Raw genomic sequence first — 64,931 nt, forward strand, 5'->3', positions numbered from 1 at the left:
AGTGGAGGAATGTTGAGGTGATGCAGTTTCTTGATCATGTGGTGGTGTTGAAATTCAGAACTAAAATCAAAAATCACACCCGTACACATTTGTGTATATAATAATTGCACGTAAATATGTGTGTTTACCTTCTCTCAGAGATGAGGCCGTTCCCTCTCACGTCCTGTTTCTGGGTGGGCGTGGTTTTGTCTTTGGCTCCTCCCATCCTGGCCTTCTCCAGAGGAGCTGGCCACGCCTCCTGTCGGGACATGAGTCCCGGCCATATCAGCGCTCATCCGCTGGAGCCGCAGCACGGCTCCGTGACGCTGCGCACCTCCACCTCCTCCTACCGGCCCGGACAGTTCATCACAGGTACGTTAGGCTGGTCACCTCCACCTCCTCCTACCGGCCTGGACAGTTCATCACAGGTACGTTAGGCTGGTCACCTCCACCTCCTCCTACCGGCCTGGACAGTTCATCACAGGTACGTTAGGCTGGTCACCTCCACCTCCTCCTACCGGCCTGGACAGTTCATCACAGGTACGTTAGGCCTGACTCACACCTTTCGATCTAGCATACAACAACATTGATGCATGCTAGATGTATGAGACTTGTTTACTGATGCAAGCTCCCAATGCATTTCTAATGGAAGTCACATGGTTTGACACAACATTTTTGTTGTAGCCTACGGCTTTCGGCTGTGTTTCGACTGACCCCCTCCCCCTCATACAACAAAAATCACACCCGTGTGAACTGAGTGGTGCAACTCCCCCCCCCCCCCCTCTCATTCTCTCTCTCTCTCTCTCATTAGCAGGTAACAGTGCAGCACTATTTCTCTCTCTCTCTGTTTCTGGCACAACAGCGCCCCTGCTGGTACTCATAGTCATACTGGTGCTCATAGGTGAACACGGACATAGTCAGTCACATATAGTCACATAGGTGAACACGGACATTGCTGTTCCTTGGAGTGGTTGCACCACTCAAAAATGTTATGTCAAACCATGTGACTCCCATTGTAAATGAATTGCGAGCTTGCATCAGTAAACAAGTCTCCTGCATCAGCTATACATCAATCTGTTGTGCACGTGTGAGTCAGGCCTTAGGCTGCACACCTCCGCCTGCCCGGATCATCACTGGATGGCGCTGCCTGCAAACAACCGACTGCGTATCTTAAAAGGAGTAGTTCGCCGAACAAATAACTCCTTTCCTATAAATTACACACCCCATATTCATGGGAACTAAAAGCCAAAAATGTGACAACAGACGGAGTGAAGTCTCGAGTATAGAGACTCACTTATAAATATAGTCCCTTTTAACATGCTAAAAGCAAACATTAAAAGTCCATAGACTTGGCTGCCACGTGACGTCACGTCACATGTTTTTTGATGGGGCATAAAGGTCCATATACACTTGGATGCCACATATGATGTCATTTCTGAAAGCCAGACGTTGGAGGGGCCAGTGACCCTCAAAGAGAATATCAATAATAATAAAATATGATCCATTAGATAGATCACTATGCACTCATTTTAACATCATTTTCCTCCCTCTCCCTCCTTCTTTCTCGCTACCTCCCTTTCTCTCTACCCCCCCCCCCCCCCCCCCCCCACACACACACACACACACACACACAGTGACGGTGAGAAGCTCTCGTGACTTCATGGGGTTTCTCCTCCAGGCCCGGGCTGTAGGGGGCGGACCCGGTGCCGGGGGCGTGGCGGCGGCGGCGGTGGTGGTGGGGGGCTCGTGGCTGCTGAGCCCTCCGGGGACCCACGCCCTGGGCTGTGAGTCAGACCGAGACACCCTCACACACTCTGACAAGCAGCTGAAGAGGAACCTGTCCTTTGTCTGGAGGGCCCCGGACACACCCATAGGAGACATACGATTCTAGTAGGTCAATGACAGGTCTGTGTGCGTGCGTGCGTGTGTGCGTGCGTGTCTGTGTGTGCGTGGTTTCATTCCAGCTGATATTGTAATTTTATATACTTATAAATATATGTCATACTTTAAACCTGCACACCATCTTCACTATACTATAGGAGGTATGCGCGTGACATCATCGTCATACCTGGAAGTTACGCGGGAAAGCCTACGGGAAAAACACTACTTTCTGGCCTTGACAGCCCATCCATCCAAACAGAAAATTATGATTGCATTAAACGTTTAATCACGTAAATCACTTTGGCACTCACTTTATGCATGCACATACCCTCTATAGCTCAATTTTATAATAATAATAATAATAACTGCTTTGGACGGCTGCTTTTTTTTCTTTGCTGTTTTACTTTTGACATTTTTCTAAATGTATACTTGCTTATATCTTGGCATTCCTAAAAATATGGATGCCATCCAGGTTGAAAGTGATCCTGTTGATAATTGTAAACCACTTTGGTTCATTCTATGGATAAAATATGTCATTATTGATCCCTTTCTCTCATTCTAGCATCACTGTGGTGCAGTCATATTTTGTGTACTGGGCAGGGATTGAGTCTCCTGTGCTGCATGATGGGAGTCGTAGTTCGCAGAGAGGCAAGAATGGATGGGTTCCTGATTCTGAACTACAGGAAGAGAGACTGGCTGCTTCAGCAGGTATAAAAATGTGAAACTTCTCTCATTCTCATTGTAGCCTATTATATCTCTCTCTCTAGCCAATGGTGGAAAGTATCTAAGTACATTTACACTGTAGTCAAAGTACAATGTGTGGAAAAGCAGTTGGTCCTGATGATAGACGCGTAGAGGTATAAAGTGTCTTATAGTAGAGGTGGAGAGGTGGCAGTATAAGTTTTTAACGAGGCCGTTCAACAGGATCTTAGAGAATGAGAGGATGCCTGTGGAATGAAGGAGAGGTGTGCTGGTGGCCATTTCTATTTTGGGCGGGAACCCCTTTTGGTGTTAGCATTATGTTATGCTTTAGCTATTGAAAAATAGCAGATCTACAAGCTCATAGCGTGCCACGAGCTTGTAGGTCTGCTATTTTTTTTTTATCAAAGAACGACTGACATAGAAACATAGCTTTTTCAGAGAACTGTCAGGATGTAGAATACATTTTTAGAATCTGATCTCAGGTCAAAATGGGTTAAGAACAAGGGTGTCATGATGTGCAGAGTCGTGGGAATTACAGAGGAACGTATAGCTGATGAGCCATACAATGAAGTTACGGTAAAGAGCAGTGGAAGCTATAGACCAAGGCAGAGGTGAGCATTTCTGAGCATCAGTTCTCTCTGGGAGTAACAAGGAATAAGGATGGATAGGATCAGGAACGAGTGTACATCAGAGGACCTGCAGCGCACGTCAGATGTTGTGGAGATAAAGCCAGAGAGGCCTGCATGTACAGAGGAGGGACAGCGAGCATAAAGGCAGAAAGATGCTGAGGTTGGAACTGCCAGGCAGGAGGCCTATAGAGGGACACCAAAGAGATTTATGGATGTAGTTGAAAGAGGACTTGAAGTTAGTTGGTGTGAGAGAAGAGGAGGCAGACGATTCACTGATGACCCCTGAAGGGAAAAGCCCAAAGAAAAAGACTTCAATTTCCAATACTTTTACTTGTACTCCACTACATCTCAGAGGCAAATATTGTACTTAAACTCTACTTCAATTATTTGAAAACTTTAGTTACTTTATAGATTTTGATTATTATTACAAAATATACATTACCCACTTCAGCTCTGTATACATTTTGGCCATTTGAAAATAGCCGATCTACAAGCTCACAATGAGTCGCGATATGACGCGTTAACTTGGGAGCTTGTAGATCACCTAATTTCAAAAGAATTACATTGAAGAAAATGTCAAACTTGAAATGGGACATTCTGCATAAAGAGTACTTTTACTTTTGGTACTTTAAGTACATTTTGAAGTATTTTTGTACTTTTAGTCTACTCAAGTACAGATTGAATTCTGGACAGAGTATTTATATATTGTAGTATTGATACTTTTTAAGTGTACATTTTCCACCACTGCTCGTCTGTCCACAGCCCTCAGAGCCCACACAGCATCAACACCGACAGGCGATGAATTAGACGGTCCTACAACCCGAGGACCCATACCCACACTGACCCACACAACCCCTGCAGGACCCCTCAGAGAACTCACCAATACAGGCAGTGAGCTGGGCAGCTATGCAACTTTTAGGCCCCTTACAAATCGGACGAGCAATTATACAAACTACGCTGCAATCCCAGGACCCGTAATAGGTACTACACAAAGGGGCAGTAAAATGGACACCTATATAACTTCAGTACTACAACTAGGTGTGACCAAACATGCAGGCAATTATATGAACAACTTGTCAACAACAGGACCACAAACAATGGCTCTCTCCCCTTCCTTGAACTCGGTCTCTCCTGACTCGCCAGAGAGTCAAACACACAGGAACCCATCACAACTAAAGACTGTTTTCATGCAGATCCATGCTGTGACTCACCCACTGTATACACATACACAGCCCCTTTTCTCTAGCCAACCACCAGCCCAAACCCAACACCTTACCTCTACCCAACCACCACCCCAACACCTTACCTCTACCCAACCACCACCCCAACACCTTACCTCTACCCAACCACCACCCCAACACCTTACCTCTACCCAACCACCAGCCCAAACCCAACCCCTTACCTCTACCCAACCACCACCCCAACCCCTTACCTCTACCCAACCACCAGCCCAAACCCTTACCTCTACACAACCACCACCACAACCCCTTACCTCTACCCAACCACCACCCCAACACCTTACCTCTACCCAACCACCACCCCAACACCTTACCTCTACCCAACCACCACCCCAACACCTTACCTCTACCCAACCACCACCCCAACACCTTACCTCTACCCAACCACCACCCCAACACCTTACCTCTACCCAACCACCACCCCAACACCTTACCTCTACCCAACCACCACCCCAACACCTTACCTCTACCCAACCACCACCCCAACACCTTACCTCTACCCAACCACCACCCCAACACCTTACCTCTACCCAACCACCACCCCAACACCTTACCTCTACCCAACCACCACCCCAACACCTTACCTCTACCCAACCACCACCCCAACACCTTACCTCTACCCAACCACCACCCCAACACCTTACCTCTACCCAACCACCACCCCAACAACTTACCTCTACCCAACCACCACCCCAACACCTTACCTCTACCCAACCACCACCCCAACACCTTACCTCTACCCAACCACCAGCCCAACCCCTTACCTCTACCCAACCACCACCCCAACCCCAACACCTTACCTCTACCCAAACACCACCCCAACACCTTACCTCTACCCAACCACCAGCCCAACACCTTACCTCTACCCAACCACCACCCCAACACCTTACCTCTACCCAACCACCACCCCAACACCTTACCTCTACCCAACCACCACCCCAACACCTTACCTCTACCCAACCACCACCCCAACCCCTTACCTCTACCCAACCACCACCCCAACACCTTACCTCTACCCAACCACCAGCCCAACCCCTTACCTCTACCCAACCACCAGCCCAACACCTTACCTCTACCCAACCACCAGCCCAACACCTTACCTCTACCCAACCACCACCCCAACACCTTACCTCTACCCAACCACCACCCCAACACCTTACCTCTACCCAACCACCACCCCAACACCTTACCTCTACCCAACCACCACCCCAACACCTTACCTCTACCCAACCACCAGCCCAACCCCTTACCTCTACCCAACCACCACCCCAACACCTTACCTCTACCCAACCACCAGCCCAACACCTTACCTCTACCCAACCACCACCACAACACCTTACCTCTACCCAACCACCAGCCCAACACCTTACCTCTACCCAACCACCAGCCCAACACCTTACCTCTACCCAACCACCACCCCAACACCTTACCTCTACCCAAACACCACCCCAACACCTTACCTCTACCCAACCACCAGCCCAACACCTTACCTCTACCCAACCACCAGCCCAACACCTTACCTCTACCCAACCACCACCCCAACACCTTACCTCTACCCAACCACCACCCCAACACCTTACCTCTACCCAACCACCAGCCCAAACCCAACACCTTACATCTGTCCAACCACTAGTCCACACACAACCCCTTACCTCTACCCAACCACTAGTCCACACACAACCCCTTATCTCTACCCAACCACTAGTCCACACCCAACCCCTTACCTCTACCCAACCACTAGTCCACACCCAACCCCTTACCTCTACCCAAACTATACCCCTTACCTATGTCCAACCACTAGTCCACACCCAACCCCTTATCTCTACCCAAACTATACCCCTTACCTATGTCCAACCACTAGTCCACACCCAACCCCTTACCTCTACCCAACCACTAGTCCACATCCAACCCCTTACCTCTACCCAACCACTAGTCCACATCCAACCCCTTACCTCTACCCAACCCCTAGCCCACATCCAACCCCTTACCTCTACCCAACCACTAGCCCACATCCAACCCCTTACCTCTACCCAACCCCTAGCCCACATCCAACCCCTTACCTCTACCCAACCCCTAGCCCACATCCAACCCCTTACCTCTACCCAACCACTAGTCCACATCCAACCCCTTACCTCTACCCAACCCCTAGCCCACATCCAACCCCTTACCTCTACCCAACCACTAGCCCACATCCAACCCCTTACCTCTACCCAACCACTAGCCCACATCCAACCCCTTACCTCTACCCAACCACTAGTCCACACACAACCCCTTACATCTGTCCAACCACTAGTCCACACCCAACCCCTTACATCTACCCAAACTATACCCCTTACCTCTACCCAACCACTAGTCCACACCCAACCCCTTATCTATACCCAAACTATACCCCTTACCTCTACCCAACCACCAGCCCACATCCAACCCCTTATCTCTACCCAACCACCAGCCCACATCCAACCCCTTATCTCTACCCAAACTATACCCCTTACCTCTACCAAACCCCTTACCTATGTCCAACCACTAGTCCACACCAAACCCCTTATCTCTACCCAAACTATACCCCTTACCTCTACCAAACCCCTTACCTATGTCCAACCACTAGTCCACACCAAACCCCTTATCTCTACCCAAACTATACCCCTTACCTCTACCAAACCCCTTACCTATGTCCAACCACTAGTCCACACCAAACCCCTTACCTCTACCCAAACACCAAACCAAACCCCTTACCTCTACCCAAACTCTACTACTTCTACGTCTATCCAAAATAAACACCTTACCACTATCCAAACCCAAGGTAAGGGGGCCTCTGTCCAAACTCTACTACTTACCTCTACCCAAACTAAACCCCTTACCTCTACCCAAACTAAACCCCTTACCTCTACCCAAACTAAACCCCTTACCTCTACCCAAACTAAACCCCTTACCTCTACCCAAACTAAACGCCTTACCTCTACCCAAACTAAACCCCTTACCTCTGCCCAAACCTCTACTACCCAAGCACCAACTCTCTCTGCTCAACCACCAGCCCAAATCCTCATCAATGAAATCCACCCACCGCACCTGCAGACCCAAACTAATTTACCACCCAGTACCCTGCCCCAGGTTGAGTCCCAAACGGGTGTACCACCCAGTACACTGCCTGAGCCCGAGTCCCATACTGTTTTAGCAGCCTCTGACCTTTCCCAATTTGAACCACAAACCATTTTACCATCCACTATCTTGCCTCAGTTTGAATCACATACTGGTGCACCAGCCCCTATCCTGGCCCAGTCTGGTCCGGCCCACGCCCCGGGTCACACTGCAGCCTCCTCTCTGTTGTCTACGTCAACACCTCCTCCAGCTTCCTCGTCCTCACCTCTCCACCGTGAACCCTCACCTGCTCCTCGTCGCTCCGACTCCGACCTCCTGACCTCCGCCCCGCCGTCCACCGTCCTTCCACTCCCCCCGGGTCACGGGCAAAGGTCGCCGAACCGGGACGCGCTCCCGCTCGACCCCAAGAACCCCCCGGCCGAGCCCGGACCGGTGTCCGACCGCGCCCCTATAGTGTTCCGCCCCCCAGACCCCTTGACCCCTAACCCGGGCGGGAGACAGAAGGTCGACCCCAAAAAGCCCAAAGCGAAGTCACCCGACCCGCCTTCCGGCTCGAGCCCCCCGGACGGCGGGGTGAAGTTCCCCGGGGTGGTGGCCCGGCACGGCGCCTGGGAGCTGGCCATGCTGCTGGGCTGCTCCGCGGGCCTGGGCGTGCTGCTGGTGGCGGGGCTGCGGCGCGCGTACCGCCAGGCGTGCGGCGGCACGCGCGCCGAGATGAGGCTGAGGGACAGAGAGCGGGATTACGGAGGGAGGGAGAGGGAGCGGGGGCTCATCCACGTGCAGGAGTGCGGCGACCTGGTCCGAGTCCGCAAGATCCGAGAGAACAGCTTCGTCCTGCTGGCGGAGTATGACATCCTGAGTCCTCCCGGGAACTGACACGCACGCACAGAGAAGACGGAGACGGACTGACTCCCAGACGTTTCCTCCAAACATTTACAATTTACAATTTACAATTTAGGCATTTAGCAGACGCTCTTAATCCAGAGCGACTTACATTTAGGCAAGAACAAAAGCATGGGAATACATCACATAAAAGCATTTATCATGAAACATGCGTAAGCTAAGAAGGTAACAGTGGAATATCTATATGATGAAACTATACATACACTATACATAATAAACTATACATATTCACTACTATGCTATACATATGTACTATGGCGTGCTATGACTATATACAATACACATCCAACACTGCCTCTGGCTATCATGGTCCCCCTATTGCTTAATGGCTTCAAAGAAAATAGTGAAAATAGCCGATCTACAAGCTCACAATGCAACACGTGGTGAGCTTGTTAGATCCACGAATTGCTTTTTTCAAGCTTCGAAAATGTTAAACCATTCGGAAAAACAGGCTGAAATAGGAATGCACGTTGAAAGTGGTTAAATTGGCATAATGGTATGAATTGAAACACGTGTGTGTGTGTGTGTGTGTGTGTTGTCTCTGGGGACTGTGTAGGCCTACTATACCAAATAGAAAGCAATGCACAATAACAGATCTGTACATAATAGTCAGACAGATAGATGGCACTTATAGAGAGAGACGCAGGGCTGTTTGCTCTAAGTAAGACGATATGAAAAGGTCCATTTTAGAGTCATTTATTATCGAAGCCTTATATAGAAAATGTGTGGCGTACAATGACGTGGTCATTAGTGGAAGGGCTTTTTGTGTCTGCCCTGTTTGCAATTTTAAATTGCACATTCATGGCACAATCGAACCTCTGATCTGGCTAGACAATATATGACTTCAAACCTGTTTCATGATTATTTAAATGGAAACCTTTGCCTCGATTGCGATTAATGAACGATTGTTTTTTATAAATATTTAGTGAAAATAGCAGATCTACAAGCTCACAACTCTTTGCGATGCGACACGTTGTGAACTTCTAGATCGGCTTTCATTTCTTTTTTGTACGCCACCATTGTACAACAAATTGTAATACAGGGTTTCATAATTGATTTAGTCAATTATAAAAAAAATCTTATTAGAATGATTATAATCTGTCTATTCGTTGATATAATTATAAGTAGACATCACTTAAGTTCATATTATCATAATTCAGAAAACTGCACTTTTGATTTTCTCATCAATTTCATTTCTTTGCCTGGAAAATGTTCCTCAGATCATTGGATTTGTAAAACAACCCCAAAACCTCAATATATTATATTATGGATTGTGCAGGCCATTTACTGTTTGTCTTTACCCATGCATTCCCTGTTGATGTACTTTTGTAGGCCTACTCTATGTGCTGTCTAGTATTTTTCCTGCTGAAGACAGGAGCAGAGTGCAGACTACCTGAATGAAGTCCCTGCAGTAGTCCTGTATCCAACCACAAGGTGTCAGTGTTGTACAACAAGAAAACTAGTCAAACCCAAGCAATAACATCAGCAGCAACATGTGAACGTTGGGGTGGAGTGGGGACAGACTGGGGACAGACGAGACAAATTAACACTTCCATGTATTTTTATTTTATATTAAACGTATGAACAGAGACGTTTCGACTCTCACTCTTGGTTCTTCTTCACGTCACTCACTTATTTTCCTAACTTATTTCCCATGAAGATGAACACTCAAAACTCCTGCATTGTCCTTCTAGCCACAAATACATTCTTTGTTTTGGTAACGGCAAGAAAATGAGACAATGAGTAAAAAACAATACAAATAGTCATACGATAAAAGTCGGTATAATAGAATCAAAACAGACCCGGTGTGAGTAATGCCCTAAGGAGTTAACGACCCCCCCTCCCCCCTGCTGTGCTGGTACACACACACACACACACACACACACACACACACACACACACACACACACACACACACACACACTCTCTGTCTTTAGTTCACATCAGTGGTTCCCAAACGTTTTAGCTCAAGACCCAAAAGAGAAATTTGCCCGGGACCCAAACTAGTGAAAATAGCACAAAAATGCACAGCTTCGCGCCGCATTGCGAGCTTGTAGATCAGCTGTTTTCACTTCTTAATATTTTTAGGCTACTTTTTTTTATTCATGAATTTCTTTAGATTCTAAAAAAAATGAAAAATATTTTTTTTTCTAAATGTAGGGGAGGATAAATTTTTTTTACCCCTTGTCGTGACCTGTAAAACTTGGTCCAACCTACATATTGGGTCCCGAGTCCTGAGCCAGTGGTTGGGAACCAGTTGGTTTACATGGTCTATACATTTGTAACTGGAAAATTGTAAAACCTTTTTGTAACAATAAGCATCCGTACACCCCCAGCAAAGTAGCTGATAACAGTGTTGTTTTTGGCAGCAGATTTTAGTTTTAGTCATAGTCTCTTGAATAGTTTTCAGTCACATTTTAGTCACCTGGAATGTTTTAGTGTTAGTCTAGTTTTAGTCGACTAAATATAAGATTTTAGTCGACTAAATCTAGTTGATTTAGTCGACTAAAATGTATCTTGATGCCGTCGTAATGACTGTTTTTACACTTGCTGAAAATAGCCGATCTACAAGCTCGCAGCGCGACACGTTGTGAGCTTGTAGATCGGCTATTTTCAGCATGCAACCAAGTGTAAAATGACTTATACCGGATCTCTTGTCCATTAGTCCCTTACTAACATTTTGGTCTAGTTTTTATTTGTTATAATATACTGACAAAATTGTCAGTATATTATTATTTCGTTTTAGTCATCATATTAGTTTTCATTTAATTTCCATTTAGTTGGTCAGTGAAAAAACGTGGTGGAACATTTTTCGTCTTAGTTTTAGTCGAGGAAATCAACACTGGGTGATAAGCATTGTAACAATGAATATGTACAGTACAGGCTCTTATTACCCATATACTGTACAACAGACTGGTATGTTAGGCCCATTGAGAATAAAACTAGATTATGTTCATTAAATTCAGTATAATAGTTTAATTTCAGCATTTATTTAAATAGAAAACATTAGACTCCTTCACCAATGGATATATTTTAAATGTTTGTTTCTTGGAATGAAAACACTAAACTCTCTAAATAAGCAGCTTCCCAAAAAGATCATCATAAATTAAACCCAAGTGTTACTGGAAAAAGGGCTTTAAAAGATTTCCCTCGCAGTAACTTCTAGTAGAGAAAGAACTGCTGCGTTTTTCTGATATTTAAGCTGTGTTTTTCCGGAAGCGTCAAGTCTGCAAGGACCTTAAAAATAAATAAAAATAAAATAAAAACCCACCCCTCCACCTCCCACGGTAGGGAGACGCTGAGAGAAAAAAAAATAACAAGCGCTCCCCCCCCCCCTGCGTCTCGCAGGAAAACTGAGTTTTTGATACAAAAACAACAGAAAGCACTTTGTGAGTTTGTCTGTGTTTGTAGAAAACTAACAGCTATGGAATTCTTAAAGAGTTTTTTTCTATCATGGTGCTCATCTACTTGCGCGGCGGTGCGCTGAGGTCTCTGTTGGTCAGTCGCGATAAGGCACTTCTGTCTGGAACTGTTGTATTCCTCCGTGGGAGAAGAAGCTAGTCCCCATTGGTCACAGTATTATGAAACACACACTCACACACGCACACACACACCCACACGCAAGCATGCACGCACGCACACAATCAAGACAGTTGTCACAGAAACGGCTTGTCCTTCTCAGACGGGTTGGAGGGGAATTAACTTCGCCGCCTAGGTAGAGAGAGAGAGAGAGAGAGAGAGAGAGAGAGAGAGAGAGAGAAGACAGATAATGAGAAAAACTACATATTTTAGTTTGATGAAAAAAAAACATAATCTGTAGAGGAGAATGCCTTTTTCGTAGAGCTTTTGCCCAGGTTATGCCTAAACCTAACCCTAACCTCACAAACTGTATATGTTTCTTTTCCCTTTTTACCTCCTTTATGATGAATTCCTGTTCTCTTTTTTTCAATCAAAAAACACAATGCCTAAACCTAACCTTATCGGACCGGATCTCACTGTGTTCCACCCAGGACACAGGAGAACCACAGAACCTAGGAATCACACCCCAGCCACAGAGGACAATTCGCACACCTCAGGAAAACTATGCCTAACCTCACAGAATAATAACCTCAAAACCACGGCCACCTGGGAAAATGCTCTGAGAAAAAGGCTCTCCCATCTGAAGAGAGGAGGACACAACTTCATGGAAATTACCAAAACCTCCACCTTCATCAACAGCAACAGCAACAGCAGCAGCAACACCATTGTGTTTTCGAAGAGAAATAAAGCCGGCATGACCACAACATTGTGTTTTTGAAGAGAATGACCACAACACTGCAATGCAAGGCAGGCAGAAATAGCAGACCCAACACCTCTATTTCCGCTATTTTGTACATTGTTTGGAAAGAAAAAATAATAATAATAATAATTTAAATTAAATTATTTCAAGTTTTAGTTCTAAAGTGAGGGTTTCTCTTGACCATGTTTAGACGTGTATGGTACGGATTGCGTTTAATCGTCAACATAACATATAATTGTGACAGCCCTAGTTGTTACTGGATACAGGCTGATGTCAGATCAGCTCAGTGTCCACAGCAGCACAGGAACAGTTTAACCCATTCTGACCTGAGATCAGATTAAAAAAATGTCAGTCGTTCTTCGATTTTTCAAAAATAGCAGACCTACAAGCTCGTATCGCGCCAATCGGTGGCGCGATATGAGCTTGTAGATCTGCTATTTTTCAATAGCTAAAGCATAACATGATGCCAACACCAAAATGGGTGCCCGGTCAGAATGGGTAAAAATATACAGTCGAAAAAATACCTGTTCTACAAGCTCACAACACGTTGCGCCTGCGACGCATTGTGGGCTTGCAGATCAGGTATTTTCCACGCCGTGACACCGCTGTGTGACTGACAGAGCATCTATAGGCGACAGGCGTTACAGGACATCTGTTCAGCAGACGTCGTTTCTTTCACAATAGAGCAGTTTATTCTGATCAGAGAGATTATCACATGAGATGAGACATTCGGATTGGTCCACCGTTTGGGATTATAAGCAGAATTAAAAGGCTTCGTTTAAACGCAGCTGCGGACATGTTGGTAGCTAATGCCAGTGGTGGAAAGTAACCGAGTACTGTTTTGGTATTTGTACTTGAGTATTTCCAATTTTCAATACCTTTACTTCTACTCCACTACAATCTCAGAGGCACATATTGTACTTTTACTGCACTACAATTATTTATTTATTATTATTTGAAAACTTTGTAGATTTTCATTATTATCACAAAACATACATTAACCACTTCAGCCCTACTGTATAATTATACATTTCATCCATTTGACAATAGCTGTTCTACAAGCTCACAATGCAGTGTGAGCTTGTAGATCGGCTATATTGCAGTGTTGATACTTTAAAAAGTACTTTAAAGGTAATTTAAAAAAAAAACAAAAAAAACTTTTTTCCACCACTGGCTACTACTGCTAGCCGAGACATGGCAGCGTATTATTGGTTACACACACAATATGAAATTAACATTAGGATAAAATACAATGATCCATTTATGTGAAAATGTGCCTTTGGCTTCACTGAAGTAGAATTAAACAAGAATCACAAAAGATACAACAATAATAAAACGTAACGTAATTAAATTGAAGCATTTAATTAAGTAATTAATTCAAAAAACATTCAGGCGTTTGACAGTTCTCTACTCACTCATGCATGGCCGCAGTGCTGAAATTGCGACCCTATCTCAACAACAGACTAGACTGTAGAGGGAGGGAATAGGTTAGTGAGGGTTAATGTTGGAATGTGGCCCTATCTAATGAACAGGTAGAGGTTAGAGTTAGACTGTAGACAGAGGAATGGAATAAGGCCCTATCTCAGCAGACTGTAGACAGAGGAATGGAATAAGGCCCTATCTCAGCAGACTGTAGACAGAGGAATGGAATAAGGCCCTATCTCAGCAGACTGTAGACAGAGGAATGGAATAAGGCCCTATCTCAGCATCTGACCGAGAGGTAGACAGAGGAATGGAATAAGGCCCTATCTCAGCATCTGACTGAGAGGCCAAGTTGCTTTTCCTCCACGAAATCCGCGATGCCCCCTTCTGTGACCCGCACGGGACTGACTCTAACGTGAGCAGAGCGCATTAAATAGCCAAACCAGATGGCACGGTGGCATCACCGTTAAGCATTAGCCTTCCAATCCCAGTGCCTCGGGTTCGAATCCTCCTCATCGCAGTGTTTATTTTAAGGTTAGGTCTTAGGCCCACTCGGCCCACTTAGTGAGAAAAGACTATAGCAGTAAGAAAAGAAGGTAGCAGTAGTTAGGCAAAAAAAACCAAAAAACAATTACAATGACGGGGTCTCTGGCGGAGAGAACCATGAGCAACGTTACGAGAGGCACCGCCAAGCGTTGTTTAGACGCCTCAATAAAATGATGTACTGTGCAGATCGAGAAGCAAGTGATTAGAAAACAACCTGCGATACGTCTTCTTTTATATTCCTGAACCGATTATATGACAAAAAGTCAAGCAAAAAGTCAAGCAAAAAGTGCCACCGATGAGCGTCATGGCGCAACCCCGGCGTCTAATCACATGACCTCATGTCCCTTCCTTTCATTTGTTCCTAGACTAGAGCCACACAAGGGGGCGTTGCCAATTGTGTGTGATTATGGGGAGTTAAAGCACGAGACTCGCGACTAGGAGACTATAGACTAGAGGTTGGTAGTTACAACGTCAAATTTGTGTTATTTCAACATCAATTAGTTACTAGACTACAAAAGGAAGGGAACAAGGTTTCCAGGTTAGTGTTGGAATGTTGGCTTATTTCAACAACTGGCAGCTAACTAACTGGGTGCAGCAGTGGCTCAGGCGCTACGTGTCGCTTCGCTCTGCGTTGTGAGCTTGTACAACTGCTATTTTCACTAGTTTGGGTCCTTCCCGGCAAACTAATTTGTCTAATTCCTGTTTTGGGTCACAGGCTAAAAAGTTTGGGAACCACTGCAAAACAAGGACTATTAAAAGAGGACAGGAAGCGAAGACCGTACGGTGGACTCCATGTTGCTCCCTGGAAGGAAAGAAACATGCGCAATGGGCTATATGCAGCCAACACTTCCGCCTTCAGCTTCCTTGGTCTCAATTGAGCATGTTTCTTTCCTTCCAGGGACCATCATGGAGTCCACCGTACGGTCTTCGCTTATTTAATTAACCTTGCTGCAATAGAGAAAGGGAAAAGGTATAGTGTGAGGCATTATGGGAAGAGAGAGAGAGAGGGTGTGTACTGTATGTGTGTCACGGTGACGTGTGTGTGTGTGCGTGCGTGTTCTTCTAACCTTTTGCCTGGAGGCCATCCAGGTTTTTATGCTGGGCACAAGGATGGAACCCAGGAGGATCTGGGCTGGGTGGTAGATCAACAGAGGTACCGAGATCACAGAGAGGTGCTCATACCCTGCAAACACTATCTTTAACATGGGAATACCTGCAGAGAGAGAGAGAGGCACAGAGAGAGAGAGAGAGAGAGAGAGAGAGAGAGAGAGAGAGAGGAAGTTAATAAAAGGATGAACTGAAAGAGTCTCGTGAAGATAACATGGGCATGTACGTGTGTGTGTGTGTGTGTGTGTGTGTGTGTGTGTGTGTACCAACCCAGTGTGAGTGATTTGTGTGTAGAACAGAAGATGATGGCCACAGTGTCAGCGGGGGTGAAACCAGAGCCAGCCCTGCGACAGGAAACACACACACACACACACACACACACACACACACACACACACACACACACACACACACACACACACACACAAGCACAAGCACACAGTACAAAAACTAAAATTAACACTAAAACTAATAAAAAGCTAAAAAAAACGAAACAAAGACTAGCAAACTTTAAAACTAACAAAAACTAACTGAATTAGAAGGGGAAAAACTAACAAACTAAAAATCCAAAACTATTATCCGACATACTTCGTTAAAGGGGAACTTTGCCTCTATTTAACACATCTCGAATGACATTTCACTACAAGAATCATTATAAAAGGCCATTCAGAAATGGAGGATTGGTCATTATGGTGGAACTGTTAATCAGTTGGAATGAGTCTCACCTGGTAGAGAAGGCAAAGGTCAGCAGCATGAAGCTGATCTGTATGAAGAATACTAGACACACACACACACACACACACACACACACACACACACACACACACACACACACACACACACACACACACACACACACACACAAAGAAAATATTTTACAGGCAGTTGTAGACGTTCCTTCTCTCCTTTTTTTAAACTAACCCTAAACCCCCAAAAATGCCGATCTACAAGCTCACAGTGTGTTGCAGTGCGACAGGTTGTTGTGAGCTTGTAGATCTGATCTTTTCCTTATTGTAAGCATTGATTGATTGATTGATTGATTGAAATATTTATTAACAGTTTGCCGAATTACAGTACATTTCAAGCACAAACCCAATACAAAGACTGTTAACTGTAAGTGGACGACCCAATTAAGCATTACACTTGTTTACAAGAGGGTCCACCTTGTTCAATTCATCAAAACATTTAGACACTTCTATATAGTCAAAGAACAGAACAGGAATTCATCATAAAGGAGGGAAAAAGGGAAAAGAAACATATACAGTGAGGGGAAAAAGGGGTGGGCGGCGGGGGGGGGGAGCATAACTCCACAAATCTTATTTAACTACCAGTAAGACACCTGAGGGAGAGAAGCGACCTCGCGCCACGCGCCATGTATGGAGCGTGTCTTGAGTGTACGTACAGGGTGCGATGAGGTCAGATCAGCATATGAAATGTGAGACACTGCAGCAACAATGCCCCCGCTGAGCGAGTCTTGAATGTACAGGGTAGTTTGTCCATATCGTGCAGCCATCACGCGCACGTGCGCGCACGTACACACACACACACACACACACACACACACACACACACACACACACAGACACACACACACACACACACAGAGCAGCTGTTCTTACTGATGACGACCACCAGCAGCAGGCTGCTCCTGTCCAGGGTGATGTTGTCACTGCTGAAGGTGTCGCAGAAGGTGGAGTAGATGATGAGCAGCAGAACCAAAGAGTTGATGTTGGCAAACGGAACCTTACGACGCTCCAGACACTCTCTGAGGAACTGCCGACACACCTGCACGCGCACACACAATATACTGTAACTACCGTATATTGCAATTTGATCCAAAGTAACTTACAGTAATGAATAACAACACAAGGTAATACATCAAATGCATTAGTAAACTAAGAACCTATCGTCTGTCTAGAGGTAGAATATCCATACATTGAAAACTATAAACATCTATAGAATGCATAGATCAATAATGACCTGGCATCTTAAGGTGCCCAGATTGTTTTGACTTGAGAGCTACTTTCAAAATGACCGGCTCAACACGATCTACCCACCAAAAAAATATTATCCCATTGGAATACACAGGCTTTGTTACACTGTCATTTCTGATCAGGTTTCCCTACATTGGTGCTAATGAGCCAAACTATAGGACACAGTGAATAAAGAAATAGGGCTTCCAACACCCTTTTCTGCTTGTAGAAAACTTTACTGTAGTAATGTTTATATCCCTTCAGATCTTCAGATTTAAAAGCCTGAATTTAGAGCCTGAAGAAAATCAGAAGGGATCAAAATATTGTTTCAATAACATGTTTTCTACGGAGTGGAGAAGTGAGTTGCGAGCCCTGTTGCACTCACAGACAGACAGACAGACAGAGTACCAACCTGACCCAGGATCAGAGGAACGACTACCGTCAGGGAGAGCTGAGAGAAGATGGAGGAAAAGGGAACGGAGGAAGAGGAGCCGAGCTGAGGAAGAGGAAGAGGGAGAGGGGAGGGAGAGGAGAGGAGAGGAGAGGAGAGGAGAGGAGAGGAGAGGAGAGGAGAGGAGAGGAGAGGAGAGGAGAGGAGAGGAGAGGAGAGGAGAGGAGAGGAGAGGAGAGGAGAGGAGAGGAGAGGAGAGGAGAGGAGAGGAGAGGAGAGGAGAGGAGAGGAGAGGAGAGGAGAGGAGAGGAGAGGAGAGTTACACAGTACTGTATATATGCGGCAGCAGTAGTATATGTTTGTAAAGTTGATGTAAAAGCCTGTGTGGTTTGTGAACTTACAAAGAGCAGCAGCAACACTGGAGTTATAACAATACCCTGGAAGAAAGACACAGCTCTGTTAGACACACAGACACTAGGCCTGTCATCGCCTAATTGTAATTATTTGAGATAATCACATTTAGCTTCTTACACGGCTTGGTTAGATGCTTGATTCTGATTGCTCAATCTCTGAATTCAGCGGTGTGTTATTCCTTGATAACGGACCGCTCCTCTCTATAACAGACCGCTGCCTAATCAAAGCCTCAGAGCACCTGCTGCACTGGTGTGTGAGTAATTTCTTTGTATATTTAAGTAATTTGTCATTTCTGCCCAGTACAATTTGTGATTATGAAGCCTACAAGGCACACAGTAATACAAATTGTAACATTCCCAATGTTCAATGCAAATAACACACAATTAAATCGCTAATCGCAATTATTTGTGTGACAATTAATTGTCAACTTAAATTTGTAATCGTGACAGCCCTAACAGACAGACAGACAGACAGACAGACAATGAGAGTAGGTCTTACCAGGAAACTTCCAAATGCTGAGTTAAAGATGGCCGCCGCCTGGAGAAACATCACATGTTAACGTACATCTAGATCAGAGGATTCCCAAACCTTTTCAGGTCGAGACCCAAAAGAGACATTAGACGTTTGCCCGGGACCCAAACTAGCACTACTTCTGAAACATTTGTTTTCCAATTGATGGGATTTCTAAAGCCCTAACCAGTAAAACACGCCCAAGGGTCGCCATGCAACTCCTTGGGTCCAAACGGTTGCAAGGAGTTTCATGGTGACCCTTTGGTGTGGTTTGAGCCATTGAATTCCACGCGTTGAATCATTTGAGACGACGTGCGTCAACGTGCAACAAGACATATCACACCGCTGGGAAACCCTCTCGACCCTTTGGTGTGGTTAGGGCTTTAGATTTTTCGTTTGTTCTTTTATGAAATTCCCGGCAGGGAAAAAATCATAACATTTTGTTTTTAATTCATGAGATTATTGCTTTTTTTGTGGGAATGTTTATTGAAAATGTTTTGAAATAATAATTTGAAAACAAAATGTAGGAACCGAAGAATAAAGTGGACCCATAAAAATGTGTCCGCGACCCATAAATGGGTCCTGGGAACCAGTGATCTAACATGTCTGCAGGTTTCCTGCATTCACACTCATGCGTGCGTGCGTGCATGTGTGCGTGCGTGCATATGTGCGTGCGTGCATGTGTGCGTGCGTGTTACCTCATTTCCTCCTACAGCCTTGGTCAGTATGACAGCAGAGGAGACAGGAGGGGGCATACAGCCCACCGTCTGGATCCTAGGAAACCACAACAACAGTCTGTCAGAGGTCACAGGTCACACCTGATACCAGTGTTGATTCCAGGGACCAAAACCTATGACGATAAATGTCCGTCGACGACCTTTTTTCAGTGACGAAAACTAAATGAAAACTACGCTACGATGACTAAATCTAAGACTAAATACATTGACAATTCTGACAACAGATAATAAAGAAAATAGGCTAAAATGTTCAGGAGGGACTAGATCCAGTTGAACTAAAAGTAGAAGTACATTGTACTTTTACTCCACTAGTAGTGGACCCCAACTTTCCCCACCACTAGGTGGGGTTGGCAAAAGGGCCTTTCTGTGTGGAGTTTGCATGTTCTCCCCGTGTCCCCTAGGGAGGGTACTACTAAAGTATCCTTACAAAAACATGCAGTAATCCTGGTCTCTATACTGAATCCTACTGGCCAGCCGGGGTGCCTGATGGAGGGGAAAGGAACTTGTCGGAATAACGTGTTCCTTCCACGCGCTACGTTCAACAGGGGAAAGTCACCCCGTCAGGTGAAAAGAAGCGGCTTGGAAAAATGGGTTACAAAAATCGTGGGATAAAAATATTATGATAAAAAAGGGTGGTCCAGCTACTCTCTACACAAGTGTGTGTTCACTGCTATTGATAATGCCACCATAGCATTATCAGTGAACATGCACTATCAAACCTTCAATGTGAGAAGATCTCCACCCTCTCTCTCCCGTCTGCAATATACAACTTGCTCAGGGCAGTCTCTGCTTTATATGTAGAGTTTGTGACAGCTTGAGTTCTTGACATAACTTGTGATTTGGCACTATAATAAAATGTAATTGAGCTGGAAGATGACTTCAGTCTGAACAAATTTTGAGTGACCGCGAAACGTGCGCTGCGCGCCAGAGCCCCCCCCCACACACACACACACACAGTACAGTGAATGGAGACCTTTGTAGGGGTTGCATTCAACCCATGACACACTTAAGGTAGAGAGAGAGAGATAGAGCGTGAGCGCGCCTACCCTTTGAGCAGCCATTGGTCGATGGCTGTGAGAGCCAACACTTTTAGTAGCAACCAGACAGCCAATGGGAAGAAGAGGAGGGTAAAACACTGGACCAACAGATGGAGACGGACGTGAAGAACAGCACTGGTCAACTCCTGAGAGAGAGAGAGAGAGAGAGAGAGAGAGAGAGAGAGAGACACAGACACATTCATGGTCTTCAGAAAACATGTTCTATCTCTGTCTGTCTTGATTGATTAATTACTTTATTAAAGTCGTTTCAGACGGGAAGCGACTGACGCGCCTTGGTACTTCTTTTTCAATCTCCCAGGCGGGAGATTATGGGAGAGACCCATGGTTAGCAGCTTTATCGTGTCTGGCCATTGCATATTCAGGGTTGTTGGATGGCGGTTTTGTGTTCTTCAATGCGTAATAAATAAATAAAAACGCCATCTGAACCAACCTGAATGATGCACTGTTTAACTTTATTTAATTTATTTTGCAGCGTTTTTCCATAGCCATACTCATAACTGTATAGACCAGGGGTTTTCAACTGATTATGAACCAGGGACCACCACACTGACTAATAATCAACCTGGGGACCACCACACTGACTAATAATCAACCTGGGGACCACCACACTGACTAATAATCAACCTGGGGACCACCACCCTGACTAAGAATCAACCTGGGGACCACTGTTGAGTTGAGTGAGGGGATATTAAAATCAATATCAAATTTGTTAATTTGAGGTGAATTAAATCAAGCCCTTAACAGTCAGTAATTTAATATATGCTAGTCTTCCGGAGCTATTCCTTTGCCTGGTTGCCCTTACTCTGTTCTCTTAACCTGCATGATTATATGGGCACAATAATAGACTCAACCAGTCAAATCCGGTTCACTTTACCTTGAAATGCAAACTCCCTTTCTGTGGAAGTTCTTGACATCCGACTTCCCAGTAACTGACGTCATCATACATCACCAGGTGACTTAATGAACTAGTTCGTTTTCCAACTAGTGGTCGATAAAAAACATACTAAATGCATGGCCAGGGACCACATGCAATACCTTCACGGACCACCAGTGGTCCACGGACCACCAGTTGAAAACCTCTGGTATAGACTGCTGGCAGTATGTGGATTACATGTAAAATGGCCATTTGTCATTGGCTCATTGATAGCCCAGCCCTCACCTAACCTGTATTTAAAGACTTCCCCAAATGCTGCCACCTTTATGACTCTGATGAAGACCACTAGCACATAATAAAAAGACTTAAAATGTCTGTGTTGCTCCAGTGTCCTCTCCTCCTTCTGCAACATGTGTCCTGGCCTAGTGGTCAAGGCGCATGCCACATATAGGCTCACGCCTGACAGCGTATCGTGTATTCGAGTCCCATTCATGACGACCTTTGCTGCATGTCTCTCCCCTTGTCTCTCTCTATCTTTCCTGTCCGTCTTCACTGTAACTATCAATAAAAAGGCACAAAAGCCAAAAACAAATCTTAAAAAAAAACGTGTCCTTGTTCCTGTACCTCATTCCAGGATCGAGGTGCGTACTTGGTAGACTTCCTTTGTTCTCACACTGTGTCTTACCTCAGTCTTCAGAGACAGTCCGCTGTTGAAGAAAATGATGGCCACAGCTAGATAGGCTATGGTGATCTCTGGCTTCAAAGGACCTGAATGGGGGGGGGGGGGGGGGGGGGGGGGGGGGGGGGGCAGAAATGGAGATATATCCTTTTACGGTTATCAAATCTAATAACTTAATGAATGCAAGCATGCATGGAGCTCTATCTCTGCTTTTGGAAAAGGGGGCATTCCAACCAAAACACTTGGGTTGATTAAGTTACCGAATATACACAGTATATTGTATAGGCTGTGGCGTCAGGACTCAGGGAGGAATGTGACCAGTAGATGGTAAATTAAATGTTTTAACAATTTGTGCCATAAATACTTTGTTGACCGGGGTCCCCCAGGGCTCTACAGTATAATTGGTCTGCTTCTTTTGTCTCTCAGTCTGCACCAGATCTCAGAGACGCCCCCTCCCTCCTTACCTTCAAAACCGCCCTGAAAAACCTGCCGTTTAGACAAGCCTTCCCGAGTTGTTCAACTTGTTTTGTTACTTTTAGTGTTTTATTGCTTTTAATTATTATCTTTTACTCTCCTTTATCTTTTCATAATAACGTTGTGATTTTCCTCTGATCTCTCCCCTGCACCCCACACATATAAAGCGTCTTTGTATTGAACACTTGGAAAAGCGCTATATAAATCCCAGATACTATTATTATTATGGATGAACGTGCATTTCGCAACAGTGACAAAATGATCAGGATTGGTTTTTAAAACAGTGGGAGGTTTTGTTAGCGCCGTTTCTTTACGCTGTTCAATTCGTATCAGGGCGAGACAGAGTTGGTTAGTTGGTTGTAATGAAGTTAGGTTGTCATGTAATTTACTGAAATATAGACCAATATTGATTCATTTCAATTCATGAGCCAGTACAGAGTAATACCACCATCTACAGCATACAAGTCAGCTCACCCTGACTCACCCTGCCTCACACCCTGCCACTGTACTGTACTGTACTGGCACACCCAAAATCATACTGTATATACAGTGCGGGTTCCATTGATATGACAAAATGGTTGAGAAACACTGTTCTATATTGTTACTACTATATATAGTCTACAACCCTAACCCTGTATTGAAGTAACCACACAACAGCAGTCAAACAGAAGCTTATCTCCTGTGTGATTATGAGTCGGATATGAGACGGAATTCAATACCCCAGGGCAGACAGAGAGAGAGACAATAAAGCAGGCTTCATAACTCAAATGTTATCAGTTGAGACTTTCAGAGGCAGATTGAATTTAAAGGTTTTATGACATTCATTTTCATTTCTTTTTCTTTTTTCTTTGAGGTTTTATGACCTCAATTACACCCAAAAAACCTGAACTTTGAACATTCAGTGGATTTTCTGTGGTCTGAAGTTTTCTTTGGGGTTTTTTGGGCCTTTTGAGCAACAATGAAAACAGGCAACACAGTGAAACAGTGACATCTGCTGGCAAATCCCATTGACATATATGGGATTTGCAGTAAGTGATGTCACTTACTGCCGGCAAATCAGAGCACCTGTTTGAGCCAGAAAACCCCAGATCACAGAAAATCTACTGAATGTTAAAAGTTCATGTTTTTTGGGTGCAATTGAGATTAGAAAACCTAAAAAAAACAAGAACAATTCCAAAACCTTTTTTTAAACGTCACAATCCCTTTAAAAATAACATCACTGTACATGTACGTAAACATATCAGTATATACAACACACACACACACACACACACACACACACACAGTGAAGTCTCTCATCACTGCTGGAGTGTGTAATATATTCTGTATAATATGTATGTATTTGGCCCACATACATATACATATGTATGTGGCCCACATACATAATACATGTATGTGGGCCACCGAGGGGGGCGTATGTTTACATCAGTGCCAACCTAATGCAACGTGTCACTGGATTCATAATCACGCGTCACTACCTGCCAAACACACACACACACACACACACACACACACACACACACACACACACACACACACACACACCACAGTGAAGTCTCATCACTGCTAGTTGATGTCGAAATACTCAGCTAATGAAGTCAGTGAAGTTATCAAATGAAGACAAAAGTGTGAAATTCTGTGAATACCAAATAAAAACACAGATAATCACAAGTCTGTCAGGCCAAACAATATGAGATAAACAACAATAACATAAACAAGACGTGATAGATATATAACTATGGTCTGTGAGATAACGATCAGTCATAAAAAGAAGACGTGATAAGAAGAAGAGAGAGTTATTCCTCACCTCCTATAACGCCGAAGCTGGGCTGCAGTTTGGCCGATAAGATAACCACCACTATGCCGATCATAAACCATTCCTTGCGGATCCTGGCCACCAGACCCATATTCCTGTGCCCGTCACAGCCGCAGGTCCTCGCCCTGCCCCCGGGGAGCGTGTGTCACACACCCCCGTCCCTCCTGGAGCACAGTTGGAACTCAACAACTCCTCCTCTGTGTGTGTGTGTGTGTGTGTGTGTGAGGTACTGAGGTTCTACTGAAAAGCTTCTTGTCTCAGGAAAGGAAACTGAACCTACTTCCTGATACATTTGCAAATCCGCCGTAGTTACCGTAATGGCCGCAATAATCCGTCGCTGGTACCGTAATGACGGTAACAACATCGCACGAGGCTAATCCAGCTCCGTTTGTAACCTCGTCATATCTACAGTAGAGTAGCCTATAAACGTTTAAACTGTATTACAGTAAATACAGTGAGCAAGAAGCCAAGAACACATGGTAAAACATAAAACACATAGTCAATATTGGTCATCAATAATCACAAGCAACCTAATATCTAGATTATCTGTACAGTGAGTAGGCCTTATATGTACTATAGCAGGGGTATTCAATTAGATTAGGCCGGGGGCCACAACTGTAGAATTATTGTGTGTGGGGGGCCGCACAGTGTGCGCGCGAAGCGCGGAAATTTGTGGGTTCTCAAAATGCTTTTTGTGCTCAAACACGAAGATTTATGTATATTTCCGCACAGTAATGAGCAGGATAATATGTCTATACAGGTATATGCCACCTTAGAATAGATGTAGGCCTAGACCTATTTGACAGTGCATAAACAGCATTGCTTTGACATTAACGACTGGACGGACACACACACACACACACACACACACACACACACACACACACACACACACACACACACACACACACACACACACAAACAGACACACACACACTCACTCTGCTGTGGGCAGTTCAGAAACCCGTCCACGACCACCAGTGACATCATCGTTAGGCAGATTGTTTTTTAAACAAGATTTATTTACGTGAGAATAGTTTATCAGACTATAAAGATCAGATTACATAGAGCAGTGATTCCCAAAGTGGGGTTCGGGGTCCGGGGACCCCCAGGGTCCTGGAGGCAGTTCCAGGGGGTCCCCAGGGAAATGATGGTTTGGAACCAAATGGACCCTTATGGGTCTGTAACTGTGTACAAATGGAACCAAATGGACCCTAACAGGGTTTATTATTGTGAGAATGATGGCTTCCATTTTCGCATTGCAACTTTTCAGGACTAGAAAGCCTGCAGTTTCTATTATTATAGCTTGGATTCTCCATTGATGTCACTGTTGGGTGGGTTTCTGAACTGCCCACAGCCCTCCTATGTGACACAGACCGAGTAGAAAAAAACGTGTCATTTTATCATGATTATTAGTGAGGACCTATTATATGAAGATAGGTTGAAAAGTGGTCCTTTAATGATTACCGTCATTATGGTAATCAAACAATTAATATCGCACACACCATACCTGTAACTTTTATTATCCCTCTTATTATTCTAAAAAAAAAAAAAAAAAAAAATCTTTTTTTTTTTTTTTTCAAAATTCTTCCAGGGGCCACAAGGGGGCGCTCCGCGGGCCGCATGTGGCCCGCGGGCCGCCAATTGAATATCCCACTATAGTATGAGTATACATTATATAGTACTATTGGTCTCCGCCAATTAGGACTCCTAATTCCACTGCACTGCATTGCATTTATAATTTATCATTTTATGTAGCCATATAGTAACTATATGGCTACATAAAATGATAAATTATAAATCTAATAAAATGATAAATTATACATCTGTATAGTAGTGTATATTTGTATGTCTTTAAATGCTCTGATGAATTGAAAATGGAGGACCCTTATGTATTGACCTGTAATTTCCCTGAACTGGACCCATTCTACAATTGATGGGTGCAGTGGAATTAGGAGTCCTAATTGGCGGAGACCAATATTGGAAAATGGTCACAGGAAAAATGGAGAGACTAAGGACTAGTAACAGTTGCACTGGAAAGTGGATTTGGATGGCTGGTGCAAGGAGAAGTCACCACGCTAAATATCATAACTGAAGTTGTGGACATTGAAGTGATGCACATCAGCGTCGGAGAGGAACAGGCACTGTCAGATCAGTTACGCAACTTTTGGGAAATCGAATCCCTTGGAATCCACATGAAAGAAATGCATTCCAACTAAGTGTATCCCAAGCCGTGCATATCCACGGATTTGATCCACGGATCAAATCAGCCTCATGGTGGCGCTACAACAGGCCAAGTTGCGTCACACACACACACACACACACACACACACACACACACACACACACACACACACACACACACACACACACACACACACACACACACACACACACACACACACACACACAGGCTTATCAACAGGTCTTCTTTTCTGACACATATTTGGATATTTTTTTTATCAGAAAGATAAAATAGATTGTGTAATTTACATATAATAGGCTACATCACTGCCCAGCTAACATGTCCACCTGGGCCCAATTTGGTTTTGACATGGGCTATGGGCTTGGGTTCCAAGTGGGCCGTGCACCCAGTATTCACAAAGGGCCCACCCATGTTAGCCCATGTGGGTTTCTAACTCGGTTTTAGGTGGTATCCAAATGGGCCATTTTATTTCAGAACCATGTGTGCCAACTGTGTTTGCCTATATGGGTTTGAACTGGGATCTGATTGGGCCTTAAGTGGGTACCAGCTGGGCAAATTATCAGGCCACACTTGTGTCCACCCTCATTGTCTTCCGTCCTGTTTCTGTTGTCACCTGCTGTCGATTGTTCATTCCTACAGATAGGATGCAGTGCGCCACATTGGCGGTGTTTCCAGTTTTCTGTAGTAGTTTCTTCAAGTGTTCAAACTTTATGACTGGATAGCACTCGATCTGTAGAGTCCTACATTACTATCTCCTACGATCAAGGGTTAGGGTTAGGGAACTGTAGCATGCCGTTTTTCATCATTTTTGAGGACGAAAATCACTATAGCCCATGGTCTAGAAGTGATTTTGTCTTTTTTTCAAATCCTCGTTTTTCATCGTTTTTGACCATGGATTATAGCCGGGTTAGGGTTAGGGTTAGGTTCCACGGGCTAATAAAGTGTAAATTCGGGGGTCCTTGACAAGAAAAGGTTTGGGAAGCACTGTTGTAGAGGGTCTATACTAGATGATAAGTTAGTGACTTTGACAGTGTACAAATGGAACCGGTTTTCAGCAGGTCAAATGAGGTACAGAAAACCGTATGACTCCCAGGCTGATCTCACTGGGGGAAAACTGTATGAGTTTTTGATTAAGAACTAACAATCAATTGAAAAATATATTCTGGATATGACACTTACAAGCCAAATTAGCGCAGTTGGTAGAGCATTAGACTGAAGATCTAAAGGTCCCTGGTTCAATCCAGACTTTCGGCAGTTGAAATGAGGTACAGAAAATCCTATGACTCTTAGGCTGATCTCACTGGGTGAAAAACTTTGAGTTTTTTTGTTTAAGAAGTAACAAGTAACAGTCAATGTAAAAATAAATACTGGATGTGTTACTTGCAAGCCGTAATAGCTCAGTTAGGAGAGCGTTAGACTGTAGATCTGAAGGTTCATGGTTCAAACCTGTGATTCGGCATATGAAATGAGGTACAGACAACCGTATGACTCTCAAGCTGATCTCACTGTGCGATGAACTGTATGGGTTTTTGTTTAAGAACTAACAATACATTGAAAAATACATTCTGGATGTGTCACTTACAAGCAAACAAACAAAGAAGCAGTGTGAATTGTCTGGAGCCAGTGGCTCAGTGTGTTAGAACACTGTCCACATGTTTGGGAGATGGTGAGTTCAAACCCCAAATAAATCTTTATTTTCAAGACCAATTTCAGAAGAAGAAAACAAACAAAAAAGCAGTGTGCATTGTCTGGAGCCAGTGGCTCAGTGTGTTAGAACGCTGCCACATGATCGGGAGATGGTGAGTCGGCAGTAGAAATGAGGTACAGACAACCGTATGACTCTCAAGCTGATCTCACTGCGGGATGAACTGTATGTTTATGTTTAAGAACTAACAATGCATTGAAAAATACATTCTGGATGTGTCACTTACAAGCCGAAATAGCTCAGTTGGAAGAGCATTAGACTGAAGATCTAAACGTCCCTAGTTCAATCCTGTGTTTCGGCAGTTGAAATGAGTTACCAAAAACTGTATATAGTTTCGGAAGACTTACTATAATATGTTGTTTTTCATGATTTTGAAGGATAAAAAAAGACATACTATAGTTCATGGGTTTGTAAGACATACATGTGTACTTCATGATTTGGAGGATTAAAAAATATCAGCCAAACACTCAACTATTTACTGTGAAGTTTTCCTTTCCACACTGACATCAAGTGGCCTGGAAATTCCAGCTGAACTGTGTGCCGCTAAGTGGCCCAGCGGATAAGTCACAAGTTATCTGTAGAGTACCTTGTAGAATTGTGCTAGTTCAAACCCAACACACTCAGTAGGAAGATGCTGGTTTTTGACGTGCCAATCATTCTGATTGACAGATTCCTTGGCCAATCAGATCGGTCTGCCTTCAGCCAATCCTAGGGCTCCTTACATTGTCTCGTCCAATCAAATGGTCGCAGACCCGGACCACTTCCTTGTTTATAACTGGATGAAATACTCTGACCTGTTTTAGATTTATAGTGATTCTTCAACTTCATTTTCTTCATTTTCACAGTATTGACGTTTTATTAATATAATTGATCATTCTAGATCACTGCTAGATCTGTAACAATCTTCTCGTATGGGGTTAGGGTTAGGGTTAGGGTTAGGGTTAGGGTTAGGGTTAGGGTTAGGGTTAGGGTTAGGGTTAGGTTCAGGTTCAGGTTCCGGTTCCACAGGTTAATAAAGTGTAAATGTGGGGGTCCTTGGTTTGGGAACCACTGTTGTAGAGGGACTATAGAATAGATAGATGTTGATAGTATTAAGTTAGTTACTTTGACAGTGTACAAATGGAACCGGTTTTCAGCAGGTCAAATGAGGTACAGAAAACCATATGACTCCCAGGCTGATCTCACTGGGGGAAAACTGTATGAGTTTATTTGTTTAAGAACTAACAATCAATTGCAAAATATATTCTGGATGTGACACTTACAAGCCAAATTAGCGCATTTGGTAGAGCATTAGACTGAAGATCTAAAGGTCCCTGGTTCAATCCAGGCTTTCGGCAGTTGAAATGAGGTACAGAAAATCCTACGACTCTTAGGCTGATCTCACTGGGTGAAAAACTTTATGAGTTTTTTTGTTTAAGAAGTAACAAGTAACAGTCAATGTAAAAATAAATACTGGATGTGTTACTTGCAAGCTGTAATAGCTCAGTTGGGAGAGCGTTAGACTGTAGATCTGAAGGTTCCTGGTTCAAACCTGTGATTCGGCAGTTGAAATGAGGTACAGACAACCGTATGACCCTCAAGCTGATCTCACTGTGGGATGAACTGTATGAGTTTATGTTTAAGAACTAACAATACATTGAAAAATACATTCTGGATTTGTCACTTACAAACAAAAAAGCAGTGTGAATTGTCTGGAGCCAGTGGCTCAGTGTGTTAGAACACTGTCCACATGCTTGGGAGATGGTTAGTTCAAACCCCAAATAATTCTTTATTTTCAAGACCAATTTCAGAAGAAGAAAACAAACAAAAAAGCATTGTGAATTGTCTCGAGCCAGTGGCTCAGTGTGTTAGAACGCTGCCACATGATCGGGAGATGGTGAGTCTGCAGTAGAAATGAGGTACAGACAACCGTATGACTCTCAAGCTGATCTCACTGCGGGATGAACTTTATGAGTTTATGTTTAAGAAATATCAATTCATTGAAAAATACATTCTGGATGTGTCACTTTCAAGCCGAAATAGCTCAGTTGGAAGAGCATTAGACTGAAGATCTAAACGTCCCTAGTTCAATCCTGGGTTTCGGCAGTTGAAATGAGTTACAGAAAACTGTATATAGTTTCGGAAGACTTACTATAATATGTTGTTTTTCATGATTTTGAAGGATAAAAAAAGACATACTATAGTTCATGGGTTTGGAAGACATACATGTGTACTTCATGATTTGGAGGATTACAAAATATCAGCCAAAATCCAACTCCAAACTCTAACTCACAGGCAAAGGAAGACTGTTGTTGCAGATAGCAATAGGTAACTGAGTTAGGGTGCTGTCGTGGTTTTTGACGTGCCAATCATTCTGATTGACAGATTCCTTGGCCAATCAGATCGGTCTGCCTTCAGCCAATCCTAGGGCTCCTTACATTGTCTCGTCCAATCAAATGGTCGCAGACCCGGACCACTTCCTTGTTTATAACTGGATGAAATACTCTGACCTGTTTTAGATTTATAGTGATTCTTCAACTTCATTTTCTTCATTTTCACAGTATTGACGTTTTATTAATATAATTGATCATTCTAGATCACTGCTAGATCTGTAACAATCTTCTCGTATGGGGTTAGGGTTAGGGTTAGGGTTAGGGTTAGGGTTAGGGTTAGGGTTAGGGTTAGTGTTAGGGTTAGGGTTAGGGTTAGGTTCAGGTTCAGGTTCCGGTTCCACAGGTTAATAAAGTGTAAATGTGGGGGTCCTTGGTTTGGGAACCACTGTTGTAGAGGGACTATAGAATAGATAGATGTTGATAGTATTAAGTTAGTTACTTTGACAGTGTACAAATGGAACCGGTTTTCAGCAGGTCAAATGAGGTACAGAAAACCATATGACTCCCAGGCTGATCTCACTGGGGGAAAACTGTATGAGTTTATTTGTTTAAGAACTAACAATCAATTGAAAAATATATTCTGGATGTGACACTTACAAGCCAAATTAGCGCATTTGGTAGAGCATTAGACTGAAGATCTAAAGGTCCCTGGTTCAATCCAGGCTTTCGGCAGTTGAAATGAGGTACAGAAAATCCTACGACTCTTAGGCTGATCTCACTGGGTGAAAAACTTTATGAGTTTTTTTGTTTAAGAAGTAACAAGTAACAGTCAATGTAAAAATAAATACTGGATGTGTTACTTGCAAGCTGTAATAGCTCAGTTGGGAGAGCGTTAGACTGTAGATCTGAAGGTTCCTGGTTCAAACCTGTGATTCGGCAGTTGAAATGAGGTACAGACAACCGTATGACCCTCAAGCTGATCTCACTGTGGGATGAACTGTATGAGTTTATGTTTAAGAACTAACAATACATTGAAAAATACATTCTGGATTTGTCACTTACAAACAAAAAAGCAGTGTGAATTGTCTGGAGCCAGTGGCTCAGTGTGTTAGAACACTGTCCACATGCTTGGGAGATGGTTAGTTCAAACCCCAAATAATTCTTTATTTTCAAGACCAATTTCAGAAGAAGAAAACAAACAAAAAAGCATTGTGAATTGTCTCGAGCCAGTGGCTCAGTGTGTTAGAACGCTGCCACATGATCGGGAGATGGTGAGTCTGCAGTAGAAATGAGGTACAGACAACCGTATGACTCTCAAGCTGATCTCACTGCGGGATGAACTTTATGAGTTTATGTTTAAGAAATATCAATTCATTGAAAAATACATTCTGGATGTGTCACTTTCAAGCCGAAATAGCTCAGTTGGAAGAGCATTAGACTGAAGATCTAAACGTCCCTAGTTCAATCCTGGGTTTCGGCAGTTGAAATGAGTTACAGAAAACTGTATATAGTTTCGGAAGACTTACTATAATATGTTGTTTTTCATGATTTTGAAGGATAAAAAAAGACATACTATAGTTCATGGGTTTGGAAGACATACATGTGTACTTCATGATTTGGAGGATTACAAAATATCAGCCAAAATCCAACTCCAAACTCTAACTCACAGGCAAAGGAAGACTGTTGTTGCAGATAGCAATAGGTAACTGAGTTAGGGTGCTGTCGTGGTTTTTGACGTGCCAATCATTCTGATTGACAGATTCCTTGGCCAATCAGATCGGTCTGCCTTCAGCCAATCCTAGGGCTCCTTACATTGTCTCGTCCAATCAAATGGTCGCAGACCCGGACCACTTCCTTGTTTATAACTGGATGAAATACTCTGACCTGTTTTAGATTTATAGTGATTCTTCAACTTCATTTTCTTCATTTTCACAGTATTGACGTTTTATTAATATAATTGATCATTCTAGATCACTGCTAGATCTGTAACAATCTTCTCGTATGGGGTTAGGGTTAGGGTTAGGGTTAGGGTTAGGGTTAGGGTTAGGGTTAGGGTTAGGGTTAGGTTCAGGTTCAGGTTCCGGTTCCACAGGTTAATAAAGTGTAAATGTGGGGGTCCTTGGTTTGGGAACCACTGTTGTAGAGGGACTATAGAATAGATAGATGTTGATAGTATTAAGTTAGTTACTTTGACAGTGTACAAATGGAACCGGTTTTCAGCAGGTCAAATGAGGTACAGAAAACCATATGACTCCCAGGCTGATCTCACTGGGGGAAAACTGTATGAGTTTATTTGTTTAAGAACTAACAATCAATTGAAAAATATATTCTGGATGTGACACTTACAAGCCAAATTAGCGCATTTGGTAGAGCATTAGACTGAAGATCTAAAGGTCCCTGGTTCAATCCAGGCTTTCGGCAGTTGAAATGAGGTACAGAAAATCCTACGACTCTTAGGCTGATCTCACTGGGTGAAAAACTTTATGAGTTTTTTTGTTTAAGAAGTAACAAGTAACAGTCAATGTAAAAATAAATACTGGATGTGTTACTTGCAAGCTGTAATAGCTCAGTTGGGAGAGCGTTAGACTGTAGATCTGAAGGTTCCTGGTTCAAACCTGTGATTCGGCAGTTGAAATGAGGTACAGACAACCGTATGACCCTCAAGCTGATCTCACTGTGGGATGAACTGTATGAGTTTATGTTTAAGAACTAACAATACATTGAAAAATACATTCTGGATTTGTCACTTACAAACAAAAAAGCAGTGTGAATTGTCTGGAGCCAGTGGCTCAGTGTGTTAGAACACTGTCCACATGCTTGGGAGATGGTTAGTTCAAACCCCAAATAATTCTTTATTTTCAAGACCAATTTCAGAAGAAGAAAACAAACAAAAAAGCATTGTGAATTGTCTCGAGCCAGTGGCTCAGTGTGTTAGAACGCTGCCACATGATCGGGAGATGGTGAGTCTGCAGTAGAAATGAGGTACAGACAACCGTATGACTCTCAAGCTGATCTCACTGCGGGATGAACTTTATGAGTTTATGTTTAAGAAATATCAATTCATTGAAAAATACATTCTGGATGTGTCACTTTCAAGCCGAAATAGCTCAGTTGGAAGAGCATTAGACTGAAGATCTAAACGTCCCTAGTTCAATCCTGGGTTTCGGCAGTTGAAATGAGTTACAGAAAACTGTATATAGTTTCGGAAGACTTACTATAATATGTTGTTTTTCATGATTTTGAAGGATAAAAAAAGACATACTATAGTTCATGGGTTTGGAAGACATACATGTGTACTTCATGATTTGGAGGATTACAAAATATCAGCCAAAATCCAACTCCAAACTCTAACTCACAGGCAAAGGAAGACTGTTGTTGCAGATAGCAATAGGTAACTGAGTTAGGGTGCTGTCGTGGTTTTTGACGTGCCAATCATTCTGATTGACAGATTCCTTGGCCAATCAGATCGGTCTGCCTTCAGCCAATCCTAGGGCTCCTTACATTGTCTCCTCCAATCAAATGGTCGCAGACCCGGACCACTTTCTTGTTTATAACTGGATGAAATACTCTGACCTGTTTTAGATTTATAGTGATTCTTCAACTTCATTTTCTTCATTTTCACAGTTGTTGACGTTTTATTAATATAATTGATCATTCTAGATCACTGCTAGATCTGTAACAATCTTCTCTTATGGGGTTAGGGTTAGGGTTAGGGTTAGGGTTAGGGTTAGGGTTAGGTTCAGGTTCAGGTTCCACAGGTTAATAAAGTGTAAATGTGGGGGTCCTTGACAAGAAAAGGTTTGGGAACCACTGTTGTAGAGGGACTATAGAATAGATAGATGTTGATAGTATTAAGTTAGTTACTTTGACAGTGTACAAATGGAACCGGTTTACAGCAGGTCAAATGAGGTACAGAAAACCGTATGACTCCCAGGCTGATCTCACTGGGGGAAAACTGTATGAGTTTTTGTTTAAGAACTAACAATACATTGAAAAATATATTCTGGATGTGACACTTACAAGCCGAAATAGCTCAGTTGGTAGAGCATTAGACTGAATATCCAAAGGTCCCTGGTTCAATCCAGGCTTTCGGCACTTGAAATGCTGTACAGAAAATCCTATGACTCTTAGGCTGATCTCACTGGGTGAAAAACTTTATGAGTTTTTTTGTTTAAGAAGTAACAAGTAACAGTCAATGTAAAAATAAATACTGGATGTGTTGCTTGCAAGCCGTAATAGCTCAGTTGGGAGAGCGTTAGACTGTAGATCTGAAGGTTCCTGGTTCAAACCTGAGATTCGGCAGTTGAAATGAGGTACAGACAACCGTATGACTCTCAAGCTGATCTCACTGTGGGATGAACTGTATGAGTTTATGTTTAAGAACTAACAATACATTGAAAAATACATTCTGGATTTGTCACTTACAAGCAAACAAACAAAAAAGCAGTGTGAATTGTCTGGAGCCAGTGGCTCAGTGTGTTAGAACACTGTCCACATGCGTGGGAGATGGTTAGTTCAAACCCCAAATAATTCTTTATTTTCAAGACCAATTTCAGAAGAAGAAAACAAACAAAAAAGCATTGTGAATTGTCTCGAGCCAGTGGCTCAGTGTGTTAGAACGCTGCCACATGATCGGGAGATGGTGAGTCTGCAGTAGAAATGAGGTACAGACAACCGTATGACCCTCAAGCTGATCTCACTGCGGGATGAACTTTATGAGTTTATGTTTAAGAAATAACACTACATTGAAAAATACATTCTGGATGTGTCACTTACAAGCCGAAATAGCTCAGTTGGAAGAGCATTAGACTGAAGATCTAAACGTCCCTAGTTCAATCCTGGGTTTCGGTAGTTGAAATGAGTTACAGAAAACTGTATATAGTTTCGGAAGACTTACTATAATATGTTGTTTTTCATGATTTTGAAGGATAAAAAAAGACATACTATAGTTCATAGGTTTGGAAGACATACATGTGTACTTCATGATTTGGAGGATTACAAAATATCAGCCAAAATCCAACTCCAAACTCTAACTCACAGGCAAAGGAAGACTGTTGTTGCAGATAGCAATAGGTAACTGAGTTAGGGTGCTGTCGTGGTTTTTGACGTGCCAATCATTCTGATTGACAGATTCCTTGGCCAATCAGATCGGTCTGCCTTCAGCCAATCCTAGGATCCTTACATTGTCTCCTCCAATCAAATGGTCGCAGACCCGGACCACTTCCTTGTTTATAATTGGATGAAATACTCTGACCTGTTTTAGATTTATAGTGATTCTTCAACTTCATTTTCTTCATTTTCACAGTTTTTGACGTTTTATTAATATAATTGATCATTCTAGATCACTGCTAGATCTGTAACAATCTTCTCTTATGGGGTTAGGGTTAGGGTTAGGGTTAGGGTTAGGGTTAGGGTTAGGTTCAGGTTCAGGTTCAGGTTCCGGTTCCACAGGTTAATAAAGTGTAAATGTGGGGGTCCTTGGTTTGGGAACCACTGTTGTAGAGGGACTATAGAATAGATAGATGTTGATAGTATTAAGTTAGTTACTTTGACAGTGTACAAATGGAACCGGTTTTCAGCAGGTCAAATGAGGTACAGAAAACCATATGACTCCCAGGCTGATCTCACTGGGGGAAAACTGTATGAGTTTATTTGTTTAAGAACTAACAATCAATTGAAAAATATATTCTGGATGTGACACTTACAAGCCAAATTAGCGCATTTGGTAGAGCATTAGACTGAAGATCTAAAGGTCCCTGGTTCAATCCAGGCTTTCGGCAGTTGAAATGAGGTACAGAAAATCCTACGACTCTTAGGCTGATCTCACTGGGTGAAAAACTTTATGAGTTTTTTTGTTTAAGAAGTAACAAGCAACAGTCAATGTAAAAATAAATACTGGATGTGTTACTTGCAAGCTGTAATAGCTCAGTTGGGAGAGCGTTAGACTGTAGATCTGAAGGTTCCTGGTTCAAACCTGTGATTCGGCAGTTGAAATGAGGTACAGACAACCGTATGACTCTCAAGCTGATCTCACTGTGGGATGAACTGTATGAGTTTTTGTTTAAGAACTAACAATACATTGAAAAATACATTCTGGATTTGTCACTTACAAGCAAACAAACAAAAAAGCACTTTGCTTTCCACACTTACATCAAATAGCACAAAAAAGCTGTGTAGTAGTATCCAGCAGTTAGCTCAGTGTGATGAGAGGCTGTCATTGGGAGCCACAGGTCCAGGGTTCAAATCCCACATTAGTCATAACTGTGACACTTTGCTTTGCACACTGATTTCCAGAAGGACAACTTTAAAGCAGCCCAGAAATTCACCATGTTTGTGTGCCTCAGTGGCCCAACGGATAAGTCAGATGATATCAGTAGTATACCTAGTAGAAGTGTGCCGGTTCAAACCCGACATACGACATGCGGTGTTCAAATCACCAACACCTAGAGTAGGCGTGTCCCAGCGGTCTTTCTTTACTGTGACACTTTGCTTTCCACACTTACATCAAATAGCACAAAAAAGCTGTGTAGTAGTATCCAGCAGTTAGCTCAGTGTGATGAGAGGCTGTCCTTGGGAGCCACAGGTCCAGTGTTCAAATCCCACATTAGTCATAACTGTGACACTTTGCTTTGCACACTGATTTCCAGAAGGACAACTTTAAAGCAGCCCAGAAATTCACCATGTTTGTGTGCCTCGGTGGCCCAACGGATAAGTCAGATGATATCCGTAGTATACCTAGTAGAAGTGTGCCGGTTCAAACCCGACATGCAGTGTTCAAATCACCAACACCTAGAGTAGGCGTGTCCCAGTGGTCTTTCTTTACTGTGACACTTTGCTTTCCACACTTACATCAAATAGCACAAAAAAGCTGTGTAGTAGTATCCAGCAGTTAGCTCAGTGTGATGAGAGGCTGTCCTTGGGAGCCACAGGTCCAGTGTTCAAATCCCACATTAGTCATAACTGTGACACTTTGCTTTGCACACTGATTTCCAGAAGGACAACTTTAAAGCAGCCCAGAAATTCACCATGTTTGTGTGCCTCGGTGGCCCAACGGATAAGTCAGATGATATCCGTAGTATACCTAGTAGAAGTGTGCCGGTTCAAACCCGACATGCGGTGTTCAAATCACCAACACCTAGAGTAGGCGTGTCCCAGTGGTCTTTCTTTACTGTGACACTTTGCTTTCCACACTTACATCAAATAGCACAAAAAAGCTGTGTAGTAGTATCCAGCAGTTAGCTCAGTGTGATGAGAGGCTGTCCTTGGGAGCCACAAGTCCAGTGTTCAAATCCCACATTAGTCATAACTGTGACACTTTGCTTTGCACACTGATTTCCAGAAGGACAACTTTAAAGCAGCCCAGAAATTCACCATGATTGTGTGCCTCAGTGGCCCAGCGGATAAGTCAAATGATATCCGTAGTATACCTAGTAGAAGTGTGCCGGTTCAAACCCGACATACTCCTAGTAGGTGGTGATGGTTCAAATCACTGACACTTAGAGTAGGAGTGGCCCAGTGGATAAATCAGATGATATCCATAGCCCGCACCTAGTACAAGGTGCGGGGTTCAGGTAGAGTAGGAGTGGCCCAGTGGATAAATCAGATGATATCCATAGCCCGCACCTAGTACAAGGTGCGGGGTTCAGGTAGGAGGAGAGTATCGTGGGCAGGTAGGAGGAGAGTAGAGTGGGCAGGTAGGAGGAGATTAGTGGGGTCAGGTAGGAGGAGAGTAAGGTGGTCAGGTAGGTGGGGGGTCAGGTAGGAGGAGAGAAAGGTGGTCAGGTAGGAGGAGAGTCGGGTTCAGGTAGGAGGAGAGCAGGGTGGTCAGGTAGGAGGACAGTAGCCTGAGGCGGAGTTCAGTCAGTAGGAAAGGGGAGGGGCCAGGCAGGGGGAGAGTAGGAAGGGGAGGGGCCAGGCAGGGGGAGAGTAGGGAGGGGCCAGGCAGGAGTAGAGTAGGAAGGGGAGGGGCCAGGCAGGAGGAGAGTAGGGAGGGGAGGGGCCAGGCAGGAGGAGAGTAGGAAGGGGAGGAGCCAGGCAGGAGGAGAGCAGGTAGGCGAGGGGCCAGGCAGGAGAGTAGGAAGGGGAGGGGGCAGGCAGGGGGAGAGTAGGAAAGGGAGGGGCCAGCCAGGGGGAGAGTAGGGTGGGGCCAGGCAGGAGGAGAGTAGGAAGGGGAGGGGCCTGGCAGGAGGAGAGTAGGAAGGGGAGGGGCCAGGCAGGCGGAGAGTAGGAAGGGGAGGGGCCAGGCAGGAGGAGAGTAGGAAGGGGAGGGGCCAGGCAGGAGTAGAGTAGGGGAGGGGCCAGGCAGGGGAGGGGCCAGGCAGGGGGAGAGTAGGGAGGGGGGGGGCAGGCAGGGGGAGAGTAGGGAGGGGAGGGGCCAGTCAGGGGGAGAGTAGGGAGGGGAGCGGCCAGGCAGGGGGAGAGTAGGGAGGGGAGGGGCCAGGCAGGGGGAGAGTAGGAAAGGGAGGGGCCAGGCAGGGGGAGGGGAGGCAGGGGGGGTCTTCCTGATTTTTTTTATAATTTTCTAAATTAAAAATTAAAAAAAAAAAAAAAAAAAAAAAATCATAAAAAAAATCAGGAAGACCCCCTCTGCCTTCCCTGCATCCCCTCCCTACTCTCCCCCTGCCTGGCCCCTCCCCTCCCTACTCTCCCCCTGCCTGGCCCCTCCCCTCCCTACTCTCCCCCTGCCTGGCCCCTCCCCTCCCTACTCTCCCCCTGCCTGGCCCCTCCCCTCACTACTCTCCCCCTGCCTGGCCCCTCCCCTCACTACTCTCCCCCTGCCTGGCCCCTCCCCTTCCTACTCTCCCCCTGCCTGGCCCCTCCCCTTCCTACTCTCCTCCTGCCAGGCCCCTCCCCTTCCTACTCTCCTCCTGCCAGGCCCCACCCTACTCTCCCCCTGCCTGGCCCCTCCCCTTCCTACTCTCCCCCTGCCTGCCCCCTCCCCTTCCTACTCTGCTACTGCCTGGCCCCTTGCCTTCCTGCCCTCCTCCTGCCTGGCCCCTCCCCTTCCTACTCTCCTCCTGCCTGGCCCCTCCCCTTCCTACTCTCCTCCTGCCTGGCCCCTCCCCTTCCTACTCTCCCCCTGCCTGGCCCCTCCCCTTCCTACTCTCCCGCTGCCTGGCCACTCCCCTTTCCTACTGACTGAACTCCGCCTCAGGCTACTGTCCTCCTACCTGACCACCCTGCTCTCCTCCTACCTGACCCCCCACCTACCTGACCACCTTACTCTCCTCCTACCTGACCCCACTAATCTCCTCCTACCTGCCCACGCTACTCTCCTCCTACCTGCCCATGCTACTCTCCTCCTACCTGAACCCCGCACCTTGTACTAGGTGCGGGCTATGGATATCATCTGATTTATCCACTGGGCCACTCCTACTCTACCTGAACCCCGCACCTTGTACTAGGTGCGGGCTATGGATATCATCTGATTTATCCACTGGGCCACTCCTACTCTACCTGAACCCCGCACCTTGTACTAGGTGCGGGCTATGGATATCATCTGATTTATCCACTGGGCCACTCCTACTCTAAGTGTCAGTGATTTGAACCATCACCGCCTACTAGGAGTATGTCGGGTTTGAACCGGCACACTTCTACTAGGTATACTACGGATATCATTTGACTTATCCGCTGGGCCACTGAGGCACACAATCATGGTGAATTTCTGGGCTGCTTTAAAGTTGTCCTTCTGGAAATCAGTGTGCAAAGCAAAGTGTCACAGTTATGACTAATGTGGGATTTGAACCCTGGACCTGTGGCTCCCAAGGACAGCCTCTCATCACACTGAGCTAACTGCTGGATACTACTACACAGCTTTTTTGTGCTATTTGATGTAAGTGTGGAAAGCAAAGTGTCACAGTAAAGAAAGACCGCTGGGACACGCCTACTCTAGGTGTTGGTGATTTGAACACCGCATGTCAGGTTTGAACCGGCACACTTCTACTAGGTATACTACGGATATCATCTGACTTATCCGTTGGGCCACCGAGGCACACAAACATGGTGAATTTCTGGGCTGCTTTAAAGTTGTCCTTCTGGAAATCAGTGTGCAAAGCAAAGTGTCACAGTTATGACTAATGTGGGATTTGAACACTGGACCTGTGGCTCCCAAGGACAGCCTCTCATCACACTGAGCTAACTGCTGGATACTACTACACAGCTTTTTTGTGCTATTTGATGTAAGTGTGGAAAGCAAAGTGTCACAGTAAAGAAAGACCGCTGGGACACGCCTACTCTAGGTGTTGGTGATTTGAACACCGCATGTCGGGTTTGAACCGGCACACTTCTACTAGGTATACTACGGATATCATCTGACTTATCCGTTGGGCCACCGAGGCACACAAACATGGTGAATTTCTGGGCTGCTTTAAAGTTGTCCTTCTGGAAATCAGTGTGCAAAGCAAAGTGTCACAGTTATGACTAATGTGGGATTTGAACACTGGACCTGTGGCTTCCAAGGACAGCCTCTCATCACACTGAGCTAACTGCTGGATACTACTACACAGCTTTTTTGTGCTATTTGATGTAAGTGTGGAAAGCAAAGTGTCACAGTAAAGAAAGACCGCTGGGACACGCCTACTCTAGGTGTTGGTGATTTGAACACCGCATGTCGTATGTCGGGTTTGAACCGGCACACTTCTACTAGGTATACTACTGATATCATCTGACTTATCCGTTGGGCCACTGAGGCACACAAACATGGTGAATTTCTGGGCTGCTTTAAAGTTGTCCTTCTGGAAATCAGTGTGCAAAGCAAAGTGTCACAGTTATGACTAATATGGGATTTGAACCCTGGACCTGTGGCTCCCAAGGACAGCCTCTCATCACACTGAGCTAACTGCTGGATACTACTACACAGCTTTTTTGTGCTATTTGATGTAAGTGTGGAAAGCAAAGTGGCACAGTAAAGAAAGACCGCTGGGACACGCCTACTCTAGGTGTTGGTGATTTGAACACTGCATGTCGGGTTTGAACCGGCACACTTCTACTAGGTATACTACGGATATCATCTGACTTATCCGTTGGGCCACCGAGGCACACAAACATGGTGAATTTCTGGGCTGCTTTAAAGTTGTCCTTCTGGAAATCAGTGTGCAAAGCAAAGTGTCACAGTTATGACTAATGTGGGATTTGAACACTGGACCTGTGGCTCCCAAGGACAGCCTCTCATCACACTGAGCTAACTGCTGGATACTACTACACAGCTTTTTTGTGCTATTTGATGTAAGTGTGGAAAGCAAAGTGTCACAGTAAAGAAAGACCGCTGGGACACGCCTACTCTAGGTGTTGGTGATTTGAACACCGCATGTCGTATGTCGGGTTTGAACCGGCACACTTCTACTAGCTATACTACGGATATCATCTGACTTATCCGTTGGTCCACTGAGGCACACAAACATGGTGAATTTCTGGGCTGCTTTAAAGTTGTCCTTCTGGAAATCAGTGTGCAAAGCAAAGTGTCACAGTTATGACTAATGTGGGATTTGAACCCTGGACCTGTGGCTCCCAAGGACAGCCTCTCATCACACTGAGCTAACTGCTGGATACTACTACACAGCTTTTTTGTGCTATTTGATGTAAGTGTGGAAAGCAAAGTGGCACAGTAAAGAAAGACCGCTGGGACACGCCTACTCTAGGTGTTGGTGATTTGAACACTGCATGTCGGGTTTGAGCCGGCACACTTCTACTAGGTATACTATGGATATCATCTGACTTATCCGTTGGGCCACTGAGGCACACAAACATGGTGAATTTCTGGGCTGCTTTAAAGTTGTCCTTCTGGAAATCAGTGTGCAAAGCAAAGTGTCACAGTTATGACTAATGTGGGATTTGAACCCTGGACCTGTGGCTCCCAAGGACAGCCTCTCATCACACTGAGCTAACTGCTGGATACTACTACACAGCTTTTTTGTGCTATTTGATGTAAGTGTGGAAAGCAAAGTGGCACAGTAAAGAAAGACCGCTGGGACACGCCTACTCTAGGTGTTGGTGATTTGAACACTGCATGTCGGGTTTGAACCGGCACACTTCTACTAGGTATACTACGGATATCATCTGACTTATCCGTTGGGCCACTGAGGCACACAAACATGGTGAATTTCTGGGCTGCTTTAAAGTTGTCCTTCTGGAAATCAGTGTGCAAAGCAAAGTGTCACAGTTATGACTAATGAGAGATTTGAACCCTGGACCTGTGGCTCCCAAGGACAGCCTCTCATCACACTGAGCTAACTGCTGGATACTACTAAAAAGCTTTTTTGTGCTATTTGATGTAAGTGTGGAAAGCAAAGTGCTTTTTTGTTTGTTTGCTTGTAAGTGACAAATCCAGAATGTATTTTTCAATGTATTGTTAGTTCTTAAACAAAAACTCATACAGTTCATCCCACAGTGAGATCAGCTTGAGAGTCATACGGTTGTCTGTACCTCATTTCAACTGCCGAATCACAGGTTTGAACCAGGAACCTTCAGATCTACAGTCTAACGCTCTCCCAACTGAGCTATTACAGCTAGCAAGTAACACATCCAGTATTTATTTTTACATTGACTGTTACTTGTTACTTCTTAAACAAAAAAAACTCATAAAGTTTTTCACCCAGTGAGATCAGCCTAAGAGTCGTAGGATTTTCTGTACCTCATTTCAACTGCCGAAAGCCTGGATTGAACCAGGGACCTTTAGATCTTCAGTCTAATGCTCTACCAAATGCGCTAATTTGGCTTGTAAGTGTCACATCCAGAATATATTTTTCAATTGATTGTTAGTTCTTAAACAAATAAACTCATACAGTTTTCCCCCAGTGAGATCAGCCTGGGAGTCATATGGTTTTCTGTACCTCATTTGACCTGCTGAAAACCGGTTCCATTTGTACACTGTCAAAGTAACTAACTTAATACTATCAACATCTATCTATTCTATAGTCCCTCTACAACAGTGGTTCCCAAACCTTTTCTTGTCAAGGACCCCCACATTTACACTTTATTAACCTGTGGAACCGGAACCAGGACCAGGACCTGAACCTGAACCTGAACCTGAACCTAACCCTAACCCTAACCCTAACCCTAACCCTAACCCTAACCCTAACCCTAACCCTAACCCTAACCCTAACCCTAACCCCATAAGAGAAGATTGTTACAGATCTAGCAGTGATCTAGAATGATAGATTATATTAATAAAACGTCAAAAACTGTGAAAATGAAGAAAATGAAGTTGAAGAATCACTATAAATCTAAAACAGGTCAGAGTATTTCATCCAGTTAAAAAACAAGGAAGGGGTCCGGGTCTGCGACCATTTGATTGGACGAGACAATGTAAGGAGCCCTAGGATTGGCTGAAGGCAGACCGATCTGATTGGCCAAGGAATCTGTCAATCAGAATGATTGGCACGTCAAAAACCAGCACCTTCCTACTGAGTGTGTTGGGTTTGAACTAGCACAATTCTACAAGGTACTCTACAGATAACTTGTGACTTATCCGCTGGGCCACTTAGCGGCACACAGTTCAGCTGGAATTTCCAGGCCACTTGATGTCAGTGTGGAAAGGAAAACTTCAAAGTAAATAGTTGAGTGTTTGGCTGATATTTTTTAATCCTCCAAATCATGAAGTACACATGTATGTCTTACAAACCCATGAACTACAGTATGTCTTTTTTTATCCTTCAAAATCATGAAAAACAACATATTATAGTAAGTCTTCCGAAACTATATACAGTTTTTGGTAACTCATTTCAACTGCCGAAACACAGGATTGAACTAGGGACGTTTAGATCTTCAGTCTAATGCTCTTCCAACTGAGCTATTTCGGCTTGTAAGTGACACATCCAGAATGTATTTTTCAATGAATTGTTAGTTCTTAAACATAAACTCATACAGTTAATCCCGCAGTGAGATCAGCTTGAGAGTCAAACGGTTGTCTGTACCTCATTTCTACTGCAGACTCACCATCTCCCGATCATGTGGCAGCGTTCTAACACACTGCGCCACTGGCTCGAGACAATTCACAATGCTTTTTTTGTTTGTTTTCTTCTTCTGAAATTGGTCTTGAAAATAAATAATTATTTGGGGTTTGAACTCACCATCTCCCAAACATGTGGACAGTGTTCTAACACACTGAGCCACTGGCTCCAGACAATTCACACTGCTTTTTTGTTTGTTTGCTTGTAAGTGACAAATCCAGAATGTATTTTTCAATGTATTGTTAGTTCTTAAACATAAACTCATACAGTTCATCCCACAGTGAGATCAGTTTGAGAGTCATACGATTGTCTGTACCTCATTTCAACTGCCGAATCTCAGGTTTGAACCAGGAACCTTCAGATCTAAAGCCTAACGCTCTCCCAGCTGAGCTATTACGGCTTGAAAGTAACACATCCTGTATTTATTTTTACATTGACTGTTACTTGTTACTTCTTAAACAAAAAAACTCATAAAGTTTTTCACCCAGTGAGATCAGCCTAAGAGTCATAGCATTTTCTGTACCTCATTTCAACTGCCAAAAGCCTGGATTGAACCAGGGACCTTTAGATCTTCAGTCTAATGCTCTACCAACTGCGTTAATTTGGCTTGTAAGTGTCACATCCAGAATATATTTTTCAATTGATTGTTAGTTCTTAAACAAATAAACTCATACAGTTTTCCCCCAGTGAGATCAGCCTGGGAGTCATACGGTTTTCTGTACCTCATTTGACCTGCTGAAAACCGGTTCCATTTGTACACTGTCAAAGTAACTAACTTAATACTATCAACATCTATCTATTCTATAGTCCCTCTACAACAGTGGTTCCCAAACCTTTTCTTGTCAAGGACCCCCACATTTACACTTTATTAACCTGTGGAACCTGAACCTAACCCTAACCCTAACCCTAACCCTAACCCTAACCCTAACCCTAACCCTAACCCTAACCCTAACCCTAACCCTAACCCTAACCCCATAAGAGAAGATTGTTACAGATCTAGCAGTGATCTAGAATGATCAATTATATTAATAAAACGTCAAAAACTGTGAAAATGAAGAAAATGAAGTTGAAGAATCACTATCAATCTAAAACAGGTCAGAGTATTTCATCCAGTTATAAACAAGGAAGTGGTCCAGGTCTGCAACCATTTGATTGGAGGATACAATGTAAGGAGCCCTAGGATTGCCTGAAGGCAGACCGATCTGATTGGCCAAGGAATCTGTCAATCAGAATGATTGGCACGTCAAAAACCAGCACCTTCCTACTGAGTGTGTTGGGTTTGAACTAGCACAATTCTACAAGGTACTCTACAGATAACTTGTGATTTATCCGTTGGGCCACTGAGGCACACAAACATGGTGAATTTCTGGGCTGCTTTAAAGTTATCCTTCTGAAAATCAGTGTGCAAAGCAAAGTGTCACAGTTATGACTAATGTGGGATTTGAACCCTGGACCTGTGGCTCCCAAGGACAGCCTCTCATCACACTGAGCTAACTGCTGGATACTACTACACAGCTTTTATGTGCTATTTTATGTAAGTGTGGAAAGCAAAGTGCTTTTTTGTTTGTTTGCTTGTAAGTGACAAATCCATAATGTATTTTCCAATGTATTGTTAGTTCTTAAACATAAACTCATACAGTTCATCCCACAGTGAGATCAGCTTGAGGGTCATACGGTTGTCTGTACCTCATTTCAACTGCCGAATCTCAGGTTTGAACCAGGAACCTTCAGATCTACAGCCTAACGCTCTCCCAGCTGAGCTATTACGGCTTGAAAGTAACACATCCAGTATTTATTTTTACATTGACTGTTACTTGTTACTTCTTAAACAAAAAAACTCATAAAGTTTTTCACCCAGTGAGATCAGCCTAAGAGTCATAGGACTTTCTGTACCTCATTTCAACTGCCGAAAGCCTGGATTGAACTAGGGACCTTTAGAACTTCAGTCTAATGCTCTACCAACTGCGCTAATTTGGCTTGTAAGTGTCACATCCAGAATATATTTTTCAATTGATTGTTAGTTCTTAAACAAATAAACTCATACAGTTTTCCCCCAGTGAGATCAGCCTGGGAGTCATACGGTTTTCTGTACCTCATTTGACCTGCTGAAAACCGGTTCCATTTGTACACTGTCAAAGTAACTAACTTAATACTATCAACATCTATCTATTCTATAGTCCCTCTACAACAGTGGTTCCCAAACCTTTTCTTGTCAAGGACCCCCACATTTACACTTTATTAACACTACGAAGTCTGAAAAAATGTCACTACTACTCAGTCGGCTCACGGTCAGGACGACCGTGTTTTTGGTGCGATTTGATTGGCCACTCTCTCCCCCACTGATCGTCCCTCTCCAGCTGGAGAAGACATTGTTCATGTTCAAGCCTGCATCCCATTTCCAACGAATTAAATCATAATATGTTTCTTAACACATGTTTTCACTCCTAAAATGTATAAAACTAATAATACATGTGAAAAATATATATTTTGCCGTTGCCCGTTACTATATTGCAACATAGCCATGGAAGAGTGTCGCGTTGCTGCCTTTTGTTGTCCTTTTTTTTTTCTTCCAAAAGAGCAAAGATCACTTGTCTTTTCTTGTGTGTTATCGATGTAATTAATACATGTGACCCCACGCGATGTACAGACTGCTTGACTAGGCATGTAAACATGACATAATTGTATTAATGTTTAAGTGTAATGATGGTATTGACCGGATTGTCCGTAGTCCTCCAGCCGTTAGCTTACAGTTGCTAATATTATAAGCTAACAACATTACTAAAGCCAATGTATTGCATTAAATGCGGCCTGTCCGCGGTAAATTACTTATACAAGTGAGTCGCGTTATATCTACCTAAATTACCAGCCAAAGTACATTCCAAATAAACAATTATTAGCCACGTTATGTTGTTATATCAGTTTAATTAATAAAAAACATCGCATTTGTCGGCCGTTAGCACTGTGAATTCAACATCCGGTGAGGAGAGGATACGGATCGTGTATGTATTGTGTATGGAAATCGGCGCATACAGACAGGTACACGACCGGATGTAAGCCTTGCAGACTAAATAGACATTTACATGCTTTCCTGAGAGGGAGAGAGAGAGAAAAAGGAAAGTTTTGACTGACAAAGAGCTGGCGATATTGAGCCTATATGCCAGAACAAATTAATCCACAGCAGCAGGCCTACATATGTTCCACGTCGCTTGCAGAAAGAACTGTTCTTTTGACTGACAAAACATTTAGCGGTTCGGGAGGTCTATCTGGTTGGAATTATTTCAAACACTTTATTTTGTATCGCGCATCGGCAAGCGTTCTCGCTTCATGGAAAGTAAATGTCGGGTCGTAACCGAGCATTCAATAATAATAATAATAACAATGATAATAATCATTGTATTCATATTCCTATTATCTTATCAAAATAATAAACAAATTCCAAGTTAATTAATCAGCCAAACGTATATGATTTAATTCGTTGGACATGGAATGCAGGATTGAACAACAACAACAAGAATGCCTTCTGTTTGTGTTCTTTTTTTTTCTCCACTTTCTTTCAATCATAACTCGCTCATTTTTTGCTCATTTAAAAAGATTCAAAATACCATGTAAACTATGGAATTGGGGCTTTCATTTGGTATATACATCGGTTGTGTAGGCGCTCTCTACGAAACGATATCAAGTGAAAAGGAAATGTCGGGGAATCACCATTAACACCATTATCAAGCAGCGCAAACAAAAGACGAGCGGGGGATAAAGGGGGAGAGCGGTCGATTGGGCCGATTATAGTCAGACTGAGTAAGAGATATATGCCTAAAATCATATTTACAAAACGTTTCAAATGGAAAAAAAAACAGAGATGATTTCAATCGAATATTTAGACAAAGTCATGCAAGGGGAACTTTCTCTGGACTCCATGGGCTAAGAAAATAAACGTTGAAATCTCAAATTCGGTCAGAACGGCTGCTCAGACTTCCTAGTGTTAACCTGTGGAACCTGAACCTAACCCTAACCCTAACCCTAACCCTAACCCCATAAGAGAAGATTGTTACAGATCTAGCAGTGATCTAGAATGATCAATTATATTAATAAAACGTCAAAAACTGTGAAAACTGTGAAAATGAAGTTGAAGAATCACTATAAATCTAAAACAGGTCAGAGTATTTCATCCAGTTATAAACAAGGAAGTGGTCCGGGTCTGCGACCATTTGATTGGAGGAGACAATGTAAGGAGCCCTAGGATTGGCTGAAGGCCGACCGATCTGATTGGCCAAGGAATCTGTCAATCAGAATGATTGGCACGTCAAAAACCACGACAGCACCCTAACTCAGTTACCTATTGCTATCTGCAACAACAGTCTTCCTTTGCCTGTGAGTTAGAGTTTGGAGTTGGATTTTGGCTGATATTTTGTAATCCTCCAAATCATGAAGTACACATGTATGTCTTCCAAACCCATGAACTATAGTATGTCTTTTTTTATCCTTCAAAATCATGAAAAACAACATATTATAGTAAGTCTTCCGAAACTATATACAGTTTTCTGTAACTCATTTCAACTGCCGAAACCCAGGATTGAACTAGGGACGTTTAGATCTTCAGTCTAATGCTCTTCCAACTGAGCTATTTCGGCTTGAAAGTGACACATCCAGAATGTATTTTTCAATGAATTGTTATTTCTTAAACATAAACTCATAAAGTTCATCCCGCAGTGAGATCAGCTTGAGAGTCATACGGTTGTCTGTACCTCATTTCTACTGCAGACTCACCATCTCCCGATCATGTGGCAGCGTTCTAACACACTGAGCCACTGGCTCGAGACAATTCACAATGCATTTTTGTTTGTTTTCTTCTTCTGAAATTGGTCTTGAAAATAAAGAATTATTTGGGGTTTGAACTAACCATCTCCCAAGCATGTGGACAGTGTTCTAACACACTGAGCCACTGGCTCCAGACAATTCACACTGCTTTTTTGTTTGTTTGCTTGTAAGTGACAAATCCAGAATGTATTTTTCAATGTATTGTTAGTTCTTAAACATAAACTCATACAGTTCATCCCACAGTGAGATCAGCTTGAGGGTCATACGGTTGTCTGTACCTCATTTCAACTGCCGAATCTCAGGTTTGAACCAGGAACCTTCAGATCTACAGTCTAACGCTCTCCCAACTGAGCTATTACGGCTTGCAAGCAACACATCCAGTATTTATTTTTACATTGACTGTTACTTGTTACTTCTTAAACAAAAAAACTCATAAAGTTTTTCACCCAGTGAGATCAGCCTAAGAGTCATAGGATTTTCTGTAAAGCATTTCAAGTGCCGAAAGCCTGGATTGAACCAGGGACCTTTGGATATTCAGTCTAATGCTCTACCAACTGAGCTATTTCGGCTTGTAAGTGTTACATCCAGAATATATTTTTCAATGTATTGTTAGTTCTTAAACAAAAACTCATACAGTTTTCCCCCAGTGAGATCAGCCTGGGAGTCATACGGTTTTCTGTACCTCATTTGACCTGCTGAAAACCGGTTCCATTTGTACACTGTCAAAGTAACTAACTTAATACTATCAACATCTATCTATTCTATAGTCCCTCTACAACAGTGGTTCCCAAACCTTTTCTTGTCAAGGACCCCCACATTTACACTTTATTAACCTGTGGAACCTGAACCTGAACCTGAACCTAACCCTAACCCTAACCCTAACCCTAACCCTAACCCTAACCCCGTAAGAGAAGATTGTTACAGATCTAGCAGTGATCTAGAATGATCAATTATATTAATAAAATGTCAAAAACTGTGAAAATGAAGTTGAAGAATCACTATAAATCTAAAACAGGTCAGAGTATTTCATCCAGTTATAAACAAGGAAGTGGTCCGGGTCTGCGACCATTTGATTGGACGAGACAATGTAAGGAGCCCTAGGATTGGCTGAAGGCAGACCGATCTGATTGGCCAAGGAATCTGTCAATCAGAATGATTGGCACGTCAAAAACCAGCATCTTCCTACTGAGTGTGTTGGGTTTGAACTAGCACAATTCTACAAGGTACTCTACAGATAACTTGTGACTTATCCGCTGGGCCACTTAGCGGCACACAGTTCAGCTGGAATTTCCAGGCCACTTGATGTCAGTGTGGAAAGGAAAACTTCACAGTAAATAGTTGAGTGTTTGGCTGATATTTTTTAATCCTCCAAATCATGAAGTACACATGTATGTCTTCCAAACCCATGAACTATAGTATGTCTTTTTTTATCCTTTAAAATCATGAAAAACAACATATTATAGTAAGTCTTCCGAAACTATATACAGTTTTTGGTAACTCATTTCAACTGCCGAAACACAGGATTGAACTAGGGACGTTTAGATCTTCAGTCTAATGCTCTTCCAACTGAGCTATTTCGGCTTGTAAGTGACACATCCAGAATGTATTTTTCAATGCATTGTTAGTTCTTAAACATAAACACATACAGTTCATCCCGCAGTGAGATCAGCTTGAGAGACATACGGTTGTCTGTACCTCATTTCTACTGCCGACTCACCATCTCCCGATCATGTGGCAGCGTTCTAACACACTGAGCCACTGGCTCCAGACAATGCACACTGCTTTTTTGTTTGTTTTCTTCTTCTGAAATTGGTCTTGAAAATAAAGATTTATTTGGGGTTTGAACTCACCATCTCCCAAACATGTGGACAGTGTTCTAACACACTGAGCCACTGGCTCCAGACAATTCACACTGCTTTTTTGTTTGTTTGCTTGTAAGTGACACATCCAGAATGTATTTTTCAATGTATTGTTAGTTCTTAAACAAAAACCCATAAAGTTCATCCCACAGTGAGATCAGCTTGAGAGTCATACGGTTGTCTGTACCTCATTTCAACTGCCGAATCACAGGTTTGAACCAGGAACCTTCAGATGTACAGTCTAACGCTCTCCCAACTGAGCTATTACAGCTTGCAAGTAACACATCCAGTATTCATTTTTACATTGACTGTTACTTGTTACTTCTTAAACAAAAAAACTCATAACGTTTTTCACCCAGTGAGATCAGCCTAAGAGTCGTAGGATTTTCTGTACCTCATTTCAACTGTCGAAAGCCTGGGTTGAACCAGGGACCTTTAGATCTTCAGTCTAATGCTCTACCAAATGCGCTAATTTGGCTTGTAAGTGTCACATCCAGAATATATTTTTCAATTGATTGTTAGTTCTTAAACAAATAAACTCATACAGTTTTCCCCCAGTGAGATCAGCCTGGGAGTCATATGGTTTTCTGTACCTCATTTGACCTGCTGAAAACCGGTTCCATTTGTACACTGTCAAAGTAACTAACTTAATACTATCAACATCTATCTATTCTATAGTCCCTCTACAACAGTGGTTCCCAAACCTTTTCTTGTCAAGGACCCCCACATTTACACTTTATTAACCTGTGGAACCTGAACCTGAACCTGAACCTGAACCTGAACCTGAACCTGAACCTGAACCTGAACCTGAACCTGAACCTGAACCTGAACCTGAACCTGAACCTGAACCTGAACCTGAACCTGAACCTGAACCTGAACCTGAACCTGAACCTGAACCTGAACCTGAACCTGAACCTGAACCTGAACCTGAACCCATAAGAGAAGATTGTTACAGATCTAGCAGTGATCTAGAATGATCAATTATATTAATAAAACGTCAAAAACTGTGAAAATGAAGAAAATGAAGTTGAAGAATCACTATAAATCTAAAACAGGTCAGAGTATTTCATCCAGTTATAAACAAGGAAGTGGTCCGGGTCTGCGACCATTTGATTGGACGAGACAATGTAAGGAGCCCTAGGATTGGCTGAAGGCAGACCGATCTGATTGGCCAAGGAATCTGTCAATCAGAATGATTGGCACGTCAAAAACCAGCACCTTCCTACTGAGTGTGTTGGGTTTGAACTAGCACAATTCTACAAGGTACTCTACAGATAACTTGTGATTTATCCGCTGGGCCACTTAGCGGCACACAATTCAGCTGGAATTTCAAGGCCACTTGATGTCAGTGTGGAAAGGAAACCTTCACAGTAAATAGTTGAGTGTTTGGCTGATATTTTTTAATCCTCCAAATCATGAAGTACACATGTATGTCTTCCAAACCCATGAACTATAGTATGTCTTTTTTTATCCTTCAAAATAACATATTATAGTAAGTCTTCCGAAACTATATACAGTTTTTGGTAACTCATTTCAACTGCCGAAACACAAGATTGAACTAGGGACGTTTAGATCTTCAGTCTAATGCTCTTCCAACTGAGCTATTTCGGCTTGTAAGTGACACATCCAGAATGTATTTTTCAATGTATTGTTAGTTCTTAAACAAAAACTCATACAGTTCATCCCGCAGTGAGATCAGCTTGAGAGTCATACGGTTGTCTGTAGGCCTACCTCATTTCTACTGCCGACTCACCATCTCCCGATCATGTGGCAGCGTTCTAACACACTGAGCCACTGGCTCCAGACAATGCACACTGCTTTTTTGTTTGTTTTCTTCTTCTGAAATTGGTCTTGAAAATAAAGATTTATTTGGGGTTTGAACTCACCATCTCCCAAACATGTGGACAGTGTTCTAACACACTGAGCCACTGGCTCCAGACAATTCACACTGCTTCTTTGTTTGTTTGCTTGTAAGTGACACATCCAGAATGTATTGTTCAATGTATTGTTAGTTCTTAAACAAAAACCCATACAGTTCATCCCACAGTGAGATCAGCTTGAGAGTCATACGGTTGTCTGTACCTCATTTCAACTGCCGAATCACAGGTTTGAACCAGGAACCTTCAGATCTACAGTCTAACGCTCTCCCAACTGAGCTATTACAGCTTGCAAGTAACACATCCAGTATTTATTTTTACATTGACTGTTACTTGTTACTTCTTAAACAAAAAAACTCATAAAGTTTTTCACCCAGTGAGATCAGCCTAAGAGTCGTAGGATTTTCTGTACCTCATTTCAACTGCCGAAAGCCTGGATTGAACCAGGGACCTTTAGATCTTCAGTCTAATGCTCTACCAAATGCGCTAATTTGGCTTGTAAGTGTCACATCCAGAATATATTTTTCAATTGATTGTTAGTTCTTAAACAAATAAACTCATACAGTTTTCCCCCATTGAGATCAGCCTGGGAGTCATATGGTTTTCTGTACCTCATTTGACCTGCTGAAAACCGGTTCCATTTGTACACTGTCAAAGTAACTAACTTAATACTATCAACATCTATCTATTCTATAGTCCCTTTACAACAGTGGTTCCCAAACCTTTTCTTGTCAAGGACCCCCACATTTACACTTTATTAACCCGTGGAACCTGAACCTGAACCTGAACCTGAACCTAACCCTAACCCTAACCCTAACCCTAACCCTAACCCTAACCCTAACCCCATAAGAGAAGATTGTTACAGATCTAGCAGTGATCTAGAATGATCAATTATATTAATAAAACGTCAAAAACTGTGAAAATGAAGAAAATGAAGTTGAAGAATAACTATAAATCTAAAACAGGTCAGAGTATTTCATCCAGTTATAAACAAGGAAGTGGTCCGGGTCTGCGACCATTTGATTGGAGGAGACAATGTAAGGAGCCCTAGGATTGGCTGAAGGCAGACCGATCTGATTGGCCAAGGAATCTGTCAATCAGAATGATTGGCACGTCAAAAACCAGCACCTTCCTACTGAGTGTGTTGGGTTTGAACTAGCACAATTCTACAAGGTACTCTACAGATAACTTGTGATTTATCCGCTGGGCCACTTAGCGGCACACAGTTCAGCTGGAATTTCCAGGCCACTTGATGTTAGTGTGGAAAGGAAAACTTCACAGTAAATAGTTGAGTGGGGTTTGAACCTTCAATCTGCAGACAATGACGATAGCACCCTAACTCAGTTACCTATTGCTATCTGCAACAACAGTCTTCCTTTGCCTGTGAGTTAGAGTTTGGAGTTGGATTGTGGCTGATATTTTTTGATCGTCCAAATCATGAAGTACACATGTATGTCTTCCAAACCCATGAACTATAGTATGTCTTTTTTTTTATCCTTCAAAATCATGAAAAACAACATATTATAGTAAGTCTTCCAAAACTATATAAAGTTTTCTGTAACTCATATCAACTGCAGAAACCCAGGATTGAACTAGGGACGTTTAGATCTTTAGTCTAATGCTCTTCCAACTGAGCTCTTTCGGCAGGCACACAAACATGGTGAATTTCTGGGCTGCTTTAAAGCTGTCCTTCTGGAAATCAGTGTGCAAAGAAAAGTGTCACAGTTATGACTAATGTGGGATTTGAACCTGGACCTGTGGCTCCCAAGGACGGCCTCTCATCACACTGAGCTAACTGCTGGATACTACTACACAGCTTTTTTGTGCTATTTGATGTAAGTGTGGAAAGCAAAGTGTCATAGTAAAGAAAGACCGCTGGGACACGCCTAGTCTAGGTGTTGGTGATTTGAACACTGCATGTCGTATGTCGGGTTTGAACCGGCACACTTCTACTAGGTATACTACAGATATCATCTGACTTATCCGTTGGGCCACTGAGGCACACAAACATGGTGAATTTCTGGGCTGCTTTAAAGTTGTCCTTCTGGAAATCAGTGTGCAAAGCAAAGTGTCACAGTTATGACTAATGTGGGATTTGAACCCTGGACCTGTGGCTCCCAAGGACAGCCTCTCAACCACACTGAGCTAACTGCTGGATACTACCACGAAGCTTTTTTGTGCTATTTGATGTAAGTGTGGAAAGCAAAGTGTCACAGTAAAGAAAGACCGCTGGGACACGCCTAGTCTAGGTGTTGGTGATTTGACCACCGCATTTCGTATGTCGGTTTTGAACCGGCACACTTCTACTAGGTATACTACGGACATCATCTGACTTATCCGTTGGGCCACTGAGGTAAACAAACATGGTGAATTTCTGGGCTGCTTTAAAGTTGTCCTTCTGGAAATCAGTGTGCAAAGCAAAGTGTCACAGTTATGACTAATGTGGGATTTGAACCCTGGACCTGTGGCTCCCAAGGACAGCCTCTCATCACACTGAGCTAACTGCTGGATACTACTACACAGCTTTTTTGTGCTATTTGATGTAAGTGTGGAAAGCAAAGTGTCACAGTAAAGAAAGACCTCTGTGACACCCCTAGTCTAGGTGTTGGTGATTTGAACACTGCATGTCGTATGTCGGGTTTGAACCGGCACACTTCTACTAGGTATACTACGGATATCATCTGACTTATCTGTTGGGCCACTGAGGCACACAAACATGGTGAATTTCTGGGCTGCTTTAAAGTTGTCCTTCTGGAAATCAGTGTGCAAAGCAAAGTGTCACAGTTATGACTAATGTGGGATTTGAACCCTGGACCTGTGGCTCCCAATGACAGCCTCTCATCACACTGAGCTAACTGCTGGATACTACTACGCAGCTTTTTTGTGCTATTTGATGTAAGTGTGGAAAGCAAAGTGCTTTTTTGTTTGTTTGCTTGTAAGTGACAAATCCAGAATGTATTTTTCAATGTATTGTTAGTTCTTAAACATAAACTCATACAGTTCATCCCACAGTGAGATCAGCTTGAGAGTCATACGGTTGTCTGTACCTCATTTCAACTGCCGAATCTCAGGTTTGAACCAGGAACCTTCAGATCTACTGCCTAACGCTCTCCCAGCTGAGCTATTACGGCTTGCAAGTAACACATCCAGTATTTATTTTTACATTGACTGTTACTTGTTACTTAAACAAAAAAACTCATAAAGTTTTTCACCCAGTGAGATCAGCCTAAGAGTCATAGGATTTTCTGTACATCATTTCAACTGCCGAAAGCCTGGCTTGAACCAGGGACCTTTAGATCTTCAGTCTAATGCTCTACCAACTGCGCTAATTCGGCTTGCAAGTGTCACATCCAGAATATATTTTTCAATTGATTGTTAGTTCTTAAACAAATAAACTCATACAGTTTTCCCCCAGTGAGATCAGCCTGGGAGTCATACGGTTTTCTGTACCTCATTTGACCTGCTGAAAACCGGTTCCATTTGTACACTGTCAAAGTAACTAACTTAATACTATCAACATCTATCTATTCTATAGTCCCTCTACAACAGTGGTTCCCAAACCTTTTCTTGTCAAGGACCCCCACATTTACACTTTATTAACCTGTGGAACCTGAACCTGAACCTGAACCTAACCCTAACCCTAACCCTAACCCTAACCCCGTAAGAGAAGATTGTTACAGATCTAGCAGTGATCTAGAATGATCAATTATATTAATAAAATGTCAAAAACTGTGAAAATGAAGTTGAAGAATCACTATAAATCTAAAACAGGTCAGAGTATTTCATCCAGTTATAAACAAGGAAGTGGTCCGGGTCTGCGACCATTTGATTGGACGAGACAATGTAAGGAGCCCTAGGATTGGCTGAAGGCAGACCGATCTGATTGGCCAAGGAATCTGTCAATCAGAATGATTGGCACGTCAAAAACCAGCATCTTCCTACTGAGTGTGTTGGGTTTGAACTAGCACAATTCTACAAGGTACTCTACAGATAACTTGTGACTTATCCGCTGGGCCACTTAGCGGCACACAGTTCAGCTGGAATTTCCAGGCCACTTGATGTCAGTGTGGAAAGGAAAACTTCACAGTAAATAGTTGAGTGTTTGGCTGATATTTTTTAATCCTCCAAATCATGAAGTACACATGTATGTCTTCCAAACCCATGAACTATAGTATGTCTTTTTTTATCCTTTAAAATCATGAAAAACAAGATATTATAGTAAGTCTTCCGAAACTATATACAGTTTTTGGTAACTCATTTCAACTGCCGAAACACAGGATTGAACTAGGGACGTTTAGATCTTCAGTCTAATGCTCTTCCAACTGAGCTATTTCGGCTTGTAAGTGACACATCCAGAATGTATTTTTCAATGCATTGTTAGTTCTTAAACATAAACACATACAGTTCATCCCGCAGTGAGATCAGCTTGAGAGACATACGGTTGTCTGTACCTCATTTCTACTGCCGACTCACCATCTCCCGATCATGTGGCAGCGTTCTAACACACTGAGCCACTGGCTCCAGACAATGCACACTGCTTTTTTGTTTGTTTTCTTCTTCTGAAATTGGTCTTGAAAATAAAGATTTATTTGGGGTTTGAACTCACCATCTCCCAAACATGTGGACAGTGTTCTAACACACTGAGCCACTGGCTCCAGACAATTCACACTGCTTTTTTGTTTGTTTGCTTGTAAGTGACACATCCAGAATGTATTTTTCAATGTATTGTTAGTTCTTAAACAAAAACCCATACAGTTCATCCCACAGTGAGATCAGCTTGAGAGTCATACGGTTGTCTGTACCTCATTTCAACTGCCGAATCACAGGTTTGAACCAGGAACCTTCAGATGTACAGTCTAACGCTCTCCCAACTGAGCTATTACAGCTTGCAAGTAACACATCCAGTATTCATTTTTACATTGACTGTTACTTGTTACTTCTTAAACAAAAAAACTCATAACGTTTTTCACCCAGTGAGATCAGCCTAAGAGTCGTAGGATTTTCTGTACCTCATTTCAACTGTCGAAAGCCTGGGTTGAACCAGGGACCTTTAGATCTTCAGTCTAATGCTCTACCAAATGCGCTAATTTGGCTTGTAAGTGTCACATCCAGAATATATTTTTCAATTGATTGTTAGTTCTTAAACAAATAAACTCATACAGTTTTCCCCCAGTGAGATCAGCCTGGGAGTCATATGGTTTTCTGTACCTCATTTGACCTGCTGAAAACCGGTTCCATTTGTACACTGTCAAAGTAACTAACTTAATACTATCAACATCTATCTATTCTATAGTCCCTCTACAACAGTGGTTCCCAAACCTTTTCTTGTCAAGGACCCCCACATTTACACTTTATTAACCTGAACCTGAACCTGAACCTGAACCTGAACCTGAACCTGAACCTGAACCTGAACCTGAACCTGAACCTGAACCTGAACCTGAACCTGAACCTGAACCTGAACCTGAACCTGAACCTGAACCTGAACCTGAACCTGAACCTGAACCTGAACCCATAAGAGAAGATTGTTACAGATCTAGCAGTGATCTAGAATGATCAATTATATTAATAAAACGTCAAAAACTGTGAAAATGAAGAAAATGAAGTTGAAGAATCACTATAAATCTAAAACAGGTCAGAGTATTTCATCCAGTTATAAACAAGGAAGTGGTCCGGGTCTGCGACCATTTGATTGGACGAGACAATGTAAGGAGCCCTAGGATTGGCTGAAGGCAGACCGATCTGATTGGCCAAGGAATCTGTCAATCAGAATGATTGGCACGTCAAAAACCAGCACCTTCCTACTGAGTGTGTTGGGTTTGAACTAGCACAATTCTACAAGGTACTCTACAGATAACTTGTGATTTATCCGCTGGGCCACTTAGCGGCACACAATTCAGCTGGAATTTCAAGGCCACTTGATGTCAGTGTGGAAAGGAAACCTTCACAGTAAATAGTTGAGTGTTTGGCTGATATTTTTTAATCCTCCAAATCATGAAGTACACATGTATGTCTTCCAAACCCATGAACTATAGTATGTCTTTTTTTATCCTTCAAAATAACATATTATAGTAAGTCTTCCGAAACTATATACAGTTTTTGGTAACTCATTTCAACTGCCGAAACACAGGATTGAACTAGGGACGTTTAGATCTTCAGTCTAATGCTCTTCCAACTGAGCTATTTCGGCTTGTAAGTGACACATCCAGAATGTATTTTTCAATGTATTGTTAGTTCTTAAACAAAAACTCATACAGTTCATCCCGCAGTGAGATCAGCTTGAGAGTCATACGGTTGTCTGTAGGCCTACCTCATTTCTACTGCCGACTCACCATCTCCCGATCATGTGGCAGCGTTCTAACACACTGAGCCACTGGCTCCAGACAATGCACACTGCTTTTTTGTTTGTTTTCTTCTTCTGAAATTGGTCTTGAAAATAAAGATTTATTTGGGGTTTGAACTCACCATCTCCCAAACATGTGGACAGTGTTCTAACACACTGAGCCACTGGCTCCAGACAATTCACACTGCTTCTTTGTTTGTTTGCTTGTAAGTGACACATCCAGAATGTATTTTTCAATGTATTGTTAGTTCTTAAACAAAAACCCATACAGTTCATCCCACAGTGAGATCAGCTTGAGAGTCATACGGTTGTCTGTACCTCATTTCAACTGCCGAATCACAGGTTTGAACCAGGAACCTTCAGATCTACAGTCTAACGCTCTCCCAACTGAGCTATTACAGCTTGCAAGTAACACATCCAGTATTTATTTTTACATTGACTGTTACTTGTTACTTCTTAAACAAAAAAACTCATAAAGTTTTTCACCCAGTGAGATCAGCCTAAGAGTCGTAGGATTTTCTGTACCTCATTTCAACTGCCGAAAGCCTGGATTGAACCAGGGACCTTGAGATCTTCAGTCTAATGCTCTACCAAATGCGCTAATTTGGCTTGTAAGTGTCACATCCAGAATATATTTTTCAATTGATTGTTAGTTCTTAAACAAATAAACTCATACAGTTTTCCCCCATTGAGATCAGCCTGGGAGTCATATGGTTTTCTGTACCTCATTTGACCTGCTGAAAACCGGTTCCATTTGTACACTGTCAAAGTAACTAACTTAATACTATCAACATCTATCTATTCTATAGTCCCTTTACAACAGTGGTTCCCAAACCTTTTCTTGTCAAGGACCCCCACATTTACACTTTATTAACCCGTGGAACCTGAACCTGAACCTGAACCTGAACCTGAACCTGAACCTGAACCTGAACCTGAACCTGAACCTGAACCTGAACCTGAACCTGAACCTGAACCTGAACCTGAACCTGAACCTGAACCTGAACCTGAACCTGAACCTGAACCTGAACCTGAACCTGAACCTGAACCTGAACCTGAACCTAACCCTAACCCTAACCCTAACCCCATAAGAGAAGATTGTTACAGATCTAGCAGTGATCTAGAATGATCAATTATATTAATAAAACGTCAAAAACTGTGAAAATGAAGAAAATGAAGTTGAAGAATAACTATAAATCTAAAACAGGTCAGAGTATTTCATCCAGTTATAAACAAGGAAGTGGTCCGGGTCTGCGACCATTTGATTGGAGGAGACAATGTAAGGAGCCCTAGGATTGGCTGAAGGCAGACCGATCTGATTGGCCAAGGAATCTGTCAATCAGAATGATTGGCACGTCAAAAACCAGCACCTTCCTACTGAGTGTGTTGGGTTTGAACTAGCACAATTCTACAAGGTACTCTACAGATAACTTGTGATTTATCCGCTGGGCCACTTAGCGGCACACAGTTCAGCTGGAATTTCCAGGCCACTTGATGTTAGTGTGGAAAGGAAAACTTCACAGTAAATAGTTGAGTGGGGTTTGAACCTTCAATCTGCAGACAATGACGATAGCACCCTAACTCAGTTACCTATTGCTATCTGCAACAACAGTCTTCCTTTGCCTGTGAGTTAGAGTTTGGAGTTGGATTGTGGCTGATATTTTTTGATCGTCCAAATCATGAAGTACACATGTATGTCTTCCAAACCCATGAACTATAGTATGTCTTTTTTTTTATCCTTCAAAATCATGAAAAACAACATATTATAGTAAGTCTTCCAAAACTATATACAGTTTTCTGTAACTCATATCAACTGCAGAAACCCAGGATTGAACTAGGGACGTTTAGATCTTTAGTCTAATGCTCTTCCAACTGAGCTCTTTCGGCAGGCACACAAACATGGTGAATTTCTGGGCTGCTTTAAAGCTGTCCTTCTGGAAATCAGTGTGCAAAGAAAAGTGTCACAGTTATGACTAATGTGGGATTTGAACCTGGACCTGTGGCTCCCAAGGACGGCCTCTCATCACACTGAGCTAACTGCTGGATACTACTACACAGCTTTTTTGTGCTATTTGATGTAAGTGTGGAAAGCAAAGTGTCATAGTAAAGAAAGACCGCTGGGACACGCCTAGTCTAGGTGTTGGTGATTTGAACACTGCATGTCGTATGTCGGGTTTGAACCGGCACACTTCTACTAGGTATACTACAGATATCATCTGACTTATCCGTTGGGCCACTGAGGCACACAAACATGGTGAATTTCTGGGCTGCTTTAAAGTTGTCCTTCTGGAAATCAGTGTGCAAAGCAAAGTGTCACAGTTATGACTAATGTGGGATTTGAACCCTGGACCTGTGGCTCCCAAGGACAGCCTCTCAACCACACTGAGCTAACTGCTGGATACTACCACGAAGCTTTTTTGTGCTATTTGATGTAAGTGTGGAAAGCAAAGTGTCACAGTAAAGAAAGACCGCTGGGACACGCCTAGTCTAGGTGTTGGTGATTTGACCACCGCATGTCGTATGTCGGGTTTGAACCGGCACACTTCTACTAGGTATACTACGGACATCATCTGACTTATCCGTTGGGCCACTGAGGTAAACAAACATGGTGAATTTCTGGGCTGCTTTAAAGTTGTCCTTCTGGAAATCAGTGTGCAAAGCAAAGTGTCACAGTTATGACTAATGTGGGATTTGAACCCTGGACCTGTGGCTCCCAAGGACAGCCTCTCATCACACTGAGCTAACTGCTGGATACTACTACACAGCTTTTTTGTGCTATTTGATGTAAGTGTGGAAAGCAAAGTGTCACAGTAAAGAAAGACCTCTGTGACACCCCTAGTCTAGGTGTTGGTGATTTGAACACTGCATGTCGTATGTCGGGTTTGAACCGGCACACTTCTACTAGGTATACTACGGATATCATCTGACTTATCTGTTGGGCCACTGAGGCACACAAACATGGTGAATTTCTGGGCTGCTTTAAAGTTGTCCTTCTGGAAATCAGTGTGCAAAGCAAAGTGTCACAGTTATGACTAATGTGGGATTTGAACCCTGGACCTGTGGCTCCCAATGACAGCCTCTCATCACACTGAGCTAACTGCTGGATACTACTACGCAGCTTTTTTGTGCTATTTGATGTAAGTGTGGAAAGCAAAGTGCTTTTTTGTTTGTTTGCTTGTAAGTGACAAATCCAGAATGTATTTTTCAATGTATTGTTAGTTCTTAAACATAAACTCATACAGTTCATCCCACAGTGAGATCAGCTTGAGAGTCATACGGTTGTCTGTACCTCATTTCAACTGCCGAATCTCAGGTTTGAACCAGGAACCTTCAGATCTACTGCCTAACGCTCTCCCAGCTGAGCTATTACGGCTTGCAAGTAACACATCCAGTATTTATTTTTACATTGACTGTTACTTGTTACTTAAACAAAAAAACTCATAAAGTTTTTCACCCAGTGAGATCAGCCTAAGAGTCATAGGATTTTCTGTACATCATTTCAACTGCCGAAAGCCTGGCTTGAACCAGGGACCTTTAGATCTTCAGTCTAATGCTCTACCAACTGCGCTAATTCGGCTTGCAAGTGTCACATCCAGAATATATTTTTCAATTGATTGTTAGTTCTTAAACAAATAAACTCATACAGTTTTCCCCCAGTGAGATCAGCCTGGGAGTCATACGGTTTTCTGTACCTCATTTGACCTGCTGAAAACCGGTTCCATTTGTACACTGTCAAAGTCACTAACTTATCATCTAGTATAGACCCTCTACAACAGTGGTTCCCAAACCTTTTCTTGTCAAGGACCCCCGAATTTATTTATTAGCCCGTGGAACCTAACCCTAACCCTAACCCGGCTATAATCCATGGTCAAAAACGATGAAAAACGAGGATTTGAAAAAAAGACAAAACCACTTCTAGACCATGGGCTATAGTCCATGGTGTCGGAGTGATTTTCGTCCTCAAAAATGATGAAAAACGGCATGCTACAGTTCCCTAACCCTAACCCTTGATCGTAGGAGATAGTAATGTAGGACTCTACAGATCGAGTGCTATCCAGTCATAAAGTTTGAACACTTGAAGAAACTACTACAGAAAACTGGAAACACTGCCAATTTGGCGCACTGCATCCTATCCGTAGGAATGAACAATCGACAGCAGGTGACAACAGAAACAGGACGGAAGACAATGAGGGCGGACACAATTGTGGCCTGTTAATTTGCCCAGCTGGTACCCACTTAAGGCCCAATCAGATCCCAGTTCAAACCCATATAGGCAAACACAGGTGGCACACATGGTTCTGAAATAAAATGGCCCATTTGGTTAGAAACCCACATAAGCCCATATGGGCTAACACGGGTGGGCCCTTTGTGAATACTGGGTGCACGGCCCACTTGGAACCCAAGCCCATAGCCCATGTCAAAACCCAATTGGGCCCAGGTGGACATGTTAGCTGGGTGGTTGCCAAACATTTCTGTGTATGTGTAAATAAAATTGTTGCTATTATATTATTATTGTATTGTATTATTTATGTGCTTATATGTTCATATAAGTGCATATGCACATTATATGTCCTACATACTTAAACCTACCAACCCCATTCTAGCCTACTTAGGTTCATCTTACGGTGGACATGTTTGCCTGAAAAGGAATCTTTGAAATGTGTCATAGTTTTAAAAATAGTGCTTTCAAATGTGAGACTTTTATAATGGGGCTCAATGGCAGATTTTGACACGTCAAAAATCACTTTCACCTAGAAACTCCATTCACACTTTTTATTATTCAGCTTACTGTGGAGATACATGCTGGAACTTTTTACTTTGAAATGTTTTATAGTTTCTGAGTTATTTAACTTAAACGCCCAATGCATTCTCTATGGCAATAGCACAAACTTTGGCATGCTACTAGTCCTACATACTTACACCTAGCAACCCCATTCTAGCCTACTTAGGTTCATCTTACGGTGCACATGTTTGCCTGAAAAGGAATATTTTAAATGTTTCAGAGTTTTAGAAATATAGTGCTTTCAAATTTACAATGGGGCTCAATGGCAGACATTGGCACGTCAAAAATCACTTTCACCTAGAAACTCCATTCACACTTTTTATGAGGAGTATGATCGGGAAATTGAAGGAGAATTGGAACTTGATCAACTGGATGAAGAAGTG

At 43.1% G+C, this 64,931-nt stretch overlaps 1 protein-coding gene across 2 annotated transcripts; it reads right to left on the reverse strand.

Annotated features, from left to right (window-relative positions):
• Positions 1 to 11,185: 11,185 nt before the first annotated feature.
• Positions 11,186 to 24,916, reverse strand: slc10a7 (solute carrier family 10 member 7). 2 transcript variants are annotated; one of them, XM_083789028.1, is made up of 13 exons: positions 24,700 to 24,916; positions 22,425 to 22,507; positions 20,854 to 20,990; positions 19,769 to 19,844; positions 19,059 to 19,097; positions 18,548 to 18,583; positions 18,168 to 18,251; positions 17,402 to 17,567; positions 16,508 to 16,559; positions 16,053 to 16,126; positions 15,743 to 15,888; positions 14,123 to 14,175; positions 11,186 to 12,139 (listed from the first exon to the last, which is right to left on the reverse strand). In XM_083789028.1, exons 1-12 carry the CDS (start codon positions 24,797 to 24,799, stop codon positions 14,155 to 14,157), a joined length of 1,014 nt encoding a protein of 337 aa, XP_083645154.1. In that variant the 5' UTR covers positions 24,800 to 24,916; the 3' UTR covers positions 11,186 to 12,139; positions 14,123 to 14,154. The 2 variants fall into 2 exon arrangements, with proteins under 2 accessions (XP_083645154.1, XP_083645153.1); XM_083789027.1 differs by lacking the exon at positions 14,123 to 14,175.
• Positions 24,917 to 64,931: the final 40,015 nt, after the last annotated feature.

Source organism: Protomyctophum parallelum, assembly GCF_964188405.1.
Source record: "Protomyctophum parallelum genome assembly, chromosome: 18".
Taxonomy (NCBI): domain Eukaryota; kingdom Metazoa; phylum Chordata; class Actinopteri; order Myctophiformes; family Myctophidae; genus Protomyctophum; species Protomyctophum parallelum.

What these genes read in the sequence shown, in the direction of transcription:
- slc10a7 (XM_083789027.1), bottom strand. Translation starts at nt 24,799, where the DNA reads ATGGGTCTGGTGGCCAGGATCCGCAAGGAATGGTTTATGATCGGCATA. An exon ending in AGGCTGTAGGAGGAAATGAG is followed by an intron (nt 19,098 to 19,768) that starts GTAACACGCACG and finishes ATGTTTCTCCAG; the next exon opens with GCGGCGGCCATCTTTAACTC. An exon ending in GCTGCTGGTGGTCGTCATCA is followed by an intron (nt 16,560 to 17,401) that starts GTAAGAACAGCT and finishes GTGTGTGTCTAG; the next exon opens with TATTCTTCATACAGATCAGC.